Source organism: Eleutherodactylus coqui, chromosome 1 (genome assembly GCF_035609145.1).
Source record: "Eleutherodactylus coqui strain aEleCoq1 chromosome 1, aEleCoq1.hap1, whole genome shotgun sequence".
NCBI classification, from domain to species: Eukaryota; Metazoa; Chordata; class Amphibia; order Anura; family Eleutherodactylidae; genus Eleutherodactylus; species Eleutherodactylus coqui.
In genome coordinates this window covers 223,202,014-223,274,102 of record NC_089837.1, presented here as the reverse complement: position 1 = coordinate 223,274,102, position 72,089 = coordinate 223,202,014, and the positions used below count along the sequence as shown (strand labels likewise).

The 72,089-nt window shown below is 43.5% G+C and overlaps 2 protein-coding genes across 2 annotated transcripts in view; both read left to right on the top strand.

Annotated features, from left to right (window-relative positions):
• The window catches only part of HBS1L (HBS1 like translational GTPase), a 76,944-nt gene extending 49,746 nt beyond the window's left edge, over nt 1-27,198 (top strand). The window contains exons 5-18 of the mRNA XM_066605792.1: nt 286-388; nt 4,220-4,458; nt 6,145-6,310; nt 8,070-8,187; nt 10,362-10,508; nt 13,694-13,768; nt 15,532-15,649; nt 15,909-15,977; nt 17,642-17,746; nt 19,810-19,900; nt 21,795-21,903; nt 22,039-22,139; nt 24,619-24,763; nt 26,557-27,198. Coding sequence (XP_066461889.1) covers nt 286-388; nt 4,220-4,458; nt 6,145-6,310; nt 8,070-8,187; nt 10,362-10,508; nt 13,694-13,768; nt 15,532-15,649; nt 15,909-15,977; nt 17,642-17,746; nt 19,810-19,900; nt 21,795-21,903; nt 22,039-22,139; nt 24,619-24,763; nt 26,557-26,568 — 1,598 coding nt within the window. The 3' untranslated portion in view covers nt 26,569-27,198. The remainder of the gene's footprint in view (nt 1-285; nt 389-4,219; nt 4,459-6,144; nt 6,311-8,069; nt 8,188-10,361; nt 10,509-13,693; nt 13,769-15,531; nt 15,650-15,908; nt 15,978-17,641; nt 17,747-19,809; nt 19,901-21,794; nt 21,904-22,038; nt 22,140-24,618; nt 24,764-26,556) is intronic.
• An 8,149-nt stretch (nt 27,199-35,347) lies between these two features.
• Nucleotides 35,348-66,045, top strand: ALDH8A1 (aldehyde dehydrogenase 8 family member A1). The gene is made up of 7 exons (XM_066590953.1): nt 35,348-35,495; nt 40,673-40,820; nt 44,300-44,455; nt 44,536-44,685; nt 56,875-57,131; nt 64,953-65,114; nt 65,533-66,045. Exons 1-7 carry the CDS (start codon nt 35,358-35,360, stop codon nt 65,983-65,985), a joined length of 1,464 nt encoding a protein of 487 aa, XP_066447050.1. The 5' UTR covers nt 35,348-35,357; the 3' UTR covers nt 65,986-66,045.
• Nucleotides 66,046-72,089: the final 6,044 nt, after the last annotated feature.

Below are 72,089 nucleotides of genomic sequence, written 5' to 3'. Positions count from 1 at the left end.
CTGGGAGGACAGAGATATCATTAACTTTTATATTCACCTAACCTATTTAAGACTAAGTATGCAGTCAAGAGGATGAACAATCATTGTCTCCATTATAACTGTGTGATAGGAGCACACCCCTCACAAACAAATTCTCCTTTTCAGGAAAGTAGTGTGAGCTGTCATAACAGTCAAAAAGTCGTAAAAGTGTAGCGCAGGCCTTGCTTTTGTTACTCTGGCATAAAATGCTTTATAAATTTACAATTAACTTGCCTTAATTAACATTACTTTTCCTTTTTGCTATAGGCAAAGCAAGGGACCTGCCTTCTCCAGATACACAAATTGTTCCTAAAATTGCCAAGTTGACAGTCTCTGGAAGCAAGCAAACAATGGGCTTTGCTGTTCCAAGGTGTGTATCCTTAAGTGTATGGATGAGTTCAGTCCATCGATGGAAAGTGTGTAACGTTTACTGAGACCTAAATCTACAAATAAGGAAGAATATTGAGTTTGCAGTCATCAGCCTGACCTATCCTTTCCAGTAAGGTAACTACTTTCATAGGGTCAAGTTACTTTCTACTGAAGATGGAAGCCTACTGTGCCGCATGTGAATGAGCAGCACAGGCCGTGGCCAGTCTGTGCCGCTGTTTAGAAGCAGACTCCGCCATTCAGGTTATTTTGCAGGTAGATAATATCCCGGGTGCAAGTACTGAGTCATCACTGATTCTTAGGGTGACGTCACATTGTGACATTTCTTGGCAGACTGTTTTTGCAGGGTGGTTTGCCATTGCCTTGCCCAGTCAACTTTACCCCCCAGCAAGCTGGGTACTCATTTTACCGATCTCGGAAGGCTGAGTCGACCTTGAGCTGGCTACTTGAACCCAAGCGGTCCTGGTTAAGTACACTTCTGAAAAGTTCAGAGTGGGAACCCATAAATGATGGACACTGAAGAAGCACATGCCAACAAAATGCACTCAGTATATTTTTGGCTGTATATTTACTTGTATTCTCAAACTGAAACTCTAAATGGGTAATAGAAATGTGAGTATGGTAGCAGCAGAGCCAGAATATACAGTGTCTTCTCATGCGGGGCTGCTCAGCTAGTAGCATAGTTGACTTGTCATCTGGAACAGGATATGAGACTAACTGCTGAGGAAGGATAGCTCTGTATTTCACTGGACAGGTGGGGTGAATTGAGTCAAACCTGAGAGACAAGCAAATAAATTGAGAACAAGACATTAGTGACAGCAGGAAGATTCTGTAGGTAACAAGTGCAAAGATGACTAATAACGGTGTCCGTTACTTAAATCATTTGGGGTTTTGCATTTTTCTGTATATGAATGGCCGTTAAAGCCCTAGCTAGGTTGCACTTGTAGCAGTTTGCAGAACTTTTTTTGATCGGCATCTTTAAATTTCTTGCCTTCAAGGTGTTTGTTCCATCCATGTAGTAAAAAAAAAAATAAAAAATCTTGTGAAGTTAACACATCATTTATGTTGTGATGTGTGGAAATAGTTTATACTAAACTACAAATCCCAAAGCATGTTTATATGGAATATCTGTAACCTGGTTACAGAACAAATGTAATTTACAGCTGTTTGTACATTTATAACACCCAAGCGTATTTTAAGGGTTCCGCAGTCTGCTCCTGACTGACAGGTTATCAATAGATCGTCGCGTGGATCCCTGTGGATTTCCCATTTAAATCAAACGGGAGGTATGCCTGTAATACAAACCTGTGATGCTGCAGTATGGTCAGCGGTTTCTGCTTCCCCCCCCATTGACCATAACGACAGCGGCACCTGGACTCGGCTAATCATCGGGGATCCTAATGTCAGGTCTCCGACGATCATCTATTGATAACCTGTCAGTCATCAATAGTAAAAGTAAAAACTGTCCCAGAATTCTTTTGTGTCCTCTATTGCCCACTGAAACAAATTGCAGTGGCACACATACATAACTTACATTTCTGCTATCCTCATATCTTGCTATCTATATCTCTTAGGACCACAAACAGTATGCTAGTGCATCATGTATAGCTTGGCCACACAAAACATAAGGCCTGGGTCTGCTGTACACACATATAGACTAAATACACACAGCTTAGTTCTCTTAGTGATCCGGTCAGCACTTTGACAACCTTCTTACTAATCAAGAAGAGCGATGCCAGAGATCTCTGGCACTGCCACCACCCACCTTCCCCCTGACTTTGGACCATAAGATGCACAAACCTTTCAGTAAGATTTTTTTTTTTTCTTGCTAAAAGTGCATTTATTAGTCCCAAAAATACAGGTTTGCACTGGAAGTAAACAGTGAGAGTTCCTATTGAATAACTGCAAGTCAAGATCTAGAAAACAATGAAGAAATGATATAGAATTGGAAGGTTGTATAACTGTCCCTTAATAAAAAGAAAACCTTTTATTTGCTGAAACCGTAATACAGCTTATTTAAATAAAAGAAGAAAAAAGTTTCCCTGATAAACCTCATGTGGTATTCATTGTGTACATCACACACAGGGCCTCGGGTATGGTTTAGACCATCTCGGTGTGTATTTATTAATCTACAATGTATACTATTGACTTTTTCACGGTCTCTTCATACTAGTATACTTAGTCCTGATTTAGGATTGGCGGGTTTGCCATTATTACACTTGGCTAGCTATGACATTTATGGGGGTTTGCTCTTCATTGGGAAAGGTTTGTTCGCATCATGGATGAACAAGCTCTATTGTTAACTCCTGGGGCCAGGGCTTGTAAGAAACTGTCTCGGGAGCTGAACCCTCATTCGCGACAGATGCTGACATCTGGATGCATAGAGATTGACCACGACGTCTAAGTGGAAGGGGCTTCCTCTGTCACCTGATTCAGCCCTCTCTCTGATACAATTGCAGGTTGAACAGCTGTCACAGTAACCTAGTGAACACCTGCAGGCCTAGCATTCTGAAACCTCTATACAGGGTGTAACAGAAGGACTTTCGAGGAACACTACAATGCAATGCAGAAGCACTGCAGTATAATGTGTAAGCAATTGAGAGATTGCATGTTCAAGTCCCAATAGTGGGGGGGAAATAGTTTTAAATAACTTTAAAGGCACCCAAAAAAAAAGTATAAAGATCACATCCTTTCCTGCTTTTTACCTAAAATATAAAGAATTAATATTGCTATATCTGAAGATGATCTCCAAAAAAATCATAAAATATAAGATTCATCATACTGTAAAGAAAAACAATTTTTTTGGTCACCCGTGTTTACTTTAAATCCCAAAGATAGGACTAACAAGTGATAAAGTAATGCCCTACAAACTGAATTATGCCCTTTTTTCAGGGGGTAAGGAAGGGAGGGGGGGGGGGGGGAATCCCCACGGCCAAACTGTTCTGTCTGTGGATGGAACCAAACAGCGCCTCCGACAGAAACCATTGGCTATAATGAGGTCCGTCCACTTTCCACCCAGTTGACACTCTTTTGGGTTTTTTTCCTCCCTGGCATTTTCAGCCAGATCTGCCACTGAATCTCCTTTCCAGAAGTTCGAATGCAGATGTGAAACTACCCTAACCTCTACTTTTTACTATGCAGTGAGTTATGCAAAATCAGGACTCAAAAATGGCTTCTTTTTCCTATATCAACACATTTAATTTTTTACGTTTTTCAGTAGATTTTGTCCAATAACACATTTAATTTTTTATGTTTTTCAGTAGATTTTGTCCAATAAATGGTACCAATTAAAAGACAAGTCTTCTTTCAGAAAATAATCCTCCATATGGTTATTGTATATCAGCAGAAAAATATTTATAGCTCTTGGAAGATGAGAATGAAAAATGGGCGTCTTCTCATGGAGTTACAATGGTCTCCTTAGGACAGGGGTCCCCAACTCCAGTCCTCAGGGACCACCAACAGGTCACGTTTTCAGGATATCCTATAGTAAGAACACCCGTGGCAATGTCTGAGGACTGACAATAATTACATCACCTGTACAACACTGAGGAAATCCTGAAAACATGACCTGTTGGTGGACATGAGGACTGGAGTTGGGGAACACTGCCTTGGGAGAACCAGTGCTAGGGCATATGGAACATTATAACTGGGAGTTATATGCTCTTCCATGTATGACATTGACCACCTTATTGCCTTCCATGATAGATCATTGTTCCGATGGGTTTTCTTATACTGGTGATCTAGATTTGCATGCAGGTAGTATTGGTATAAATTGTGTTAACTGTATTTTGTTTTCTCTTTACACTGGTAACAGCGCATCATCTGAACTGAATGGACAGAGTGTTACCGCGTGTACGAGAGGCCAGGCTATGGACGACACTATGGAAGAAACTGATAGCAGTGTGCTAGCTCCCACATCTCAGATCTCCGAAGACCTGAATTCTACCCCATCCCAAGGGAAGATTTCTGGCAAATCCAAGCAAAAGATAAATGTCAAGGAGGAGCTGGAGAAAAGACAAGGAGGAAAGCAGCTACTCAACCTTGTTGTTATAGGTACAATACCCTTGGGTCATAAATGCTACAGTCTTATGTAAAAGGCAGCTTTTGTACAGAAGGTTTTGCCACATTTGCATTTTATGTGAAACTAAACTGTGCCAATTTTTAAAGATTCCAAAGAAAAGAATCCTTCTACACCTGCCCAGATGAATGAAGGAATATAGCTAGTGATGAATATATTCTCTCGTTTGACTCTTTTTAGTGTTAGCAGCAACTGCGCCTCACTTGTCCATGGACCATGTCTTGTATTGCAGTTTTTAGCTTATTCATTAATGGTGATGAGATGCAATACCAGACATAGCCCATTGACAGATGTGATGCAGTTTCTGAAAAAAAAAAACAGTCCCCCTTTTAAGGGTGCATTCAGACATTATGGAAAATCTGAGGTTCAGCTGCAGAATTTCAGCAGCCGAAACTCAGCAGAACACGGCAGGTTAGAATTACAGTTCAGATGCAGCTGAAAATTCATGCCCTTTTTTTTTTTTTTTTTTTTCTCGACATGTGGGCAGGATTTAATAGTAAACCTTTCCGCAGCATTTCACAATGTGTGAACACATCCTAAAGGGGTTTTCTTTAACCCTTTCCAGTCCGCTGTCTGACGTCTAACGACCTTCTGATTGAAGGCTGTACAGCTCCGATGTCGGAAGACGTCTGGCGGGATATTCTTACTGTAGATTACTGGCGGCTCTGTTGTCGGGGGCCTCTCCAGCATATCCCATACCACAGTACTGGCTCTAGCTAGCAGATGGCACCATTGTATAACGGCAGAAAGAGAGAGCCCCCTAGGAAACCCTGAATCCAAAATTGGATTGCAAAGGGTTAATAAACAATTTTACAGGCTTAAAATGGTGTAGAATACGTGCCTACTTCAGTGACTACCACCCAGTTCTGAATCCCCCGTGCATGCCACTGGGAGCCTGGAAGATGTCAGCAGGCAGTCACATGTTATACATTGTGCATCTGACCACTCAGCCAATCACAGGCTTTAGTGGCTATGGAAAAATCACTGCTAAAGCATGTGATTAGGCAAGTGACCTCTCAGCCAAACGGCACATGACTGCCCCCCTTGGCTTCTCCTGGGTTAATTTTTTTTTTCTTTATTTTACACCATATTAAGCCTGTAAAATTATTTTTTTAAGTCCCAGAAATTCCTGTTTTAGTTCACATAACTTTCACTAACCCAAAATATCCTAAGATACAGATATGTCTACACTCACTGAGGCTCAGACTTGGTTAAAGACTCAATCTCTCATGAAACCAATACAATGCATTATCACATCATGCTAGCCAAACCCTTGATCCATGGCACAGCCATTGGTTGCCATATAAAAGATATAAATGTATATATTGAGCAAAGAACACCTCTCCATACGATGCAAGATGTTAAACTTAATACATTTTAAAAAAGCATATGCTTGAATAGATCATGCAGGATTGTATTCAATTGGCATAGTGACATTCTGAGGTTGAGCACTTCTGTATGTCAGCATTCTAATGTAAATGCACTGTTCGGCTGCATTATCCTTGTACAGTTTGCAAACGTTTAGTTCAATCATGGAGTCTGTAAAAGCCAATTATTCTATTGCATGGAAAACCTCGGATTTGAATGACTGCAATAGACAATGATGAAGATATAATTATAGATTCCGTGTTCTCCATTTATTGTAATATTTCTGAAATCAGGTCATGTTGATGCCGGTAAAAGCACTCTCATGGGACATTTATTGTATCTCTTGGGACATGTGAACAAAAGAACTATGCACAAATATGAACAAGAGTCCAAAAAAGCAGGAAAAGCTTCTTTTGCGTATGCATGGGTGCTAGATGAGACCGGAGAAGAAAGGCAGAGGTATTTCTTTTTCTTCCTACATTTCCAAGTATTTACTGTGGCATTTAAATGATTTTGGCGCTTTCTGGATTGTTTCCCATGGACAGTTGCTTCTCTGGTAGTGTTTATGGTACTAGCTAAAGGTCTGATCCTCCAATCAATTGTCCCGGAAAGTCAATCCCTTTCTCGTAGTTATATATATTTAGTAACATTTTTAGGCAAACTTTTCCTTTTAGATGTAGTGAGTGCTGAGATTATTAAAACCTCATGAATAGCAACTAGCTTTTAAATGGCCCCCAACTTTTGAACAAACTTGTGTTTATGTGATTATCCAGTAAGATAACTAGCAAAAGTGCTGTATTTATCTAAAATGGTGTTTTTGTGCTGAAAAATCACTCAAAAGTGCTGGCCACTAGGGGTTTCACTTTCTAAGTTGCTTCCCACTGTCTGTTGTCATGTGAAGTCAATAGTAATAGCGACGCTGCAATGGATTACAGGAAGTAGGGGTAGATCTTTACTTGCTGCGGTCACATGCTGCCCATAGAAGCCTTTGGATAGAAGGATGGAGGGGAAGAGAGGCTCATGCAGACATGGCCGCAGCATCCATTAAACGGGTTGTCTCGCGAAATCAAGTGGGGGTATACACTTCTGTATGGCCATATTAATGCACTTTGTAATATACATCGTGCATTAAATATGAGCCATACAGAAGTTATTCACTTACCTGCTCCGTTGCTAGCGTCCCCGTCGCCATGGTTCCGTCTAATTTCGGTGTCGTCTTGCTTTTTTAGACGCGCTTGCGCAGATGGGTCTTCTCCCTTCTGATTGGCTGGAATCGGCACGTGTCGGGGGCGGAGCTACACGATGACACGTACAAGGGGGTGGAGCCAAAACGCTGATGCTGTCGAGCCGAGCCGAAGGGAGAAGACCCATCTGCGCAAGCGCGTCTAAAAAAGCAAGAAGACACCGAAATTAGACGGAACCATGGCGACGGGGACGCTAGCAACAGAGCAGGTAAGTGAATAACTTCTGTATGGCTCATATTTAATGCACGATCTATATTACAAAGTGCATTAATATGGCCATACAGAAGTGTATAACCCCACTTGATTTCGCGAGACAACCCCTTTAAGTCTTCTATCTCACCCCATAGCTGGATTCATAGCTAGACTGCTGTTTTACTGTATAATGCCCTCCATGCTGCTGCTTCTCTTTGTATACCGTTTATGTACATCATAGCAGGTAGTCTGTTCCCACTAACTCAGGGGAAAAATGACAATGTGTGATTGGCAGAGGGAAAAATTGGTGAAACAGTCCATATACCAGTCATGTTAATGGCCAGAAATTGTGTTATTCCTGATGTACACACACAACAGGTTATTATGAAAAGTCACCTGGGAACTTGTGTACACTCTCTTGTTTTGCTAGCAGAATGTAAGCTTTGTAAACCAGAATACACATAATGTTCCTCAATAATTATACATTGGGGGTGGCAGAGTTTCTCCTGCCTAGCCTATGTGATCATGGAATCTCTAAAAGTTATGGTAGTCTCCCAATACCTCCAGGCCTTAAACCCTTATAATATGAGAGCCATTGTGGGTCCCTCTGCCAAATTCTAAACCGCCAGTAGTAGTATATAAATGGGTCTGCCAAGTGAGACCCATCACTCGTTAGTAGCTCTATTTTGTGGCTTGTAGAGGAGGGTCCCGAATAACACACTTTATTTTTCTTGTGTTTATCACACACTTTTCAATTTCTATTTTTCTTTCTATTATGGTAGAGGAGTAACTATGGATGTTGGCATGACCAAATTTGAGACAAAGACTAAAGTGATTACTTTGATGGATGCACCTGGGCACAAAGATTTCATCCCAAACATGATTACGGGAGCTGCACAAGTGAGTGGTAATTCCGCACACCATCTTTTGTTTCTTGTATATTAAGGACTGTTCTAACTTGACAGTCGCAATGACAATTAAATACAATTTATTCATTTTTCAGTTTCACAGAAAAAAAAAAGTACCTAAAAAAAGTTGACACAAACTTTCACCCCCCACTAATAGTAGTGAGCAAAAACAAGTTTCACAAACCGGAGCTCAGAAAATGATTAAAGATATAGAAAAAGGGTATTTTCAAAATCTGATAAAGGAACAAAATTGTAACCATCGTGGGAGCAGTACTTAAAGCATTGAGATAATCAAAATATACTCTTTACTTCAGAGATAACACAAGTAAGGAATCCTTCCATTGAGCAGATAACCCACTGCTGTGGGATCTAAAAGCCATTTAGCCTTTCAACTGCTGCTGCGAAAAGAAACCAAAAAGTAAAGTTAGCTTATTTAGGTGAATGTAGAGTTTTATGATATTTACACTGTCCATCCAGCAGGCAGAAATGGTATAGCCATTAGCTAATGCTGCTCTGTTGCATCATGGGATTGATGTGAAGGTAAAACTGACATAAAGATGATACCAGATGAGCATCAGACAAGAGGTTGCACTGCATGGCTACAGTGTGATAGGCAAACGGGTGAAACGGACAGGAATGGAAAAATGTATTTTCAGGGAGGTGCTCTTTTTTTAAGTGGGTTGTCTGAGTTGTAAGTTATTTTACTGCATGAGGAACAGGGTTTTATATGAAACTAACAGGCATATACTCGCCTCTCCTTGCTGTGTCCCACGATGCTACTCAGTGCTTGGCTCTAGTGCTTGTTAGCAAACTGCAGTCCTGCCCGATTTCTGAGACTTCACAGGTTCTGCAGAGATCAGCTATTGATCGTTAAGGTCTGCCATTGGCTGCAGTGCCTATGACATCTTGGAAGCAGGCTGGGGAAGCCTGATGTCAGAGGGGAGACACGACGAGTATACGCCTGTTAGTTATTTTACTGGGAATGGGATTTAAAAAAAAATATTTTAAAAAACTACTCTGAAAACCCCTTTAAGTCTGCCCTTTTGCTATTAATTATGAGGTTTGCAGCAGAGACTTTGGGCGCCTAATGGGAGACATGGCAGCAAACCTCACTTCATTGTTTACCAGGTAAGGCTCTCTTTTAGCAGTGGCAGTGCACTTGAATGGATAGCTGTAGTAAACTATAATATTGGGTACAGCTGTTTTTAAAAGTATAGAGCTGTGCCTGGTAAACCATTAAAGGGCAAGTGGCATTCTTCACAGCACTGTGGCCCCATTAAACAGGGTGGAGAGAGTCAGACCCCCCACACATCTAAGGATAGGCCATTAGTTTTATTTATTTAGTGAGACTTTATTTAGAATGGATGGGGGATACAAAAGATAAAAGAAGATTCAGGAAGGGGAACACTGGGCATTATTTGACATGATGCAGCAGGTGAGGAGACTCAAAATGAGTTAAATCAAATGAGAGGGCAAGGGTGGAGATGGGGTGAAGGAAGTGTTACTAATAAAGGGGCATGGAACAGTACTGGAGAGGATAATCCAGCACAGGATGGGGAGGAGAGAAGAAAGTCTCTGTGTCTAGAAGAGAGCAGTATGTGAACTAGACTGTATGTAGGAGAAGATATAAAAATCATCCATTCCGGATATGCGCTGATGTGCCGTTGAGCTGGGCCTTTAGGCTGCCTGTCCATGGGCGTTTTTGGATTGCGTTCCCCGTGGTGGTGATCCGGCCGCGGGGAACGCAATGCACGCTTTCCATAGCGTTGCTATGGAAAGCACAGTCCCCCTGTCCACGAGTGGAGAATCATAGCGATTCTGCGCTTGCAGCTGGCAAATTGTAGCATGCTGCGAATGGCAGCGATTCTTAGCGGTCAGCCTATCTGTCAGTTAGGCTCACAGTGGAGATCCGTCTGCAGGTGAGTACTGTTCCCAACTCTGGGTTTTACTATTCTTGCAACAATAAGGAGAGAACAAATGTAGTGATCCTAGCAGCCTACTAAATAGTAAAGGTAATGGCTCGTGGGGCAATGAGACAACTCTGATTACCTGTTGTGTGTTGTTTTTTACACATGTCTACACTTTGATTTAGTGAATTGTAGTACATTTTGTATCCTGTTATACTCTCTGGCTTTCTCGTATACAGACTGTCCTCCTGTCTTTTAGGCTGACGTGGCCGTTTTGGTTGTAGATGCCAGTCGTGGAGAGTTTGAAGCAGGTTTTGAAGCTGGTGGACAGACGCGTGAGCATGCACTTCTGGTCCGATCTCTCGGAGTGACCCAGTTAGCAGTGGTAGTCAATAAAATGGATCAGGTACTATTGTAATGATTATTTGTATGTATGTTTGGTAACCTTACTTCTGGTGGCTGCAGCATTGTCCGGATGATTTTACTATTGCTTGTAGTTCTCTGCTGATGGATTCTCCATATCACATTGTGTATTCTTCAGATCAATCTCTCCTGCAGTGCTTACATCAGTTTGCATCCTATGTAAAGATGTGTCCTTCATTTTCTTCATATTTAACCATACACCATGATTCTTGTCTCCTTTAAGTCTTCCTTCACATTGAAGTATATGTTTACTGTACATGCCGGGAATGATACCGGTGCATATAGTAAATGGGTCTATAGAGCCTCATTCACCCAATGGAAACCAATTTGGCCTCTATATGGGTGGCTTCCATCAGGATTTAGGCTTTTTCATGGGACAGAATAGTACCGAGGTCTGTGGTGTTCCATGTAGAAGCATCCAGTAAGAAATCAACATCATGTGGCATACTATTTATTTTAATGTAGCCTATGGGGTGAAGATGCCATTAAGGCCGCCTGCACATGGCAGGGCCAGATTATGCATGCGGAAACCGCAATTGGTTTCTGCAGGTGTGCAGGAAGAATCGATTTCCTATAGCATGCTACGACCGCGCTATTGGAGGCAGATCGGTGGTGCGGATTCCGCAGCAAATATCTGTCCGTTCGCAGCAGCCCTAAGTAATTAAGCCATTTTCGATTCTTACCACAAGATTGGGGGGGGGGGGTGTTCTCATAGCTGTTTTCTGGTTGAATTGCTTTACGTCCATGGCGTTAGGCCATGCTTAGGAGAGAAATACGGTTTGTAGGCAATGGAAAGAACGAGTGTCTAGAGCCACAGCACATAGCTGGGGGGTCAGAATTGGCACACTAGGGATTAATTGCCATTACTGCCATACTGCTGGCTATTAGCATTATAGGAAGTGGGTTGAAAGAGCGCTGCAGGCAGGTTCTATCCATGATATACAGTCACACCGCCTGGTATTTCCGTCACGCCGGACAGGAACACTCTCCCATTAGAAGGCGTATGTTTGGCATTTACAGACTTGCACTTATTATTCTGATCATGTGAATTTGTAGTATTTAATATGCTTGTTTTATAATAGTCACTAGAAGATACACCCTGCGTTGCATGGTGATTTTATGAATAGCCGTCCTGGAATATACAAAGTGAGCCACAACAATGAGCCCGGCACTGCACTGTTATTAAACGCTCTTGCCTATAGCAACCAATCACAGCTCAGCTTTCATTTTACCCCAGCAGTATAAGAAATGAAAGCTGCACTATGATTAGTTGCTATTGGCAACAAAAATTACAGGGAAAGTCGGTGAGTTCTCTATTTTTAATTCCGCCAGTATTCATCGCCTGCTGCTGAACACTCATGCATAATTTCACTTAAATCAGACCCAGAGCTGTGGATTTGTATATGACACAAACAAACAGATTGTGAGATACATATATATAGCGCCCGCTATACAAGACTGGACCTTTTATGTAAGAAAAGATAGGAGAACGCACGCATAAATACGTGGAAGCACTGATGCTGATTAATGTTCTGTGACTGTATTAGCCATATATTGTACTGCTGAGGTAAAATAAAAGCTGTGATTGGTTGCTATAGGCAACAGCTTTTAATCCTTAGTGCTAAGATAAAATGAAAGATACTTATATCTAAAGCACAAAATCTGTTTGTTTTGTGTCGTATAAAAATCCCCAGTTTTGGTCCGATTGAGTAAAATTGTGCATTTTTTGTTGCCAATAGCAACCAATCATATCTCCGCTTTCATTTTAAATTCTGCTAAGGTAAAATAAAAGCTGCGCTGTGATTGGTTGGTGTAGGCAACCGGTTTTAATCCTCTTAGTGCTGAGGTAAAATGAAAGCTGCTCTGTGATTGGTTGCTATATATTATACTGCTGAGGTAACATGAAAGCTGTGCTGCGATTGGTTGCTATGGTCAACAGTTTTCAATCCTCAGTTGCTCCATTTATTCCTGTCTGGGGACATATCATTTCCTGAAACCCACATTTTCAACGCTCAGTATGACACTTCCAGTGGGGATTATTTGCTGGAAATAACAAGGAATACTAAATAGAGTATGTAGAATCCATTGGTGAATTTTAATGCAGCAATCCCCAAATTTGCTTTCAAGGAAAGGCAAAGATATGCAAATAAGGTAAAAAAGAAAAAACAAAATCAAAAATTTTGTTGTCCTTATTCTAAGCGTTTAACCTTCTGCAGGTCGAGATTATACTACAGTTTTTCCCTGAAAGTAAGACCTTACCCCCGTTTTTGGGGGAGGCTTGAAATAGAAGGCAAGCTGCCATGTCCTCTGCGCTGGGAAATCCTCTTCTTTCTGGTGATGGGGCTTTGAATGACCCGCCTTCTGCAAAGCAAGCGTTGTGATTAGATTGAGCACAAGCCAATCACAGCTCGATCATTCACAGCCATTCAGTGAATGACCTCACTGAATGGCTCTGATTGGCTCATCAAACGCCGGCTGTAATTGGCTGGCGCTCGATCCAATCGCAGCGCTCGCTTTGCTGGAGGTGGGGTATTCAATGCCCCAATATCAGAAAGAATTGGATATCTCAGCGCGGAGCTCACTGCAGACTACCGCATCGCTGCCGGAGACCAGCAGCACGAGGCATCAGGAAGTCGCGGACCAGGTGAGTATAACACCCCCCTTTCCCTGAAAATAAGACACACTGCCTCCTTTGGGGCAAAAATTAATATAAGACCGTGTCTTATTTTAGGGGAAATGTCATGTCAATTGGTCGTACAGTTTGTGCGTGATGCTCAAGCAAACGCAGACACTGACAAATATAGAGAAGATTATTGTAAGCATGATTGTGATAGCATTGGATGTTCTTTACACATACATGTCTTTATGGACATGCTGAATGCTGCCCTTTTTCTTATGAATTATTTCTTTATTTGCAGGGAAGGGGGGAACTCATCTCTTCTGTAGTGTGATGTTTTAATGTCCTTCTGTTTAGTAAAATGTATTTTTGAGGTGTGAACAAAAGCTCAGTAGGTTTAGAATACTAATTGCTGAGAACTTGCAGAATGAACAGTTTTTTTTAAATTAAAATGCCAAGATTTCCTTTATATCATGATGCTATTGAGAGGGAAGGTGATGTACTGGGTGCATTCATCACACGATTGATAAGCGCATTTTCTACTTCGGCAGGTTAACTGGCAGGAGGAAAGATTTCGTGAAATTACTAATAAGCTTGGACACTTCCTAAAGCAAGCTGGTTTTAAGGTAAAATGGTTATTCCTGATATGATGCAGGGGTGAAGCTGATGGAAGGAGGGTAGGTGGGGCATGTGTCCTGGGTGCAGTTAGGAAGGGAGCACATTTTAACCCAACACAGCTGATTGCTCCTCCTGATCTACAACCCATCTTCACATAATCACACGAGACAGAAATGTTGCACCACCCCCCTTCAACAATTAAAGGAGTTCTGTCATTAGAAAAAAAAATCTATACTTGCCTATTCCTCCCCGGGCAGCCTTCTTACCGCATCTTCTCCTGGCTCTTCCAGTTCCCCGGGTCACCTAACCGCCAGCTGGCTGATTTTTCTATTGCCTGTGGCGTACATTTGCTGCATTCTGCTTCCTGCAGGTCAGTGTGCCCAGTCACTAGTGACGTAGTGTTCACTGCCTAGCCTGAAATGCCGAATACACGGCAGCCTGCTTTAGCTATTGCTGCGACTGTGCGTAGGCGGTGTCTTGCCGTGAGTGTTCATATACTAGATGAACACTAGCGGCGAGACTCAGCCATGCTGAAGCAGGCTGCCGAGGATTTGGCATTCTCTGCTAGATAGTGAATGCTATGTCACTAGTGACTGGGTACACTGACCTGCAGGAAGGAGAATGCCAAAAATGTATGCTACATCACAGGAAATAGAAGAATTGTCACTAGTGTCGTAGCGTTTACTGCCCTGCAGGAAGCGAGCTGTAGCAAATGGACGCTATGTAACAGGAAGAGGATCTGGCCGGCTTGAAGTGAGGTGACCCAAAGGACTGAAGGAGACAGGAGAAGATCCGATAAGAAAACTGTCTGGGGAGGAATTGGTAAGTGTTGAATTTTTTTTTCTAATGCCAGAACTCCTTTAACGGCAGATTTCTGCTACTAACCTGCAGTCCCCAAGCCTGACAGAGCTCTACTGTCAGTTAAAGTAAAACACCTGATTGCTGCTGACGAGGTGCTCTGTGTCGGGTGCGTGCAGCTGTTTTGAATGTCCGCTGGACTCCTGCCTTGGGCTCAGCTAACTGTAAATGGTACTGACAGAGGTGCTGCATGCTGAGGGCTGGCTGCAGGCAGATTGTCACGCTCATTGGCTCTTACTAGTAGAATGTATGGAGGAGGTTCTGACTTTGCTCTCCACGTGAGTTCTGAGCCTCTGACATGGTGCTTTGAAGTCTCCTCTGCATTTTCTGCTGTCCAGCCTGCTCGGTTCTGCATCTGTTGCCACCTCCGAAGGGAGTCCTTTTTCAGAGCTAGTTAGCCCTTTATGGACTTGGGCTTATTGGATCCTCCCCTTTGACCCTCTGCCTGGCTGCATCACTCCCTAGCCTGTTTAAAGTCCTTTAGCGCTAACCGTGTAAGAGAACAATAAAGCTAAACACTATGTCACGTATGCTTCTTTTACACCTGTGCTTTTCCATTATATGTCGGACTCTAGTAGTGCTTGACGACGGACCTCATTAAATATAATTGAGTCCGCTGGGTTTCTATTATGGTGTCTGGCATCTTAATAGGAATATATAGCTCAGCTGTGTATTTAATAGGATCTGTGACGGAGGCTCCTAACAGAACCTCCAACGCAGATGTGAACATGGCCTAAAATGTTAAACCTATGTAGACTGTGATCTGTACGTTACACCAATTAGCGGGGTTGGCAGAGAGGGTGTACAAAGTTAAACTTCAGATAGGGAATGGGTGTCAAACTGAATCTTTACCCTGGGTGCAGGAAAACCTATCTATAAACAATAGTGTAAATGTTTGTTTCATGTTTTGTAGGACAGTGATGTTTGTTACATTCCTACCAGTGGCCTAAGTGGTGAAAATTTGGTGAAAACAAGCGAGATAAGTGAATTGACAAGTTGGTACAAAGGACCGTGCCTTACTGACCAAATTGGTGAGAATTAATTTTGTCTAGGTACCTTTTACATATGAACATATATGTATATCAATATTTTTTGGATTGGGTGGGGGGTTGCATCATTTCTGTACAATGCTCTGTATGCCTGTGACTGATTCTGATTTTACATGATGATATATCACCAGTTGTCCAAATCATTAAATGTGACTTATTTTTTTAATGAGCTTTATAATTTTATTCAGCCTTTTCTCCGATTCTAACTTGTGGCTTAACAAGTATTTTTTGCTTAATGCAGATTCACTTAAAGCTCCACAACGTTCAGTAGACAAACCTTTTAGGCTGTGTGCATCTGATGTTTTCAAAGGTAAGAATTTCATCTTAGGCTGAAATCTCATATAAAACACTACTTGGTGTGCTTCTGGATAAATTTAGTCTGTTAAAATGAACTGATGTGTTTCCCCTGTAAGTGTACATTAGCCATCGTAAATTTATTAAAGGGGCTTTGTCATTAGAAAAAAAAAAAATCAATACTTGCCTATTCCTCCTCCATCCATCTTCTTACTGCATCTTCTCCTCACCAATCTTCTCCTGGCTCCCCCAGTACCCCGGATCACTTCACCTCCAGTCGCCAGATCCTATTCTTCCTGTGATGAAGCGTACACTAGCTACAGTTCACTTCCTGCAGGGCAGTGAGTGCTATGAGTGACATAACGTTGACTTTCTAGCAGGGAATGCCAAATCCTTGGCAGCCTGCTTTAGCGCGCATGCACAATATCTTGCCAGTAGTGTTTTATATGGTATATGAAACACTAGCAGCGAGACATCACGCATACGCAGTAATGCTAAAGCAGGCTACAGAGGATTCGGCATTCCCTGCTTGGCAGTGAATACTATATCACTAGTGACCGGGTACACTGACCTGCAGGAAGCAGAATGCTGGCAATGTAGGAAGAATAGGATCTGGCCAGCTGGAGGTGATGTGACCCGGGGACTGCAGGAGCCAGGAGAAGATTGGGGAGATAAAGATGCTGTAAGAAGACTGCCTAGGAGGAACAGGTAAGTATAGGATTTTTTTAATGACTGAACCCTTTAAGGGGTGCATGCCTCTAAAACGTTTGGCATATATTTAGCATTTCCGATGTACAGACAGCCAAACTATGCAGATTTGTGCTATAATTTAAAGGAGTTGTACCAAGATTACAATTTCTTCTATTCAGAGATACTGGATAACTTGTTGATTTGATTCCCCTAATCCCGAGAACAGGGGCCTACAGTGGGCTTACTGCACGCCAATCACAGAGCGAGGGAGAGACTGAATGGGGCGCTGGTTGCTCAAGCGTGCTGCATTCACTTTCAGTTGGACTGCCGGGATAGCAGAGTAGCAAGCACTCGGGTGTTTCCATTAGCCCCATTAAAATGGATCGAGCAGTGGTTGAGCATGCTCGGTCAGCACTTTTTATACTGATGTCACCTTGCAGTGACTGGAAGGAGAAGAAATGGAGTCTCCATTCTTGAGATCTGTGCGGGTTTTAGCGGTGAAACCCCTACCAATCAGCAAGTCATTCTGTATTCGGTGCATAAAATAACTTGTGATCTTGGTACAACCAGCAATGATAGTAAATGGGATGAGCTATTTGAGGCCACGTCCTCTTGGCTGAGCCTGCTGAGAAGTACAAAAGGACATATTTGTAAATTATTGCATATTTGTGGCGTTTTATAATTTGAGTTTTGTTTTTTTTTACAAAAACAATTGTGACACTTAGCCCATAATTTGCTCTGTGTGCTTTAAAGGGGTTAGCCCATCAACACACACAACCTATGTAGAGAATCTGTGTGGGTCTGACTGCTGTGTGCTCCACCAGTCATTAGAATGGGGGTCCACAGTTCCACATTTAAACTGGGCGGTAGCCACGCATTCATACCTCTCCATATGCACAATTTGAAAACCCCTTTACAACAAGGTATGGTTTGCACTTTTATTATGAGATATGAAAGCAAAAGCTTCACTGATTCTATTTCTTTGCCCAGATCAAGGCTCTGGATTCTGCGTGACTGGCAAAATAGAAGCTGGGTACGTCCAAACTGGAGAGCGCCTACTAGTCATGCCCCCTAATGAGACCTGCACAGTAAAAGGTAAGCACTGCAGATAGAAATGGCTGAAGTCTGCTGTCGAAGGATGCCCTGTATCACTTCTCATAGCATCTGTTATGGGACAACTTCTGAAAGCCCTTTCTGCACCTGAAACTGGAACGCTATGTCAAACTGATACTGACTGTTGAATAATTTATCCAAAATCTTGAAACGAATTTCCTCACAGGTGACTGTGTCTGAGCATTTCTGGGCTAGATGCGCCGTGAGATATTTGACCTGATACTTGAGCTTGAGGCTTCTTTTTCTCACGCCGGCAGATGATTCCCCCCTACATTATTTGTCATCTTGTTTATACGCTGCTAGTTTGCTTCGTACTCCTTTGCATCACACCGTCTTCAGGCTGTTCAGACGAGGGAGAGGGACTATGTTTTGTATTTGAGGTCCTACAAGTAATCACATGTATTTGTGTTATGTCATTTTGAAAGTCTTGAGTTTCTTCTTTCAAACATCAGCAATACAAAGTAAGTGCATGCTCTTCCAGTAAAAGCGTTCCTGTCATTTCAGGTGACTCTTCAGAATAAGCTGCGCTGCCTACATGAGGAGCAGCACTATTTCTCGCCATTGTGTAGCTTGTATATAGTGTTTTACCAGTTTTCCCTTTTGCAAGCTCTACCTCTAATCGTCATATTTTTTAACCCCTTCCCGCCACAAGATGTAAATGTACGTCCTGGCAGGGGGTTACTTAACGCAACAGGACGTATATTTCTGTCCTGGAGAGAGCGCGAGATTAGAAGAGATCCCACGCTATCCAGCTGTCACGATAGGCGGCCTCCTGCTGCAACAGTGGGGGTGCATCAGGACAGCGATTTCCACTCCCCGCTGTTAACCCCTATCCTGCCGCGATCTATATAGATCACATTGTATAAAAGTTTATCCGCAAGCAGAAAACCGCGGCGGATTTACGCTCGTGTATATCAGGCTGCGCTTTCCATAGTTATCCTATGGAAAGGGTTTCATGCGTTACCTGCATGCGGATTATTGCCACGGATAACGCAATGAATTATCGCCCCTGGACAGGAGGCTTTATACTCACCAATTCCCATGATGCACCCCGATGAAGTCCGTGCTCAGTCTGAAAATCTGACTTTTTTCAGACCACTGTGTGCATAATCTCTATCCCCGACTCCCCACCACCTCTCCAAACAGCACCATAAATTAGTGTTTGGTGGTCGTCCGTGGTGATGGTACCTTTTTAAAGGGAATCTTTCACCAGGTTTGTGTTGCTCTCAGAGCAGCATAAAATCGTTACATCCTGATTGTGGTGGTGGGTCACTCACTGGTGGTCTTGTATTAGTTTCCATAAATCCCACTTTATTAGGTCCAGCTAGAGCAGAGTGATGTTGCCATGTATTTGCTTTTTCTAGGTTGCTGAAATCATGCCTTTAGTGCCCTCTATTGAAAACTATTGTAGTAGCAGTCAGAAAAGAATCCCTACCAGTGAACGTCAGACCTCTGATTAATGTGAAGAGGACCCAATCCTGTACTAAACTGTTTAGAGTCCTATTGAAGACAAGGAGTTACATGCCAATCAAGGATTTTATTAACCCCTTAGCGACAAGCCTATGTATTGTCTTACGACGGAGCAAGTGAGATTTATTGATTTTATTTCAAAGGTCGTAACTCGTTGACATATGAGTGCCTACTTTTTGGGGAGAGTTGCTTTTTTCTTTTTCTTGCACCACTCTGAGTACATATAATGTAGTAAAAGTTATGCAACACATTTATCTGAAGCCCCCTCCTATTAAAAGGTAATTAGCTGCACTTTATTGGCTTACAAGCAGAAGTACTCTGCTGACCATTGACCCGGCTGTTGCTCTGGAACTAGAACACGGCACACTTTTGGGAGTTCTTGGGTGCTGGATGTTCTAGAAATACTTGAAGCTAGTGGGTACCTGCAGTGTACGTTCCTGCTGTCATATAGACTTTAGGTTTTGCTCTAACCATTTATAACTGAAATACGTATGACTCATGCATTACATTCGGCCCAGAGAAAATGTTTTGCTGCTTGCATCCAGCACTAAAGTTCTGATCTTACTCATTTCCAGGAATTACCTTACATGATGAACCAGTTGATTGGGCCGCTGCCGGAGATCATGTTAGTCTCGCTTTGACCGGCGTGGATATTATCAAAATCAAGTAAGTGCTCATCAATCAGTGTCTGACTCAGCAGCGGTTTCTGGAGATCGTGAAAAGGGTGTAGTCTCTGAGAGTAAAGTGGTTTTATTTTTAGACAGAATTGACTGTTACTTGAAAATTGTCAATTATTAATGAAACCGGGTCTGAAACTAATCTCCCGTAAACAGGAACATATTACTCTGCACTTTGTAACTTTTTCATAATGTCTGTTCTCAGCCAAGAGACATCAGTTGTCACCACATTGCAACCTTTGCAAAACTCTGCACCTGGGTGTGGTATTCCCTTGAAGCCCTATACTCGCATTAGTAGCTTATTCGTTTGCATAGTGGTTATGACTGAATTGGGCTCTGATTTTGGAATTGTCTTGCGGCCAAGTGATGTTTTGTCTACACGATAGACGTTGACGTCACATTTAATACTGGTATAGGAAATGGACTGCAGGGAATGTGGATTTGGGTATCGTAACGTAAAACAGTGTAAAGAATCCCTTGATATACACTGTTTTACCATGTTTCTTTTCGAATTGTAAAGCCCCTTTTACACGCAACGATTATCGCTCAAAATTCGTTAAAAGGATCGCGTATGAGCAATAATCGTTGCGTATAAATGCTACCATCCTCAGCTTAAAAACCATTGTTCAGATTGTAGGCTGTCTTCTTCACGGGAGCAGGAGATTACATTGTATTCTCTCTGCAGCCCATGCCAGAACAATGGAGCTAATTGCAGAGCTCAGACCACCTGCTGAGTTCTGCAACCAACTCCCAGAGGCTCATTTGCACGCAAATCAAGCTGAGAAAGTACAAATGGGCATTATTGCCCATTCGTACTTTATGCAAGACATTAGCTAAAACTTTTAATCATTTGAAAGATTATCTTTGCATGTAAATGGGCCTTAACTCAATCAATTAAGTTATTTTACACCATTTGCAGTGAATCTGCAAAATATACCCCCACTTCCTTATTTGTTGCTACCTGTAAGACTTGGGGGCATATTGAAGAAAGAAAACTATATTTCCAAGCAATATATGGATCTCAGAAGGTAAAGATTCCCCTTGTTGGGGTCCTAGGTGGTAGTGTGTCATCTAAGCCTACAGCTTTCCTCCATGATCTGATACAATAGCGCAAAATAGAAAAAACTGTGCCTTTTTGTTGACTTCAAAAATGGCGTGTTTCCCACCATTGCTCGGATATGGTATCACTTACTAGTTGGTGGGAGGTCACACTGCCGTGGCCATAGTCCTAACTAAGCAGTGTGGTTCTTTTTGTAGTATTTCCTTGCACAGCAACACTTCTAGCCACCCTTGTACAAGAAACTGCAATATAACTGCATTTATTCAGTATCAGGCGGGCGCTCGGAGCAGGGAACAGCTGGGTGCAGAAAACAAGTGGGGAGACCCCGCTTGTTTTCTGCATCCTCCGCTGGCAGCGCAAGATGATCGCTCAAAAGTCGCTTCAGCGACATCCTTTTTGAGGGATTATCGTTGTGTCGAAATGGGCCTATTGAACTCAGTGCCTGAACAATGAGGTCTGTTGGCTAGCGGCAGATTGTCAAATCAAACCCAGCGTTGAAGACAAAGAGGCAGTGACCCGAGCACAAACGATACAGGAATTGGTATCTTATAAATCCTGTGATTTTTTTTTTTTTTTTTTTTTTGGTAACTGAAGTGCGGTAGATAGAATGAGATAACTTAGTGCGAACTTAGTGTATGGGAGCATGCATCCATTATACATTCCTCTTATAGTAACAAAAAACAATGCTTGGCTAATCTTGCATGCATGTTCATGGACCAGTTGGAAGACTTGGCTGTTCCGATGAAAAGTAACGTCTCTGCACAACCTTCTCCTCTTTTTGATGACCGCACTTCTGTACTACAGCCTTTGTTCTGTTTTGCAGTGTGGGCTATGTGTTTTGCAATCCTACTGAACCCATCAGAGCTTGCACACGTTTTCGGGCTAGAGTGCTCATCTTTAATTTTGACGTTCCTATAACACAAGGATTCCCAGTAAGTATACGTACTGTTATGTTTAGTCCTTTACTAGGATCATATAATGCCTATTACAGAACTGTCAGCTATCCTTGCTCTTATTACTTGCTGTTTTGTTTCATCTGCGTTTTCTTTCTTTCTTCCCATATCCAGATTATTATACACTACCAGACTGTGAGTGAGCCTGCCACCATCAGGAGGCTGATCAGTATCCTACACAAGAGCACAGGAGAAGTGGTTAAGAAAAAACCAAAGTGAGATGTAGTTTGTGTCCTGAGTATTCCACCCCTTCGCTATATCCTTCTTTTGGCTTAACATGGCTTTAATGCAATGGGACTTCAATATACAGTTTTGTTTTTTTTGTACAATTATGCATAAATGCTCGGTGCAACCCTTTTAATTAATCAATTTACAGCTGCTAAAAATATTTATTTACCAAGTTAATCACCCTTTATTTTGCCGGGTGGTGCCCCCTCGTGTTCCTAGTGGTGCCATCTTTCTGCGTCCATGATTGGCAATCATCTGCGTTCAATCCACAATTTCTTCTACTTTCTGCAGTGCGGCGCCATCCTGTGTATATGTCAAAGTCCAATGAGATCCCTCTGCTGGATTCATGCAGAACTCTTCAAAAATGTACATATGTGAAGCATCTCAATAAGTGTTTGTAACAACAAGCTTCAGACGTGGCTGAGCATGCACGGCATAGAGATGGCGGAGGTGGATGGATCTCTTTACTACAGTGCATGCGCCAATGATCACTGCTATGATTCTATAGGAGACGGAATTAGAGCCCTTTGTGGAAGGGGGTGTACCACGGCTGATGATATTTATAGTGAAATCTAGCCCATAATAAACATGTTTATATGTAGAATTATTTTGAAAAAATGTCCCTATTCTCGGATATTCCAGGACTAATGTTAGAATGGTGTCCTCTGCTGTTCAATAGAAACAAGTGGTGCTATTCTTACATTAGTGCTGGGGATGGAGACATGTATGTTTGTACAGTTATTAAAAACATCTTTTTAATTATGAGCTTGATTTAACAGAATACTTTGCGTGGAACACTCCCTTTAACGTATATGATGGGAGAAGCTACAGATGTATACGTTAACATTTTCATAGGCCCCCATTTAGCTGATGTGTCTTCTTTTGACTTCTGTCAAACCAGTATGTGTCGGCATAGTGTTTTTGTTTTTTTTCTTCATATGTATGAAAGACCACAATGCATAATTTTCTATACGGGGGGCTGTTATAAATGAGTGTACCATATTTTCCAGTGGTTATGTATGGTTCACTGATGAAACTGTATGGCATCTATCGCACCCTTCCATGGGACATACACGTTTGTTGGAAGGGAAGACCATAGGGGCACATTTATGAAGGTTATGCCAGTTGCTGTTTTTTTAATTTTTTTATTTGCACAAGTGAGTATGTGCGCAAAAATGTGCGACATTTCTTCATTTTGTGTTGGCCCTGTTTTTTTTTTTTGTTTTTTTCAACAGTGGGCTGGGCTTGTTGAGAGAGGATTGTATCTGCCTGGATTTACAGATTTATGTATAATTTACACCATACATTATGCCAGAAACATTTCAGAGAGGGCGCATGGAGGTGTCGGGATGCAGGTAATACATGAAGAGGCATATGTCTCCATGTATTAAGCGCACCATGCGCCAGGGAAAATTATACTAAGCCCCACGCATGATGCACCTAATACAAGAAGTGTATGTATTAAGCACATCCCCGGCATCTGCATATATCTTCTCAGCTTCTGGTGTAATGTATACATAAATCTGTTGGTCTGGGGTGGACTCGCCCTTCCCAACAAGCCCTGCCCACTTTTAAACAATATGAGAAAGCTGGCAAAGAATGAAGAAAGGTCACACATTTTTGTAGAAATACCCACTTGCGCAAAAATGTGTGATTTCCTGGGGAACAGTTACTGCCACTTACTGTCTGGTTCCCCCAAAAATCACAGCTCATTACTGGGCGTTCAAGAGTGTGACATTCTGTATTGGACTTACTTTGTTTCAGCAAAAATAGATGTTTAAGTGCAGAAATCCCCTTAAAGGAGTTGTATCAAGATTACAAGCCATACCCTATCAATGGAATAGGGGATAACTTGCTGATCGGTGGGGGTCTCAATGCTGAGACCCCTGCCAATCTCACCCGCTCTCAACAGACATATTTTAAGATGCGGTCAGTGGCATCAAAACTGCAGTCTATATCCTCTTTCAAGTTCTTACTGTTAAGTCTTGATATTTATAATCTTGGCATAGAATCAAAATGTACTGCCTTTTTTTTTTTTTTTTTTTTGCTATGGCCTCGTTCACACGGGCTACAAAACAATCCCTATGCTTTGTAGCCTAAAAGAACCCATTGGAAACCCTGGGCTTCACATACATGTGTTTTGTAGCAATGATTTTGTACCCCCTGTAAATGAGGCCTAATGGGTATTGTATAGGAAAGTGAAAATTGAACCCAAAATATAGAGTGTCTGATATGTTGAGATCTTACGAACAAAACCCTCCATATGAAATCACAAATGTAGTATACAGTATATGCAGGCCTATTACACAAAACTAAGCCATAACATGACACGGAGTATGGGAGTATCCTGCCGAAAGCCTACTTCATGTTGCTACATAACATGAAGGTAGTAATATACCATAGTCAGTGGCTTGTTTTAATAGCATACAGTGTGCTTAGATGTGGCTGTTTCGAATTGTCTTTCAGATGCCTAACAAAAGGAATGAACGCCATAATAGAGCTGCAGACACAAAGACCTGTCGCTTTAGAATTGTACAAAGACTTTAAAGAACTTGGCAGGTTTATGCTCCGATACAGCGGGTCATCTATAGCAGCCGGAGTTGTCACAGAGGTAGGTTGCTGTAGTGCTCTTCTCTGGGTTGCATTTCCCTTTCCTTGCAGCAGGCTTATACCAGCAAGAAGCATTCTGTCATTTTTTTGTTATTTGGCCTACATCACAACATTTTTCATAGTGTCCCTAAAATAGTCTGGATCACCTTCTTCCAGTAATGTAGTCCAGAAGACATCTAACCAGTCACAAGCCACTTCTAGAATTGAAAGCACTTGGGTTCATATTGAGGTCTTCACAACTAATGTTAATAGAATCCATCCAATTTGATACATGATTCATTGTCCAAGCAGTAGCTAGTAGCCGCTGTTCGGTCTTGAACCTACACATCACATCCTGTAAGTCTTCCGTGCAAAGGATGTAAAATAATTTCTACACTTCGCTTTTATGGCCATGACTTGCTTGGTACAATGACTGGAATGACAGTAAAATATATTTTTGTTTTTGCAATATAATAGAATGTGGCAGCCTACATTGCTCTAATGGGAAATAATGCTGATGGAATATTCATGTAGAATACTTCTGTATGGATGTGCAGCTTTCTAACTTGGGCTACATTAACCCCTTAGTGACCACGCCATAGTGTTTTTACATCCTGGTTTCCTGGGCTTTAATCCCCAGGGACGTAAAAACGTGCTCCCTGCGGGGATCAAAGCCCTACAAGCTGAGGACGTGACAACTCTATGCTGTCGGCTCCCGGAGGTAGCAGACAACCTGGAGGTGTTATCCCAGGCCGCAATAAATTGAACACGCTATTTATTCCACATGGCAAGAACCGTACAAAAAAACCCTAAAAACTGCTTACTTTGTTCATTTTGCCTCCCCAAAAATGTAAAGTGATAAAAAATATGTACTCCAAAATGGTAGCAAAAAACAAGTTCATACAGAGCTCTATCCATGGAAAAATATAAAAAAGTTATGGGACTTTACCCTGATAGCAAAATTACTACTTAATTTTCGTTTTTCCACTTTTGCGTTGAATCATAGTGATCCGCTGGAAAAATTGTCATTTTTGCTGCAAATGGGCCCACCAAAAATTTGTTCAAGTTTTTTAGTTTTTTTTTACAATACATTATATGTATCCAAAAATGGTTCAAAGGCACAATGGCTCATATTTACTAAAACAGATGTTGCATTGGCAGCCTAAGGCTGCCTGTCCACGGGCGGGTTTGAATTGCGTTCCCTGCGGTGATAATCCGGCTGCGGGAAACGCAGTGAACGCTCCCCATAGCATTGCTATATAGAGCGCTTCCCCCCTGTCCACGAGCAGATAATTGCAATTCTCCGCTTGTGGATGGCAATATGCAGCATGCTGTGAATTTACTGTGAGTCTCCACGGTCAGCGTATCTGTCAGATAGGCTGACAGCGTAGATCCGGCTGTAGCTCCTGGGATAGCGCAACGCCCGTGGACAGGCAGCCCCTAAGTAAAGGAGATAGTTGGGGTGAGTAAAGGAGATAGTTGGGGTGATTTGCGTAAATTAAAAGGTGCACACCTCGTAATAAACGTGACAATGTGGAGTCGTAGATTTGCGTCATTTACGCCTATTTTAGTTAATCTAGCCTAAACTACATTTCCTTCGGGAAGTGGTGAAAAGTGGCCACAGTTTTCAAAGGGACAAGAAAGTGAAAATGTTATGGCTACAGTTTTGCACATCAACACTTGTTATATAGTGGCGTAATGTATTCCAGATAATTACGTTCTTTACTAGAATCTGGTGTGTACCTACTTATTATGTATACTGCACTGTGATAAGAATTGTGATCCTATGGCATATTAATTTATTTTCTTTATCAGATCAAAGAATGACACTTAACATATTATGGAGACTTTTACAACTGGTTGAGTACATCCAGCTTGGCCCTCAAAGTTCTCAACCTTTTTTAGAATGCTTGGATGACAACAAAAGTGCAATTAATACGTAAAACAGAGGGCGCCACTGTGGACAAGCGGACGACTTCTCCGTCTCGCCATCTCACAGAACAAAGAGCCAGGAGATCTCGTCCCGAATCATGAAGAACACAGTACCGTTGATCCAGCTCTCTCTACCGTCCTATATCATTAATGACTTGCAACAGCTTCTCATACGAAAATCAAAATTAATTTATGTTACTAATTTTCTGGGACTTGGTATGATGCTGTCATCTAAGACTGGCAGACGCGTTTACAGTTCTCTCTTCTGAAATGTCTGCAGTTTTTTCCTTTTTTTTTTTCCTTTTATGTTAATGAAATTTGGTTTAAAATATTTAATGCAGAATATAAATTACTTTTATGTGCGGAGGAACAAAACTAAAGGACAACTTTTTTTTTCTTTTTAAGTTTTAGTGCATGGCTGACCATTGAAAAATCAGGAGATGAGGATTTACTGTGTGTGCCAATTTTATTAAGTGTTCAATGAATTTAAGGTAGACTAATTAAAACGCCTTGGTTTGAGCAGAACATCTATATGGTCTGTGTTTCATTTACAAAGGTGGGTTGGTGTTACCTGAAAATGGATATTAAATTGCTTGCTATACAGGGACAAGTGCATAAACTGCATTCTAAAAATTGTTCAGCCAGCCCTTATGCCATCCTTTAAAAAGAGCTTGTCCGGTCCTTTAAGCCCCATAAACTAAAAGTTATTGGCTCATAAAAAAAAAAGACATCCAAGTCCAGGGGTGTGGCTTTTTCTTTTTTTTAATCACCTCCCTACTTTGTTGTCTGACCATGATGCAGCTGCTTAATGCAGTGTGTGAACACCCTGTTCATAATGAAAGGTCAGTGTGTGTGCACATGCAATGCAGATATGTCAGCCACTGCTCGGTGCATTGAGCATTGTCATTCAATGGCAAGGGAACGGGGAGGCAGGGCAGTATAAAAATCACACTCCCAGCTCAGAAGTGCCTTCTTTCCTATGAGTCCATAACCTTTTTTATCTAATTAAACACACTATATAGAAAATGAACAATGCGGTTTGGAGCTTACGTATACATGAATCTTTCCAATGGTATATATTATGTATATAAAAATAATTACAAATAAACAAACAATAGGGCAGCTGCAAATGCCAAGAGAATTTGGATAAAATTGCACTAGGCTATGTGAATAAATCCTGTGAACTACTGAGGAATTTCACTAAATGTCTAATTTCAGATGAGTGAACTGTAGCACGTCCATAATACGGACATGTTACAGGTGACATTACAACTGGATGTCGTCAGTATGTGATCTGTATTTGCTGTTATTGATTTTACTTTCAATTGGGCAAATGTTGAAATAAAAAATACCAATGCTGAGGCTAATACAGACAGTGATAATGCGTTTTTAAACTGACATTAAAAAAATACAATCATGTGAATAGAAACATACATTTATATTAACCCTTTCCAATCCACTGTCTGACCTCTGAAGACATTATAATTTAAGGCTGTACAGCTCCGATGCTGAAAGACATCCGTCGGGGTTCTCTTACTGTATTTTGTCAGCCTCTCTGCTGTCTAAGCCTATCCAACGTGTCACCTCATGCAGTACTGGCTTTAGCCAGCAGATAGCGCCGTTGTACAACAGCAGAAAAAGAGTAAGCCCCCTAAGAAAACTAGGATACAAATTGGATTGGAAATGGTGAACTTAGTCTTATAGTCCACAACTTCGTATTTAGTTCATCTTTTGTGGACTGTAATACAGAGTAAAAATATGCTAGTTTCATGTGTAGAAAAAAATGAAAGGTGGCCCAATTGATTAAAATGTCATTTAACCCTTTCTGCCATTATACAACAGTGCCATCTGCTGACTAAAGCTAGTAATTACATGCTGGGACGTGTCTGAGAGGCATGGGCAACGGACCATTCGGCAGAACACTATAAATATACCCTGTCGGATGCCTTCTGACATCCTAGCTATAGAGGCTTCAATGCTTATGAGGGAAAACATCCGACGATGGGCCAGAAAGGGTTACAACTAGAGATGAGCGAACGTATTCGGTAAGGGCGATTTCGCAATCGAGCACCGCGATTTTCGAGTACTTGACTACTCGGGTGAAAAGTACTCGGGTGCGCTGTGGGTGAGCGGGGGGTTGCAGCGGGGAGTGGGGGGGAGAGAGAGAGGGCTCCCCCCTGTTCCCTGCTGCTACCCCCTGCTCCGCCACGCCTCCCCCCCGCCCCACAGCGCACCCGAGTACTTTTCACCCGAGTAGTGAAGTACTCAAAAATCGCAGTGCTCGATTGCGAAATCGCCCTTACCGAGTACGTTCGCTCATCTCTAGTTACAACTCCTATTATAGTCGATGGTGGGAGGAGGAGGGGGTGCAGTGAGTGCACATGCCGTGACTTCAGTCTGTATTTCTCGTGCAGAATCCCACCAGAATAGGACATGCTGAGATTTATTTCTCACATGAACACACCAAGCTGTGAAAAAAAATCACCCGTGTGAATACACACATTGACTTTAACGGGTCCAAGTTTTGTCAGTTTCAAACTCTGATGTTCCAATCATCCGTATGCATAAGCCCTTACACTGCATGCAGAAACTGCTATTTGGTTATGTTAGTATTAGTGTAGCCGGAAGTCCCGTTCTTGAGATTGGGAATACGTTGAAATACTGATACAACCCCTTTAAATGGTACAATACTCATTAGAATAGAACCATCTTTAAAAAGCAAGCACCCACTGAAATCCAAAATGTTCACAATATTTAGCATAATCTATCATCAATCTATACATCTCTGAGCCTCTGTGCAGTGGCAGCAGCAAGGCATATGTAACTCAGGTCTTCACCATATATGCTCAATGCGTACCAAATTCTGTCAACTCTCACCTAAAGGGTTCCGATTAATATACATGCAGGGCTCACAACTGGTAGCTGCTAGGATTCTGTGTCCACCTTCTTTCTGCCCCAGTCATATGGAAGCTACTTAGGAATGCACTCTTAGCTCATCACGTATGTAGCACATGCAGGGGCCTTACACATTCCTGTGGGCATTTTAGCGCACAATGCATAGTAACATGGACATTGTATCCCTTCAGCTCAACCTACTATTCCAGTTCAGCCTGTAACCAGCCACACCTCTTGTTGATCCAGAGGAAGGCAAAAAACCCATGGAAGCCTTTGCCAAAATATAAGCTTCTTGTTACATCCTTCTCTTTAACCAATCAGCCCACACTTCTCAGAATCACCCATTGGAACTCCTCTGTAATGACGACCGATTAGTGGAATAATCGGTTTCTGTTGGGATCAGGCCAATTTGGACTCCTATGAAAGTCAAAAGGAGTAAAAAAAAAATCAGGTATACTAATTTGCCCTCTAGTAGGTCCCCAGTGCACCCAAAGCTTTCCAAATTGCATGGGAATACAGCCACATGTTTTGGGAAACCCTGTACTCCTACGAGTGTCGCAGGATATACCTGTGGATTTACGCCACAGGAGTACCGCGATAAAAACAACAAAGTGCCTGCTGGTGATCACCTATTTTCATGGTCTCTATTAATGCTATGTTAATTGAGACCTCCTGTTGCGTAAATCCGTGGTAAATAGAACATGCCGCAATTTATTTCCCGCTGTGGAAATCTGCGGTAGAAAACCAAAGGTGGACATTGAAGATGGAAAGCTATTGCTTTATATGGGACTTTGCCGCAGCGGAATTTACACGCGTTTTCCCGCAGCATTGCGATTCCGTCCGTGGGCATTGGGCTTATTGTAGCACTCCAGTGTTGGTGAAAACAAGCAAAGGCCCACATAGTCTACTAGATCAAAAATTGCACCAAGAAAGACAGCAGTTGTGCTGCTTGTTTTAGGCTGCTTTCACACAGGCTACAAAATTGCGCGATTTTGTAGCGATACGACAGCACCACAAAATGCCACTTAAAATACCATCCGCGTCTAACTACGGATGGTCAATGCTTTCCTGAAGGATGCGGATTTGCGGGGTTTTTTTACGCGCGGATGTGCTAAATCTAACTTCCCCGTGGACATGAGGCCAAAGGCTTCTTCCGCACAGGTGATTTCCTCATGCAACTTTCTTGAAATGTGAGACTGCGAGAAATTAAATGTTTGCAAAGCCCATTCTTTCCTATGGATTTTTCCACACATGCGATGTTTTGTAGCCTGCGAGGTAACAACATATTTTTTTTTTTTTTTGTAGTCTGCGATTTTCTAGCTTCACCTAGCAGCCACCAGCGACACGCTTGCTATGCTATTGCGAAAAAACTATAAAATAGCATGAGAAAATCAGGACCACAAATGATGCTAATATTTTTGCAATAAAGTCAGCAAACGCATAGCAGCGACAGTGATGTGATTTTCTCGTATGCAAATCGCTATCGCCCGTCCGGAAGAGTCGTAAAAGCAATGTCATAAATTCTGTAGGTGAACAGTAGTCACGTTTCGCTCTACAAGACAGCAGGTGTGCTGCTAGTTCTACAAGCAATGTCATGAAGTTTGCAGATTCTAGCAGGGGACAGGACAGTTGAGCACCGGCCTTCTGTAGAGCTACAGCTATTGCTTGTGCTTTGGACATTTTTATTTTGGGAGAAGAAAAGCAGCAGCATCTTGAGGGCAGAGGGTGGTCCTTGTGGAATCATGAAGGCTGGAGCTCTGTATTTCCATACTGACATATTTTTCATTTAGAGGAGGAGGAAACATGGAGGAAGCACCTTGAGGGCACAGTGTAGTCTTTGATATGTACCTATACTCCGTCATATGTGAGTAAAAATTGACAGCATGTTAAGTAGACGCATAGCTAAGGGTTCAAAGGCTGACCTGGGTGCAAAACTTCAGCTCGTGGCCCCCCACATCGCAGTTGATCATTGCTGGCCGTGGTCTGCTCGAAGCTTTATGCAGCATCACTGAGTCTCTTAGGTGGCCCACCAGAGCGACGCTAACAACCAGGGATCTTACTAAAGTCCGAAGAGATTAGGAACTTTAGCTCCAAAATTCATCCATCACCCTGTCCCCACGTGGGTGTGTAAAAAAAAAAAAAAAATCCTATCTATCGTGTCTATCGTGAACGTGTGATTTTTATCCATGAATGCGAGCCATTTTTCAGGCGAAAATATCTTGTATCGCATCTGTGAAGTTCTGATCTTCTTGCGTGAGTTTCACGTGCAATAGAATATCGGAAGTGTTTCCCACGTATATGAATGGGAAACCTCGCATCGCACTCGCTTGCACATCACATGGCATGCAATGCAATAAAGGTGCCATTAAAATCAATGGGCAATGTGTTCCAAGAAACACAATAAGATACAGCATGCCATCACTGGTGTATGACTCCATTCAAAAGAATGGGGTTCATATTCGCGTTTCTCAACACACAAAACTCGTGCAAGTTTACACAGAGAGCGAGTCTCTCACTGGTTGCTATGTTTGGGCTCACTGAAACTGAATGACTACTGTGTAATTTATTGCTCAATACCTTTTTGGGGCCTGTGTGTACACAAAACTATCACTGAATATCACTTATTTGATCGATTTTGGACGATAGTTATCCTGTGTAAAGCTGCCCTTCACTCCAGTGAACATGTGACATCTCCCTGATTGGTGACATGCGTTGTTATTTATTATTTTCCGGATCAGTATCCAGCTCAAAGTTGTCCCTCGAGACCCCAAACATACAGCTTGCAGTTATCTCACCTGTTCCCATATTAAAACCATACAGCCTGCAGTTAATCTGCACATGTACCCATATGTATTCCATACAGCCTGCACTCATGTCACCTATACCTAAACCATAGAGCCTGCAGTCATCTGTACACATACCTAAACTGTAAACCTGCAGTCATGTGTACCTATACCCATACCTAATCCATACAGCCTGCAGTCATCTGTACCTGTACCCATATCTATTCCCTACAGCCAGCAGTCATCTGCACCCGTACAGATACCTAAACCATGTAGCCTGTAATCATCTCTACCCATATCTTAACCATACAGCCTGCAGTCATGTGCACCTGTACCTATACCTAAACAATATAGCCTGCAGTCATCTGTACCCATAGCTATAGCATACAGACCATAGTCATCTGCTCCTGTACCTATACCGTACAGCCTGCAGTCATCTGTATCCATACCTAAACCGTACAGCCTGCAGTCATCTGCACCCGTACCTAAACCATACAGCCTGCAGTCATCTGCACCCATACCTAAACCATACAGCCTGCAGCCATCTGCACCTGTACCCATACCTAAACCATACAGCCTGCAGCCATCTGCACCTGTACCCATACCTAAACCATACAGCCTGCAGTCATCTGCACCTGTACCCATGGCTAAACCATACCTAAACCGTACAGCCTGCAGTCATCTGCACCCGTATCTAAACCATACAGCCTGCAGTTATCTGCACCCGTATCTAAACCATACAGCCTGCAGCCATCTGCACCTGTACCCATACCTAAACCATATTGCCTGCAGTCATCTGTACCCATACCTTAACCATATTGCCTGCACTCATCTGTACACATACCTAAACCATATAGACTGCAGTCATCTGTACCCATAGCTAAAGCATACAGCCCGTAGTCATCTACTCCTGTACCCATATCTAAACTGCACAGTCTGCAGTCATCTGTCCCAATACCTAAACCATACAGCCTGCAGTCAACTGCTCCTGTACTCAAACCAAACCATGCAGCCTGCAGGCATCTGCACCTAACCCATACCTAAACCATACAGCCTGCAGGTATCTGCACCAAACCCATACCTAAACAATATATCCTGCAGTCATCTGTACCTGTACCCATACCTAAACCATACAATCTGCAGTCATCTGTACCTGTACCCATACCTAAATCATACAGCCTGCAGTCGTGTATTTATAGCTGCATAATACATTTAGCTAGCCACCTGGCATAAACTTGTTAAACATGATTTATTACCTGGACTGCATGAAAATTTGTTTGTAGCTCATTAGCCCAGCATCACATGGACCTAAACGCAATTGTGCACACCAAAGTTCAACTTTTTTTTGTGCTATGGACAAGGCTTTTTTATGTGCATTTCTGCCTATGTTACCCCTATTTACACAAACAGATGATCACTAATCAGCCCATTAGTAGCTAATTAGCCTCATTTGGATGTATTTAGAGAACAGCGGGTGGTCTGTTCTGTAAATTCATCACTATTGTTCACCAGCAGGACAGCTGCTGAAAGAATGTTATCAGCGCTGCCCTGGAGAACTCAGCGTGTGGTTCCTCTTATCAGGGGCAACAGAGTTTAAGCTGAGCTGAACACATTTACAAGCAACGATTATTGCTCAAAAGATGGCTTTTGAGTGTTATTTGTTGTGTGTAAAAGGGCCTTTACAGTAGTTTTACTTGCACATGGGACATAAACACACACCTATTGAAATGGCTAATTCGTTTAATGAGTTCTAGATGTATCCCTTTTCTTTCTTATACAGGAGATGTAGAACTCATACTGTGCTGTTTAGGATATTTAAGCTATGATGACTCTCCCTGCCTCTACATGTTAGATCGAGTATTCCATCCTCTTCCATCTCATCTTCATAGTCTTTCTCCTCACATTGAACATCGGGAGCCTACACCTCCGTTTCTGCATCCCCCTGAGTACACGTTGGCTGTCCAGGGCTGACCACCTGCACTGACTCACCCTCATCTTCATCTTCGGAGGGAAAAAATGGTTGGGCATCAGTGCATTCAACATCTTGGTCTTCTTCCTGGTGGAAATTATACTAAAGCCCCTTTTACACAGGCCAATATCATGCTTGCTAGATTGAGATTTGCATGATAATTGTGCAGTGTGAACGCATGGAGTGAAAGACCGATCGACAATAATTCGCTGATCGGATCTTTTATGCAGACCATAAGATCATTGTTGGTCTGCCGCTGCATTGTTTGGTTTAAACAGTCAGTTCATCTATGAATGATGGTCTGATTACTGTGAATGGAGGTGGACGGGTTGGAATGATCTCCGGGCTTCTCCGTCTTCATTCACTGAACGAATGTCTACCTGTGTAAAGGAGTGATTATTGCTGGGACAGCCGTCCCATGTAACAGTGGCTTAAACCAGCATTGGTCTTAGGGCTCCTGCAGACGAGCGTAGGCATAGATATGCTCATGATAATGTGACATATTTGGCTGTGAAGGGAGTGCTATCGCGGGCTATTGTGCGTGTATTGGCGCTTTTTACTATACCTTTCTCTGCTGCGGTGACCGTTCACAGTCCTAATTAGTACCCAGTGTTATCAATTTTCCCAATTTTATCGATTTATCGAGTTTGGGTGCGCATTTGTTCACTCCTATAAACTCCTATGGGGCCTTTGGTGTGCAAATGGGCACAAAAATAGAGCATGGTGCGTTTCTTTTCCACACAAGTGAAAACTTAAAAAGAAAACGTGAGGATGAATCCATTGAAATCAATGCATTCTATTCATTACGTCTGCCCGCGCAAATATGCCCGTGTGAGGCCACCCTTAGTAGATTTTCCCCATAGACCGTTACGTATTTTTCACTCACATTAGACCTGGAATAGGTGAAAGTGCAGCTTCTACCTCCTAGCTGTATATTTGCAGAGTGGGGAGGAGTTTATCCTAGTGAACTTCACAGTCCAAATTCCAGAGAAGTTTGTCTGAAAGCCCGTCACAGAATACAGCTCTTTCCTGCTAATATGGAGACCAAAAAGGCTTTCCTGCAGCTGCAAAATTACATTGGAGGACAATTTGTCCCAAATAAATCTTACATCAATTCCTATGATCCTTCTACAGGGGACGTCTACTGCCAAGTGCCCGATAGTGACAATGAGGAGGTGAGCAGACGGACTGCAGTAATCTTGTTGATGCGTTTTAGGGCTCATTCACGCATTCCGCATTCCATGCATATTATTTACATGTGTAATACGGAGAGATGGAACGCCATTTATTTGCATTGGAGTATTCAGACAAGCAGTTATGATTTTGATTTTCAAACACGTACATACACATGTCCTGTTATGGTCCTTATTACAGAGCAAAATAGGCCATCAACCCCTTAAGGACACGGCCTATTTTGGGCTTAAGGACGCAACGATTTTTGATAGATTCTCATCTCCATTTTTCAAAAGCCATAACGTTTTTATTTTTCCGTCGACATGACCGTATAAGGGCTTGTTTTTTGCGTGGCAAACTGCAGTTTTTGATCGTGCCATTTATGGGAACATAGACTATATTGTAAAACTTTTATTTTGTTTTTATGATCACTGGTAGAGAAAACACATAAATTCTGCCATAGATTTTTTTGTTTTTTAAAGCGTTAATTAGGCAGCAAAAATGACACTTCATTTTTTTCTGCAGGTTGGTACGACTACAACGATATCAAAATTCTTATTTTTTTTATGTTTTTCCACTTTTTTGCAATAAAACCCCTTTTTTTGGAAATTTTTTTTCTTTTCTGAATCTCTGCATTTAAAGTCCTATAACTTTTTTATTTTTCCATGGACGGAGCTCTGTGAGGGCTTATTGTTTGTGAAACGAGCTGTAGTTTTTATATTGGGGTACATACGGCTTTTTTGATCATTTTAATTGCGTTTTTTGGGAGGCAAAATGTTAAAAATTAGCATTTTGCCTCAGTTTTTTTGTGTTTTTTTCAATGCTTTTTGCTGTGCAGGATAAAAAGCATGTTCGATTTATTGTACGGGTCTTTATAGACACAACGATACCAAATATGTGGGATTTTATATATTTATTTTTATGCTAATATGAGAAAAAGCACATAAAAGAGGTGTTTTTACATTTTTTTTAACATTTTTATTTTTTGTACATTATTTTTATCTTTTTTTGCGCACAATTTGTGTCCCTCTGGGGGACTTGCATTATACCACTGATGATTGCTAAGATATGGCTTTGCAGGACTTCTCTCCTGCAATGCCTTATCGCTTTTTACAGCAATCATAGGCAATGGTAATACAGGACGCCTGTAGGTGGCATCCTGTTACCGTGGCAACCAGTCGGGCTCTCTGCGATTACATGGCGAGAGCCCGATGACATCACAGAGGGAGCACACTCTACATAGATCACGACAGGGAAGGGGTTAACAGTGGGGGTCGCTACTCCGATGCACCCCTGCTGTTGCAGCGGGAGGCCGGCTGCAGATAGCGTGAGATCTCTTCTGATTTCACGCTCTCCACATTACTTAAGTGTATGTCCAGTAGCGGGAAGTACCCTGCTGCCAGGATGTACCCTTATGTCCTGGAGTGGGAAGGTGTTAAAGTCAATTGGATCATGAAAATAGACAGTGATATGAGACTGAGAAACGCGGCCTGATATGAAGCTTGTCAATGTGTGTTTTATCCACGGATGTGAGGCTTTTTTTAATGCAAAAACGCCTCGCATCGCTTCTCTGAAATTGCGACCCTCAGCTGCTTATTTTACACACATCAGAGGATCGCAAGCGTTTCCCATCGATTTCAATGGGAAACATCATATCATACTCGCGGCACATCGCACGGCATGCAATGTGTTTGACTGTCTCACTAAAAACAATGGACGATGCGTTCCGAGGGAAGCAGAACAATAGAACATGCAGCAATTTTTTACCTTGTAGCATCGCTGTGAAGAAGCAAAATCGTTCATGTGTGTGACTCCAGAAGTTTATATTCGCGCAAGTTTATGCTCATGTGAATTTAGCCTAAATCAATGGTGTCTTTCTGAATTTTTTTGCTGTATTTGAAAAGTGCAATAAACACGCGTGCAAAAAAAGCACTATGCGAGGTAAACAGAGTTTTGGTCCATGAAAAACGCTGCGTATTTCATGGACCAAAACAGCGTATGTAGTCATTACTAGTTTTTGCTGTTAGGGCAGATTCAGATGATCGTGGTTTTCTCCTCTTATACGGCCGTGATCATCGCAGCCGAACAACAGGACAAAACGAAACCACTGATCTCTATGGGATTTCAGTGGTTTTGTTTTCACTAGTAGAGATGAGCGAGTATACTCGCTAAGGCACATTACTCGAGCGAGTAGTGCCTTAGCTGAGTATCTCCCTGCTCGTCTCTAAAGATTCGGGGGCCGGCGTGGGTGACCGGTGAGTTGCGGCGGTGAGCGGGGGGAGAGAGAGATCTCCCCTCCGTTCCTTCCCGCTCTCCCCCGCCCCCCGCCGGCCCCCGAATCTTTAGAGACGAGCGGGGAGATACTCGGCTAAGGCACTACTCGCTCGAGTAATGTGCCTTAGCGAGTATACTCGCTCATCTCTATTCACCACCTTTTTTCCCAGCCAGGAAAAGCTAATACCAGCCCTGTCTTTCCAGCGTGAAGTTAAACCATGTGCAGGAAAGATCAGGCAGCCCCTGTCTTCTTGCGGTAGTTTTCAAACTCCTGCATTCTGGTGAAGGGATTCTCCCCGTTCAGATGCAACTACACTCCATGCCGCCAAACATAGTTGTGCCTACGGCAGTAGGAATAAGTCCTCATAGTGCCTTTTTTGCCTTGTCCATAAGGCCTATTTCACACGCGCGACAGCGATATTGGCGTGTGAAATCATTCTGATATCGCAGCTTTGTACACACAATTTTGTAGCGTCAGTGATGCTTTTTCTCGTGAAAAAATCTCGCATTGTGTCGCTGCTATCCACGATTTTCTTGCAAAGAAGTTAATAAGACTTTCTAATGTTTAAATTGCATCACACGAAAATCGCAAATTTGTGCTATGCGATAAACAAGGAGGCTCCATAGAGAAACATGCACTAGAAAACATTGCGAATTGCAGCAGTATAGCAATTCTACAGGACTGTACAGACACCACTGATATCAGTCCATGCCGTATATGTCTGATAGAGGCCTGTGACGGATGTCGTGCAGTGACTTCCGTCACCTATAGACTTCCATATTAAAAAATATACATAGACTAAGCAGTATGCAAGGTTTTTTGCGGTACTAAGAATCTCTGTACGATTAAAGAAGAGTTATGCTAATGAACACCAGTTAGACAACTAAATGGGGTATATGAATACATTAACGTATATTTCGTAGCAATTATAGGTGCCTACTAGAGATGAGCGAGCATACTCGCTAAGGGCAATTGCTCGATCGAGCATTGCCCTTAGCAAGTACCTGCCCACTCAGGAGCAAAGATTCGGGTGTCGGCGGCGGGCAGGGAGCGGCAGGGGAGAGCAGGGAGGAACGGAAGGGAGATCTCTCTTTCCCTCTCTCCCCCCCGCTCCCACCTGCTCATGGCCGCAACTTACCTGTCACCCGCACCAGCAGCCGAACCTTTTCTTCCGAGCGGGGAGATACTCACTAAGGACAATGCTCGATCGAGTAATTGTCATTAGCGAGTATGCTCGCTCATCTCTAGTGCCTACGTTAAATGTACAGTAGAGCTCAAATGCTGTTTGCTTTAAGCACAACTTAAAAAGAATCTATCACCATGAAAAACCTCACTAAACTGCTGTAATGATGGGATAGCTGAAGATTCCAAGGATGTAATGCTTACCTTTGAACCCACTGTCCCTCCCCGGCGGTAAGCCTGCAAATGGCCCATGCTATTCATTGTAAGGCATCTCCAGGAATCCCAAGCTCTGACAAAAAGTACAGCAGGATTCTTAGATGCTTCATTAGTAGAGAGGAGCGAGCGTACTCGGAAAAGCACTACTCGCTCAAGTAATTTGCTTTATTCGAGTATCGCTGTGCTCGTCCCTGAAGATTCGGGTGCCGGCATGGAGCGGGGAGCTGCAGGGGAGAGCGGGGAGGAACGGAGGGGAGATCTTTCTCTTCCGCCCGCTCTCCCCTGCTCCCCGCTGCGACTCACCTGTCAGCCGCAGCGGCACCCGAATCTTCAGGGACGAGCACAGCGATACTTGGATAAAGCAAATTACTCGAGCGAGTAGTGCTTTTCCGAGTACGCTCGCTCATCTCTATTCATTAGCATACAGAACACGAGTCTTTTGGACGCTGAAGGTAAGTTTACAAGTAGTGGTAATGCTGTGGATTTTCCGAGTGGATGTGTACAAGTAAAATCTGCAGCAGATTACAGTGCCAGGCCTGTGGATTTTAGCAAAACCCATCCATACTGTGTATGAGAAAACAACAGCGTGTCAATTTCAGTTGCAGATCGTTCATGGATTTGTTATGGATTTTCCTTATTAACTTCAACAGAGTAGTGAAAATCCAGAATAACATCTGCAAACAACCCTGTTCCTGTGGATTACCTCTAAATTTGGAGGAAATCCACAAGTGGGAACTTCAAGGCCATTGATTTTTTTGTGTGCTTTTTCTGCATAATCCCCTGAAAAATCTCCCCAGACCTACAATTTGCACAAAAAGCCACATAATTGGGAGTGATTTTGTTTTGCAGATTTCCCTATAAATTGAGGATTTGTTGCAGGAACTTTGTGTGACAATGAGTTCAAAGATAATTACATTGCTGAAATCTGTGTCTCTTCCGGTTATCCACAAATTATAGTAGTTCAGGGCCGGGTATCATGGTAACAGATTACCTGTAAAGGACCTTTCACACTGGACGGAGTATTCAAGCTACATGGTTTCCATCCCAGAATTCTGCACCATTGACCTCTATGGGGACTTTGGGTGCGTAAATTTGCCGGAAAATAGAGCATGCTACAGTTTTTTGCGCAACTGAAATGCAGGAAATACACGTATGTGAATGAACCCCAATAGTAACGGCATATTGTACGATGTCAAGCAATAAACTTGTACATGCTCGTCTTCTGGGAACTGGAGGATATGCCTGTTCTGTTCCACACATTGTGGTTGGATGTCATTTCTGATTAACTGTTATTACAGACTGCCTTCTCACAGCTAGAAATAATTCTGGTCACCAATGTGGATATAAAAAATGTTCCCATGATCGCGAATTTAAAAAGGTTTCTCTAGGACTATAACATGGATGTCCTACCTAACATAGGATTTTAGAAAATGGGCGAGTAAATTAATAATCTCTGCCAACAATGCATGGCTAGTGTGTCGTAAACAACTGACTTTTCCTCAACAGGTTGGGGCTGCAGTCAGTGCTGCCAGAGCTGCATTCCCCATCTGGTCTTCTTGGAGCCCTGAGAACAGATCCAGAGTCATGAACAATCTAGCAGACATTATTGAAATCCACTTGGAGGAGTTTGCCATAGCAGAATCTAAAGACCAAGGTGATAGTGGACTTAAGTATTGTCTAGATCTCCAGCTTTAATAATCTTTGCCAATCTGCAGTCATCGAAAGCCTCTAATTTCAATGTACTGTATGATAAATATGGTGCTAGACACTATGTCCAAGTTTTCAGCACTGCTCGATGCTACCATGGAAATGTTGAAGCATATTGATACTAAGTTTTACATCCTATCCTGACCATAAGGCCTGTCCAGGAAAAGATGAAATTGCTTAGTCCAGTAGGGCATTGGGCCAGCACTAGTACATGCAGCGGTCACTTGTGTCACACGGGAGACAATGGCAGGAAGTCAATCTGGTACAGTCATTTGTTACCACATTGACATTCAGCATATGTGATTTGTACGCCCACAGCAGTGGTGACTTTATCCAAGTGCGAAGTTCCCCTTTAGGGGGAGAAACATCTAAGTAAGTAAGGCAGTGGATTTAGCACTACTGAGCCTACACTCAATGAAAGAAATGCTGCACGTTTCAGCCGTCACATAAGGTGAAAAAACCGCTTCATTTGCAAGCACTTGTAAAGGTGATGGAGAAATGGGTCACAAATGAGTCACAAAACAGCTTTTATGCCTGCAAAATCCCAAACAGGGAAAGTTAGCTTGCATGCTAAAGGAAATGAGTTTGCATAAAATGTAAGATGGTTTGCACTAAATCTACTTAAAATTAAATGTGCATGGGTATTTCCTAAAGAAGCAGTCTACACGCCTCTGCCTGTACTGTAGTTCAACCATTTCCTCTCAGAGATACCTGCACCAAACATATAAAGTGCTTTTCTGTTCTTCACCCATATATGAAAACATGAAGTTCTGGGTAGCCACATTTCCCAGAAATCACATGGTAAAAACCGTCAAACAGTTCTCAAAAATGTCAATCGACAACAAACATTGTCCAGGTATTGTACTTTACGAGTTGTTACTGGTTAGAAGAATAAAACGCTCAATATGCTTTTTAAAAAGAAGATCTGCAGCAGCTGAGGTGATTAATATGGCACCCTGCAGAACCTGGTTCACAGAACGTTTAATGCACAGCTGCTAATATGAGAAGTAGTACATGTCAGTCAGTAAGGCCAGATTCACATGAGCGTATGCGTATTTGTGTGCGCATTTGCACTGTGTTTTTGCGCAATAGACTTGCATTTTTGTGCGTGCAACAGTGGTTTTTTTAAAGTATTTTTGTACAAGCAATGAAATGGCCAATTAGTTTAATGAGTTCAAGATGTGTCCTTTCCCTGCGCAAATGCTCAGGAAAATAGAGCGTGCTGCTTTTTTTTGCACCACTGAATTGCGCACGCCAAAAACGTGCATATAAACAATCCATTGAAATGATTGGGGCTATTTTCTTAAATCAATTTTTATTAGAAATTTTTGCAATACAGTATGTGAACAGTCTACATCCACGCCACATAGAATGTACGAAGCCTAGTTTCATTCCAATATAGACAGGAAATGCATTCACAGTACAGAAACAAAGGTAAAATAGTCGGCTTGGATATACGCAGCGGTCATTGCAAACTGAAAAAAACTGATTAAGAAACAAAGCAAAGTAAAAACAAAAAATAAAAAAATAACAGGGAATGGAGTGGAAAGGGGAGAGACCAGGGAGGGGGGAGAGGGAAGGGGAAATGTAGGATTAGGTGGGGGAGTGGGGACATCGTCTCAATGAGTAAAAACGTGCAAGAGCCTCAAACTACGCCAAGGACTCCAGATCTGAAGGAATTTACCATGGGAGTTCTTATTCCAACTGGATAATTCTTTAAGATTAAAGATCATGTCGACCTTCTCCTTCCATTGTGCCAGAGAGGGCGGTACATCAGGTTGCCTGTGTAAAGGGATCAAGGCTTTGGCTGCATCAATAAGAAAAGCCATCAGCCCATCCTTAAGTGGATGAAACGTAGAGGTCGGCTTCCAAAGGAACACCACCTCGGGAGAGAGCAAAAAATTTGGCGTAATGTTCCCCAGAACCTTCTAAACTCCTCTCCAGAAGGGCGTCAGGATCGGGCTCCTCCACCATATGTGAAGATAAGATCCCTCCTCTCCAGCATCGGCTATGTGGTGTTAATTTACAAGCATAGAGCCACTGCGGTGTCTTGTACCACCTGACTAAAAGTTTATAATGTGATTCCTGAGCTAAAATGCATGGGGAGAGACCGAAAGAAGTACCCAATATTAATTTAGTATCCCTCTGTGACAGGGAGATACCGAATTCCTTCCCCCATGAAATAATAAAGGCAGGCTTGACTGTAACCTGAGGAGTAATAAAATGTTTGCGTAAAGAAGAAATTTTCCTCACATTGGGATTGGTTTCCCTCAATGCTCTTTCAAAAGGTGTCGAGGGTCTAGTAGATCTGAAAGTCTTAAGGAAATCTCCAATCACTGCGACCACCAAGGCTCGATGCAGAAAGGAGACGTTTTGAGACGGCAGTAGGGAGTGTAAAATCTCAGTCGGAGATAGGTAAGCTAAGACCTGTAAGCCTCCCATGTTGAATTGGGGCTATTTTCTGCTTATTACGTGCACAAATTTAAAATTCGCAAATATGTCCATGTGAATCCGGCCTAAGAGCTTGCTACTTATAAATAACATCCTACAAAAAGTGATCTACAACGAATTGCAAATTCAGAAAGGGATAAGCGGTGCCAATGTGGCATCACTCTTCCTTGTATAATTGTCAAGTTCTGACATCAAAATGTGATGATTATGCAAATACCATTTACAGAAATGACATATATGAAACAGAATGGTAGGATCTGATGTCAAAAACCCGTTTCTCAAAGATGTATTTCACAGGATACGCTATGAAAGTCTGATAGGTGCAGGTCTCACCTCTGGGACCATCACTTATCTCTAGTTCTGGTACTCACTGCCCCCCTATAGCACACTAAGCTACTCTGTTTCCAATAGTTCCTAAGTTACAGAAATATCACAGCTTGTGTTGCTGTAAGTCCCCACCACTCCGGGGCATCACATTCAGCTGGTCCGTGGGGGTCTAAACTAGAGACAGGTGCAGGTCCCAGAGGTGGAACCCGCATGCATCAGACTTGCATGATCCATGAACGTGTCACTTGGAAATACCCCTTTAAAGGGTAAAAAAACGTTAAGAAAAACAAAGATACATGTAAGACGTTTTGACTATTGCGGGTCTGGGCGCTGAGACCCCCACCAATCACTTAAACTAAATATCCATCCTCTGTGCTCTTCAGCTGTTATCGGAGAGCGGTCTACGGACTCATAGACTTTCTAATGAGCCAGTTTACTACTCCGAGGATAGCTAAAAAAAGCTGATGAGTGTCTCTGTCCATTCATTTTAGGCATTTCAGCACCAGGATCCCCACTGGTCAGAATCTTTGATGTATCACTATGACATGTCAAAAGTTTTTTTTTTTTTAAGCTTAATCCTACTGTACCTCAAATTCTGACATTTTCCTTAAACTTTATTAAAAATGAACTTATTTTCTCACTTTTCAGGTAAAACCATTACATTTGCACGTACTGTGGATATACCACGTTCTGTGTACAACTTCCGGTTCTTTGCCTCATCTATCCTGCATCACACCACAGAATGCACACAAATGGACCACCTGAATTGCATGAATTACACTGTGCGCACCCCCATTGGAGTCGGTAATATTCACAAGACGTAGGTTGGCTGGGTTCTCAATCACTTTATATTGGTCTTTTTTAATTATGTTTCTTTCTGTCAGCTGGACTCATCAGCCCGTGGAACCTACCTCTGTACTTGCTTACCTGGAAGATTGCCCCAGCTATAGCATGTGGAAACACAGTTGTGGCAAAGCCGAGTGAGATGACCTCAGTCACAGCATGGATGATGTGCAAATTTCTAAGTCAAGCAGGTATTAGTTTATGGAGAATTGTATCCTAACAAATGCAATTGTGGAAAGTGGTAGATCCCTGAAGGATAGAATGCTTAACTGGAAGCAAGGGTGAGCTCAGATTACAATATGGAAGTAGAACCTCTCCCGACAGTGACGATAACAATGCCCTACTCAGCTGTCGCACAGTGGCCAAAATAACGTACCGCGGTACACTTCACAGGAAGACCTGTATTGTCACGGGTGACGTCAGTACTCCAACCTGGACTCTCAGGATGGAATGCCGATGAAATAATTGAGACGAGTCCGGTAGCTAGTATAGTAATTCTGGGAGTACGCAGATTTACTAGGCTGGTATTTGTAACAGTTGAATACACAAACTTTCAATGCAGCACTTCGTGACGGTACAAGTAGATGCAGGAATATGCAGTGAATTGAATACGATGAATGACAATTGACTTCAATGCTCTCTTCTTTACTTTCTCTGAAGCTGACTTAAGACAATTCCCCACTAGTTTATCTAGCTGATGGATGAGTAAGATTTAAGCAGAGTATAGATGAAGTTGAGGGTAAGGTGGTTGCTAGACTAATTCTGGCTTTGAGTTCACCGGGTAGCTTTAGATTCACTGTTTTAGTGGAAGATCGACCTTGGATACTCTCTCCTCCTCTCTGCCGTGGAACACCAAGGGAACGGAAAGGGACCTCGCTAACCCTCAGGAAGACTTGTAAAGATGCTGCTTTCTCTCCTGTATGAACACCTTCTCCTTCTCCGACATGACTTGCTGCAGCCAACTCTCACACAACCTCTCTCCTCCAATGCCTAACTCCAACTTTCCACGCTCACTCTCTCTCTTCTCCCTTCTTTTTCTCTCAGTTCCCACACTTTTCTTCTCTCCTCCCACTCTGCATAGGGGCTCTCTGTGAATTCTATCCACCCTGGACTCTGCTCCATTCACTGTGAACTTGACAATTAGCCAATAAGCAACCAGCTAATGCCAGAACCAAGCTCCAGGCTTAGAAGAGGGGGAGAAACAGGGTTTCTCTGATGTTTGGCACCTTCTATGCCTGAGGCAGGTCCATAGACAGGTGTGACAGGGCAAGTGTTGATGTGACTGTTCTGGAGGATCCACCGGGCCACTACACCTGACATGGGCAGGTCAGATTCCACATGTGGAATCCGGCAGTGGAATCAGGCCCTGGCAGCAGTGGCGTTCGCGCGTACCTGCTTTTCTTTTCTTTAATCTGTACTGCGAATTTTATGCCTGCAGAAACTGAACAACAAATGAAAAGTGTAAGATTCTCATTTGTCATTGGCTTACATGTAGAACGAACCATCATGCACTTTCGCGTTTGAACAATTTTGTTTTAATGATATCATCGTTCCATGTAAACGTAGGAATAGTCAGGTAACAAGAGAAGATTTAGCCAAATGTGCTTCAGACAAAAGGAAGTATGGACTTTTAAATCTTTTGGATCTTAGCATATGCCCTCCTATAGTTATATGATATAACTAGAACTTTACCAATAATTTCATATGAATTTTTCACCAGTTTTGCATAGAGAACCTCTTAGGATCTGTTGACCACCTTTGACCTATTTGACCACTGCTCAAAACAAAGGATTTTAGTTTCATAGACCCTCTGATGTTTATCTTACACATCTGCAGGTAATTAAAGGTAGGAAATGTGAGACTGAGGAGTGGGAAATGATCACACCTTCGGAACTTAAAGGGGTTGTCTCGCGGCAGCAAGTGGGGTTATACACTTCTGTATGGCCATATTAATGCACTTTGTAATGTACATCGTGCATTAAATATGAGCCATACAGAAGTTATTCACTTACCTGCTCCGTTGCTAGCGTCCCCGTCGCCATGGATCCATCTAATTTCGCTGTCTTCTGGCGTTTTTAGACGCGCTTGCGCTGTGCTGTCTTCTGCCTGGTGAATGGGGCCGCTCGTGCCGGAGAGCTGGTCACCGCGTCGTCATCGTAGCTCCGCCCCATCACGTGTGCCGATTCCAGCCAATCAGGAGGCTGGAATCGGCAATGGAACGCACAGAGCCCATGGTGCACCATGGGAGAAGACCCGCGGTGCACCATGGGAGAAAACCGCAGTGCATCCCTGGGAAAGGACCAGCGGCCATCTTAGGAGAAGATTTTTATAACTCCTTATTTCGTCGGATCGGTGAGTAGCAAGCGGCTTAAAAACCGCTTTAAATTGCTATTTTATGCCAGGGGGGTGACAGGGGGAATGGGGTAAGGTAAAATTTTGATGCTTGCCGCGAGACAACCCCTTTAATTATAGTATACTCTGAGCCAGGAAAATTACGTATATAGTCTTAAGGCCCATTTACATGGAGCGATGATCGCTCAAAAATCGCTCAAACGACAGTTTGAGTGACAACTTTGAGCGATCATTTAGCATAAACTATTAAGTAGATACTTAGCTACTTAATAGCTATTTAGTGTGCAAATGAAGCCTCAGCTGAATGCATTTAATATCCAGAAGGATCTGTGCTCAGATCGTTTATTCTCTGACAGTAAACAATGCTATCAGCACTACCCACAGAGAACTGCTGATAAAGCTGAACAAGGATCAACCAGCAGTGCACGAAAAGTGCACAGTGGCCGTGCATTTAGACGCAACGATTATCGCTCAAACTATCGCTTTTGAGTGTAAATGGGCCTTAACTTTTAGATGAGCCGTTTTATTGTTTGATCGAGTGAATGGTGTCAGAGTTCACTTTTTCGCTCATGCAGTCTATTTAGACAGGCAAATACATTGTTGGCTCGTTCAAACACGCGCATATTTGCATTGTGGAATCCAGAGAGGGCGTCCGCCTCTGGATTCCACAGAAAATACCGCCCATAGCATGCTATGGCAAAATGTGATTTCCTCTACACAAGCAGAAATTGATTGCAATTTTCCGCTCGTGGAGGAGAAATCGCATGCTGTGATTCTGTGCGGCTTCCATGCGGACGGCTTCCATTGAAGTCGATAAAAAAGCAGTCCGCCGCTTTGGCCCTTCAGCAATCGTCGTTGCGTAGTAACGGCGCCGCATAATCTGTACTGTGCATGTGCACCGGTTGCACATCAACAGTACAGATTATGAAGGCTGCAGACAGGTATGTGGGGGTCACCAGCCGGGCATAGGGTCGAATTCCGCTGTGCTATCCGAAACCAAAAAGTGGCAACAGCACACAAAATACATTTCCTATCAGAAATATACCTACCTATAATAAATACACTAACCACATTAAATAATGCAAGATTCTTGATATATAATTTGATCAAATCATATTGGCCCAGCTACTAATGTCCAGGTGACCAAGCTCTCAGATGGGTCCTAACGCTAATACCAGGTGGTTTACTCTTAACCTGGGAAAAAAGCCCAGGTTAAGAGTAAATACCTGGGCATAAAAGAGTTATGTACCTACCTATAAAAATGCTCCTCTCTCGGGGCTAAGCCTACAAATAAAACCTGGAAAGGTAGGATACCATTCATATGGTCCAGTAGGAGGGACAGAGGGTAAATGGGCGGTGGGCATGCCTGACCAGGTGGAGGCAGCCAAAACTCCACAATATTTGTACAAAAAACGGATAAAATAGGTTAGCACTTCCGAAAAGAAATCCATAGGTACACATTAAACCATGGCTGCAACATACAATAGAAACAGAAACCAAAGGCGGTCAAAGTTGAACTTTGCTTTGACCATAAATTAACTTAAATCGTTCAGGAGAGGGGCTAGAGACAGACCCATCAGACAACCAATCTGTTATAGAGATGCCAGAAGATGGAAAAGGCTATAAAGCATTGCTAGAGACCTGGATGCAGATCAATCCACAGTTAGAATAATTATCTTCATGTGGAAAAAATGTGGAACTGTTGCTACTCTCACTAGTAGTGAACGTCCTGATAAGATCATTCCAGGAGTACAACATACTATGCTGAAAGAGGTGGGAAAGAACCCAAGGGTAACAGCAAAAGACCTACAGAAGACTCTACAAAATGCAAAAACCTCTATCCAATAGTAAATCCTCATCCCAGCTGTGAAGCATTGTTTGAGGGGGCATCATGATTTGGGGCTGCTTTGCTCTTTTGGGGGCCTGGACTCCTTGTGATGATTGAGGGAACAATATATGTAAATATATTACAGGAGAATCCAAGGGCACTAATTCATGACCTCAAGCTGAAGTGATGTTGGGTGGTGCAGCAAGACAATTGTCCAAGACACAAAAGTAAATCAACAAAATAATGCTTAAAAAAGTTTTGGAATGGCCAAATCAGAGGCTTAAACTTAATCCCATAGAGATCCTGTGGCATGATTTCAAGAGAGCTGTTCCACAAAGACATTCCAGAAATATTGATCTGAAACACATTTGCAGGAAGGAATGGTCTAAAATTCCTCCTCAGCATTATGCAAATCTTACTTGCAAGCACAAGAAAATTTTGGTTAGAGTGGATTACTGCTAAAAGGGGATCTACAGGTTAATAAATTGAAGGGTTCACTTACTTTTTCTCCCTGCTCTGGGAATAGCTGCTGCATGTGCTCAATAAGAGACATAAATGGTACAACTGCTTGTGTGTTATCAGTTTAGTTAGTTTGTGTATGTCTATACATGTGTCCTAGACAACATTTAGACCGCTTTTTTTAGTTCAAAAGGTTTTTATTGGAACAGAGGGTAAACAATACACATTTCAAGATGCTTTTCATATTTTGATGCATTACAGATATGTATGAACTTTAAGGTGCATCCGCTTTCCGGCTCCCCCTCTCTCCTCCATGGAGCCTACCAGTGATCTCTCTCTGTCTCCTTTTTTCTTTTAAAGAGAAAACTCCGTCCCCCTTCGTGTTAGGGGTCCAGGAGGAGGTGGGAGACGAACAGACAAACAAAACAGAACAGAAAAATATATAACCAAAAATAGTGCTCCGAGGAGCGAGATAGTGGGTTGGAAGGGGTTGGGCGGGAGGGGAAGGGGGGGAGGGGGGTGTGGGCTGCTAGAAGCTAAGGTTATAACATCGCCGTTTCATATTTCAGTTGTCGTGCCATGTGCTTCCTGACCGGGGATCGGGTTTCTAATAAGACGCGTCTCCTCCCCTCTGTTCCAGGAGCTGGCCGTCTCACCCCACATCCTGTGGTTCAATATTTGTGTGTTGTCTACCCGTAACCACCCGTGATCGGGTAATCCACTCCCCCATTCCGGGGGAAGACCTAAAGTCCAGCCATGGCCGCCAGGTTGCATAGAACCTCTCCACCAGGGCCTCCTCTTCCGCCCTCATTTCCTCATACCTGGCCAACGTGTTCATTGCCTCCACCCAATGGATTTTTGCCGGTCCCGTGGTGGCTCTCCAGAACCTTGGGATAATTTGCCTGACTGCCAGAATAAAGAATCCCAATAGACCTTTTCTTACATGCGCTATGGGTCCCTGGTACATAGATAACAGGGCCATCTCGGGCGTGAACACTTCATCTGCCCTACACAAATTGTTGTACAGCGACTCCACGTCTCTCCACAGTGTCGCGACCGGGGGGCAATCCCACCATATGTGTACCATGTTGCCTCTACCCCCGGAGCATCTCCAGCATGAGGTGGAGGATTGAGGAAACATTTTGTGTACCTTTTCCGGCGTCGTGTACCAGTGTGACAGGACCTTGTAGTTTAATTCTTGTAGCCTAGAATAAACTGTACCTTTATGAGTTAGTACAAAGGACTTCTGCCAGAGGTCTGCAGGGAAACCCTTCCCCAGCTCGTTCTCCCATGTTTTTACATACCCCGGGGGTTCGTCCCCCATCTCACCGTCCAGCAGTATCTTGTATAGTAGGGAAATTATGTGCTCAGGGGATTCTGGTGACATGCATAATTTCTCAAAAGGAGTGAGGGCTTTAGCTAGGTTCGACCCGGGTGTCAGGGAGTCCAGCGAGCCCCTCAGTTGCAAGTATACCATCCATGCTCCTGAAGGTGTCCGTGTCTCTGTGAAGAACTCTGTTAGGGGTTTGAGCCCCGATTGATTTGAAATGTCTCTCACTCGTGGCACTCTCGTCTCAGGGGTTAATATTAGGGATCTGTTTTGTTCTAAGGCTTTAAATTGGGGGTTGGCCAGGATTGGGGTAAGAGGCCCCGGAACCGTGACCATCCCGTTCCGCCTAACGAAGCTCGACCACGCGTCTACTAGTTGCCTCATCAAAGGAGATAATTTGGGGTTATCTTTAAGTAAGCCTCCCGGTATCCAAAATGCCCCTTGAGTTGCCACTGGCTCCGTTTCAGTTTCCAGCTCAACCCATATTTTAGACTCACTGTGTTTGAGGAGGTTGAGAACACATTTTGCTATATTGGCCTTGTAGTAAAGGGCGAAGTCTGGCAGGCTAAGGCCTCCCATCTCCTTTGCTCTGACCAGCGTGCTATATTTTAGACGGGGCCTGCGCCCTCTCCAGACAAATTTGGTGATTAGGGACCGTATGTGTAATAGGTATTGTCTGCTTAGTCTGATGGGAAAGGCTTGGCATAGGTAGAGGAATCTTGGGAGCGATACCATCTTGACTGTATTAATTCTACCACTCCAGGACAGAAATAGGGGGTTCCACTTATTTAGATCTTTTTCTATGTTTGTTAGAAATGGTTTGTAGTTTAAATCGAACGTGCGGGCGGGGTCTGCTGGGAGTTGGACTCCTAGGTATTTTATCGCGTTGCCCTGCCATTTGAATGGGAACTGCCCCTTCAACCTTAGTTCCTCCTCTTGGGGAATCGACACATTTAGGATCTCTGTCTTTTGTAAGTTTATTTTGAAATTGCTTATTTTGCTAAATCTGTTGAACTCTTGTAAGAGAACTGGGATGCCCACGCTTGGGCAGGATAGATAGACCAGAAGGGCATCCGCAAACAAGGATAATTTATGATCCACATGTCCCACTTCAACCCCTCTGATGGACCTATTTTCTCTAATGGCGTTAGCAAGCGGTTCCATAGTCAGAATGTAAAGGAAGGGTGACAGCGGGCATCCTTGCCTTGTTCCGTTGTGGATACGGATGGTGTCTGACAGTGCCCCGTTGACCCTCACTCTAGCTGTGGGATCTTTATACAAGGCCGATATCCAATCCCTCATGCGTGGTCCCAGTCCCACGCTCCTCAGGGTAGCCTCTAGAAAGCTCCATCTCACCCTGTCAAAGGCCTTTTCTGCATCGACGGCCATGAGGCAAAGCGGAGCCCCTGCCCCTCTAGCCCTCGACATTAGAGACGTGGATTTGATTAGGTTGTCCCTGCCCTCCCTTCCCGGGACAAACCCTACCTGGTCCCTATGAATTAGCCTCGTGATGAAGGGTTGAATACGGGTCGCGATCAGTTTGGCGAAGAGCTTGATATCTATGTTTATAAGGGAAATGGGTCTATAATTGCTGCAAACCGTGGGATCTCTCCCCGGTTTGGGTATGACCACTATGTGGGCCTGCAGCGCCTGGGGTGGGAAAGTGCAGCCTCTATTCACCGCATTAAAAGCCCCCATCATCAGTGGGGAGATCTCCTCCCGGAACATTTTATAGAATTTGGGGGTGAACCCATCCGGGCCCGGGCTCTTGCCTGCTTTGAGTTCCTTTATTAGGGCAGACAATTCAGGCTATGAAAAATCATCTTCCATGTCTCCGAACTCGGATGGGTCCACGTGTTTTGGGGCGTAGTTATTAAGATACTCTCGTGTACCGTCATCGCCTGTGTTGTTTGTTGATTCAGGGTCCTGTTTTAAATTATATAGGTCGTTATAATAGGAGCGGAATGTCTCCAATATCTCAGAGGTTGAGTGGGCAACCCCTCCTGCTGTTTGTATTTTAGGGATGTGGTTTATGGGCGCTCTCGGGTGTAGTGTTCCGGATAGCCACCTCCCGCACTTGTCGCCATACTCGAAGATGCCTCTGCGTAATCTATCTCTGGCCCCTAGTGATCTTTGGTCTAGGATTTGTAGGATTTGGTGTCTGATCGCGGATATCTCCGCCTTAGTTGCGTCTAGGGGATGGCCCTTATTTAGGGACTCCTTCACGGCCAACTCTCTCATAAGCTTCTGTAACTTGGCCGATCTGTCTTTCTTGAGCCGGGCTCCATGCGAGATGAATACCCCCCTCATAACGCATTTTAAGGCCTCCCACTTCACAGGGGTTCCCGTTGTGTCATTTCTGTGTATCTCCTCAAATTCCGCGATTGTTTTTTTAATTTCGTCGATGCAGAGTGCGTCGTTAAGGAGATTCTCGTTGAGTCTCCATTGGTTTGTGAAGGTCCGCCTTCCCATGTCCGCCAACTCCCCGTATATTGGGGCGTGATCGGACCAGAGAAGCGGACCTATCGAGCATGTTGGCTTCTGGTCGAGGAGACTATGCGAGATTAGAATGTGATCTATGCGACTGTAAGTGTTGTGAGCCGCTGAGTGGAAGCTGTAGTCCCTGACACCCGGGTGTAAGATTCGCCACAAGTCCACAAGGTGCATTCTATCCAGTTCCCGCTTCAGTGCCCTCCGTGCTGTGTGTGAGATGGGGGACTTACCCGCCGATGTGTCCACCTCCGGGTCCATCACCATGTTCAGGTCTCCTCCTACTATCACTCTGGAGCCAGCTGCAAAAGTGTCTAGTTTTCGCAAGGTGGACGTCCCGAAAGCGACTTGACCCTGGTTGGGAAAGTAGATGTTAGCGAACGATAATATCATGCCCATTACTTCCAATTTTAAGAAAATATAGCGGCCCTCCTGGTCTGTCTCGTGTTCTAGGACAACATACTGCAGGGACTTGTGTAACGCTATTGATACCCCACCTGCTTTTTTCGTGGGGTGAGGGCTATGTACCCATGTAGTATAGTATTTGGAAGATAAACGCGGGACTCCGTCCACCTTAAAGTGGGTTTCCTGCAACATGGCGACCATGACCTTTTTCTTATGCATGTGATAGAGGATCTGGTTCCTCTTCTCCGGTGTATTAAGGCCTTTTACATTGTATGTACAGAAAGAAACATTAGCCATTTTTATCGGGATCATTCAAAGGCTTGTTACCTCGTGGGGCCCACACCCCGATAGGGTTGAACAAGAGGAGGGTAGGGAAAAGGGGGGGGAGGGGGACAAACACGCAAACTTGGGGCCTGGTGCCTTTCGGCTTAACCAGGCACAAAATGTAGAGTAAGTGAAATAACATTTCTGTATAGCACATAGGCTACTACCCCTAGGGAGGGGCGGGGAGAACCAACAGGAAAAGCGGCTTCGGCTATATGACATAGGTATTGCATGAAAATAAGGCATTACCGGCACAGGACTGTTTATCTAAAGCAGAGGGTTCGCGTCGTAGTAGGTCCTAAGATATAAAGCAGACAAGAACCCAGAAAGCATACAGGCAAACATTGCATAACATTAGAAGATTAGGTGAGATGTCGCTTTGCGTCAGCGTTTCGCTTTATCTCCAACTTTCTGCCATGAGGAGCGCAAAGCTGGTTCCAGCACCCCCTCTTGGCGAGGCCACTCTGGGAGTGCTATCATTGGGAGACCGAGGGAGCCCAAGAAGCCCGGCAGGTCTCCTAGTGATCTGAAAGAGACCCTTTTGTTTCCCTTACGTGCCAGAAGTTGAAAAGGGTAGCCCCACTGATATTGTATGTCATTCTCCCTTAGTGCTATCAACAGTGGTCTCAGCGCTTTTCTGAGTTGTAAAGTACGCCTTGACAGGTCTTGGAGCAGTAGGATGGTGGAGCCTTGGAAGGTCAGCTCCCCAGCCTCTCTAGCTTTGCGCATGATCAGTTCCTTTTCCTGGAAGAAATGGATCCTGCACAGGATATCTCGTGGTCTTGCCGGGTCGAGGGACCTCGGGCCCAGGGTGCGGTGGATCCTATTAATTTCGATGGGTTTATCTGCCGGCCTCTGCAAAATGTCATTGAAAAATTTTTGGGCCCACGCTTCCAGTTGCGCACTTTCCACCTTTTCACTTAGGCCCCTGATGCGCAGATTATTCCTCCTGTGGCGATTCTCCAAATCGTCCAGGTGGACCGATAACTCCGCAATCTGCGCGGACTGCATTTGAATAACTTTTCTGTGGGAATCGACTGTTTCTAATATTTTGTCTTGCATATCTTCCACCTCTGTCAGGCGCTGGCCCACATGAATTATATCCTTTTGTAGGACGGATATGTCCCTTTTGTGGGATGTCTCAAGCTTGTGTAGTGCACAGTCTAAATCCCCCTTGGTGGGGAGGGAACGCAGGTGAGCCCTCCAGTCCCACTCCTCTTCTCTCTCACTTTGGCTTGTGGGGCTAGGCTGAGCATTGCCTCCTTGTCTGGGTGCATGTAGGTGCCTGGTGGGGGTGTCTGAGGGGCTCATAAATTCTCCCCTATCTCCCCTCTGGCTGCCTGGGCTGATGTCCTGGCTCATAGGGCTCTGGGCTGCTGTGTGCAGGGGTGAAGACTGACCTGTGGGGTGGCTCTCCCGGTGTTGAGCGCTGCTCTCCCTCCTCTGCGTGCTGTGGGGCTCTTGTGGCTGTGGATGCAGCTCCCTTCTCTCCGGTGAGGCTTGGCTGCCGCTGGCTGTCGCGGGGTTTTCCTCCCCCGCCGCTCTGTCCCCGGAGCTCTCTCTTGCCTGCATGCCGCGTTCCCCGCCCTCCTCCCCTGCCGGCGCCATTTTGGAATCGCCGCGGCGGTCGGATTCGTCTCTCTGCGGCCGCAGAAAGTGGTCTAGGCCACCTCTGTCTTTCCCCAGCGGGTGCCCTGGGGTACTCTGGGCTCTCCTGCGCCCCATACTTCTTGCCAGCGTTGTTTTGCCTGCCGGTATCTGCCTTGCTTAAGCCGTTGCCGCGGGAGCCTCTCTTCTAAGCGACTTGCTCCAGTGTCGGCTGGCTCTGCCCCCTCTAGACCGCTTTTTTTTTAGCAGTCATTGCAGAAATCCAGGTAATGCCAAAGGATTCACTTACTTTTTCTTGGAACTTTATTGGTAGGCTTTGAGCGGACATAACCCGAGCTTTCTGTATGCAAGAAGATGATGGCTGTTTTTTCCAGGATTTAGGCCTTTCCGGCATAAGATTGGCCATCAATGCTTTATTGGTGGGGAAACCCCACTCATCGTAGGATCCAGGCTTTTTTCCCATGTGCGTATATCAGCTGCCGTTTCCACAGCCGGCCGATATAAGCTACGTTGGGAGAGATAAAACTGGTGAACAGGCGCACAAATCAAACGTTTGTGCGCCCGTTCAGACAGCATGGGTCCCGCATATATGCCAAGACCACCATCCCCGCTTGTTCTTTGCAATCGGAGGGGGTGGTATAGGGGTGTAGCTAAGCGCCATTCCATCCCGTCTCCTCCCATTGATGGCTATAGACAAGGGGCGGGGAGAAGGCGGGAGCTTACATCTGCCCACATCCCATCCCTTGTCCACAGCCAGCAATGGGACGAGGCGGGACAGGACGGTGCTTAGCACCGCCCCTGTCCACCCTCCCATTGCAAACAACGAGCGGGGAGGAGAAGAGAGGTGAGCCTGCACAGGGGGAGGAGAGCAGAGGGAGGGAGTTTAGCAGCATGGCTCCTCCCAGAGGAGCCCATGCAGCGGCCGATGTATTCGGCCCAAAAGATAGTTCCAGGACTATCTTTTGGGCCTGACATAAAAACACCCAGCGCTATATTGGTCGTCTGGGTGCTTTTACATCTCAGGAATACGGCCATGTGATCTGATGCACTGGAATCCAATGCATCAGATCACAGCGTATAACAGCCGGCCGTGAAAACGGCCAGACGATATAAGCTCGTGGGAAAGAGCCCTAAGGTGTTGAGGTGCACAAATGAGTGCCATGCATCTCTATTGTTTTCAGAAGCGTAGTGTTTAACTGGTATTGCAGCAGTCTTCTTCACTTGAATAGGACTGATGTACAGTACCATGCACAGTTCCCATACAGATAAGATTCTGTGCTTGTGTTAATAAATCCTGTGGCCCCTTCATCCTATTATTGCTGATGATCGAGGGGGTGAGACCCCACAGATATTGGTAACAAAATGACCATTTCATCCTCTTGTGGCTTGCTCTTGGTAAAGTGGAGTTGTTAGGGCTCCATCTCCAGTGGCTACTGTACTACTTGATCTTACATCAGCAATGAACATGAAATAAGTAGGTGGGGTCTCATGTTATTTATGATGAGTATTGCTATTCCAGGTGGAAATGTTGCTTAGGGCTTCCCAGTAATTACATTTAATCTTTCATATTCTTATATCTTCAAGGTTTCCCACCTGGAGTTGTTAATATGGTGTTTGGTACAGGTCCAAGAACAGGGGAAGCTCTGGTCTGTCATCCTGACGTACCTATTATCTCCTTTACCGGAAGTACCGTAACTGCGCAGCGTATAATAGAAAAAAGTGCTCCATATTGCAAAAAGCTGTCATTAGAACTCGGAGGGAAGAATCCAGCTATTGTTTTTGAAGATGCAAACTTAGAAGAATGTGTCACTACCACTGTAAGGTCAAGCTTTTCTAATCAGGTGAGTGACATTTCCTGCGCATCCACCACGTATTAGTACATAACAAAATAGGTCATGCTGTGTGAAAATATACATCATGTGAATGACTCATTGAAATCAATGGCTTCTATTCACTGCATATTATGTACGCAAATAAACTTGTGTGAACGAGCCCTTACTATACCGTCTTACAATCGGCCCTTTGAAGGTCACCATAAGCCTGATGTTGCCCTCCGTGAAAATAAGTTTGACACCCCTGCTCTAGAAAAAAACCAAGTAATGATAGATAAAAGATAAATAGAGTGATACTCAGGGACGGGCTGGGCTGGGGGGGGGGGGGGGGGGCAGGGGAACATAAGCCCCCCTGGCTGTTCTCTCAGTGAGCATTTGGCTTGCAAGGCTACACAACTTGTTAAATGTTAAACTCATGGCAAGCATTGCATGGTGTCCCAGAATCCTGGGGATGGTAGTCCCAGGCAAAGGCCAGGGGCAACAGCACAAGTAAGCCGTCTCGCTTAGTGCGCCAGACACAGCACGTTCTATTAAGAGCCCCCTGACTCCTCGCCTATTTCTTCTCTTACAGTGTGTGCAGGAAATCAGGGAGAAGTCAGGGGTGACAAGAGCACGTTGTGTCCGGCACAATGAGTGAGCTAAAGAAGATAGAGATGTTGACATGGAGCTATGGGGGTCACTATTTTTATAGGGGCAACACAGGAGGGGTTACTATTAACTATAGGGGCTAAAAAGGAAGGGGTCATTTTTATCTATAGGGTCACAGAGGAGGATTCACTATTATCTATTGGGGCCACAGAAGAAGGGATCACTATTTATCTATAGGGGCCATAGAGGAGGGATCCAAATTCTTTTTAGGGTACACAAAGGAAGGGTCGCTATTACTTAGAGGGGGCCAGGGGTGGGAGGGGGTCACTATTACTTGGACAAGGCTAGATATTGGTTCTGGTGCTATAAGTATGGTATGCGCTTGGTGCTGATACTGTATTAATCATATAAGTCAGGTTCTGGTGCCATATGTATGGTATGAGCCTTGTTCTTTTGCAATATTTATGTTTGAGCTTTGTTTTTAGGCTGTATTTAAGTTCTGATTGTCATTCTGGTGCTTGAGGTTAGTTCTGGTGCCCTATTAATATTAAATAGGTAAACAAGTTAAGGGTAAGGGTAAGCTGAAATGAAAATATGTGTCATTTCCATGTCACAAACCAAATCAAAATCTGCACCATCTCCACTATGTGTGGATATGCTCTAAGGGTGTGTTCACACGTCACTCATTTCCTGCAGATTTTGTTGCAGATTCGCAGCACATTTCACTTCTTCAATTTAAATTCAATTGAAAAGATGAAATCTGCTGCAGATCTGCACCAAAATGTGAACACACCATATGAGTTAAAACACATCTTGCAACTGGCTGCACATGCCAGACAACAACCATCTGTGCACAATATTGATAGGTGGGCATGGTTTGGCTGCGTGTAACCAGCTGTACCGTATGCTTTAACCCTTAGGGTGGGCTACTACTTATGGGACAATGCTGTGTGCTTGCCCCCCAGGCTAACATTTGCCAGCCTTTCCCTGGTGATATCTTTCTAAAAGTTCATGTTTAAGAAGACCTTCCCCTTATCCAGACCAGATTTCCTGCTATAGATTTTGCAATTCCACCATACTGTATGTTATGCATACTGACCATCTTCTTTGGGAGGACCCCTTGCCCACAGAAAACCATTTTAATGCAATTTTCGGTGGTTGTCATAAAGAGGTTTCAAGACAGACAGACAGATAGAACAAATGCTGTACCACCAGTGACCACCAGATGGCAGAGATCTTACGACTGAAACGGGTTCATTCTTGTGTATGCTCAATTCATACAAAGAGGACTTGTCACTGGATAAGATCAGTGGGGTTGGACGTATGACTTTCTAGCCACAGCTGTCATCTTTGGTGTGACTAATTCACAGAACCAATAGTGACTACTTTTGGGTGCACAAAACTGAGCACATCATGGAACAAGAGATGCCAGTCTTTACGAACTAACTAATGATAGTAAAGCTGAATATAACTAGGTATGCAGTATTACAAGGACAAGAATGCCAGAACTGTCCAAATTCAACCTGTCCCTCAAGCGACGCACCCATCCCAAAGTAGTGTGTACCCCAGACTGTTGCATCTATGGTGCACTGAGTCTGGGTGGTTCCTGACATACTGCAGTGCTCTGAAATTATAAAGCGACAAGTGACGCAGATGATAGTTACAAGTTCGCAGTCCCTTGTGGCACCGATGTAGATAAATATATCTGTAATGTTGCTAATCCGAGTTATTACATGACACTCAAGTACAAATACCCTCCTGAGGGGAAGAATGATGCAAATTACATTTTGTTCAGTAAAGTTATTCTTGATTGAAAAAGTGCTGCCTGCACCACTGCCTGGCACCACTGCGCCATACACATACCACCCACCTACTTCATATGTGCTAACCATGTTTATTTGCAGATACTGTGGAGTATAGACTGTTAACTACCTGTTATGTTATAATGTACAGAATATGATTAGTCTTGTGTCAGAACAGTCAGACGATGAATGAGCATTTACTCATTCGTCAGATGATCATTGGCCCCTTTACCTTGCCCAATTGTTGGGTGAATGAGTGTTTGGAGGAACTCTTAGATCCAATAATTAGTACAAGAGTCATACCCACTTTTCTATGAGATTGGAGATTGGAGTTGGGTCCATTGAGCATACAGCTGAGCCAAAGCCCTTGATATCTGCTGGCCTAGCTTGAGGCAGTACCAGACCGCTGCCTGGAATTCTGTACTGTGGGCTAGTTGAGGCCTGGACGAGCTGTCGAGTGGACCAAAGTTCTCGGACGTAACCTATTGCCCTGTGTTCAATTTGAGTGCCTTTGTGTAACTCCTATTCACTTCTATTACAGTAGTTGATACCTTTTGTTGGCTAACTACAAAGGTGATGTAGAGTTCTACTGTAAGTCTTGAAAATTAGCTTTTTGTCATCATTTTTACAGTTATCCAATAAAAGGTATCAACTGATAAGGTCTCACAATTTTTATCTTTTCTACCACAAGATGGCACTATGCTACATCGTATCCTATGCACTCCCATCTTCTTAAAAGTGAGGCTATAGATAGATTCTGGCATTTACTATATTTGGGTTCCCGAGCAACTAAAATAATGAAGTCATATTAAAAGTTTTTTTTATAGATGAGGACTTAAACACATGGGCGTGATTTCGGAAAGTTTTCATGCCCCCAAAATGGGACAAAACAAACCATTGATTTTTCGTTTGATATTACTACGCATGAGAAAAGATAGGACTTGGCACATAGTTTGAATTGTCAAAAAGATTATTGACAGGTTCATTTGCTAATACGCTCTGTGACGGTGAGCGTATTAGCACCTATGCCTGTCTGAAGAAGCCCTCAATCAGATGATTTAGATATGATATAAGTAATTTTATAATATAGCGCTTACTTTCTACTACCTGTGTGACATCCCATGCATCCCAACCCTGTGCATCCCTGTCCTGTGCGACAGTCCTGGATTATGGGGGCTGTTTCGTTATCTCAGAAGGCAGGGCAAATGTCTTGTTTTCAGTGTAGACTAAAGGACCTGCAATCGTTAGCTCCCAACTTTAGAATAATGAAAAACGGATAAGTCCTGCGTAGAGCAGCAAATTATTATCTGCCCTCATGTTATGCATTATGTACCATTACATGCTATGCCTCACACACATTATCATAGCGTCCACAGGGTGGGCCATAGAGAAGTAGCCCGGCACCACACTCTTATGGAAGCTGTCTAAGGATATGTTCCAATGTAGCGGAAAATGATGCAGACTGTCCACCAAATTCCACTTCAGAACCGCAACGGAACCCTTGCAATTGGTGCTGATTTTGATGTTTTTTTTAATGCGGAGCTAGCTGCAGCAGATTTCACCCTTTCAATTGAATGCAATGGTGCAGATTTTGATGTTTTCTATTGCGATTGTACTTGATCCGTGATGGACAATCTGCACCATTTTCCGTTGTCTTTGTTGCCCATAGTAGCCAATCACAGTGCAGCTTTCATTTCTTACACTGCTGAGTTAAAATGAAAGCTGCGCTGTGATTGGTTGCTATGGTCAACAAAGGTTTTCTTTTAGACAACTTTTATAAGAGTGCGGTGCCAGGCTAATTTTCCGTGGCCACCCCGTACAACACACTTTTATTGTAATGTTGTTGAGGGCAAAAACACATAGCCGCATGCACTAATACTCTCGGTGCTACGGAGCATATTAGCGCATGAATCAGGTTTTTTTTGGACTATTCAAACTCTGCACTATTGCGCATGAGTTTGAAAAAAAAAAGTTGAAAAAGTCCTATCTTTTCTCAGTTGTACTAATAACAGGAATCTCGATAGGCAAAACAAAACCATTGAAATCAATAGTTTTGTTTCGTTTCATTACGTGGCCGTCATTTTCACGACTACATAATGGGACACGCACATCTGTTTAAGTCCTCACTGAGAAATATTTTAATAAGATGGGGTAAGAATAAAAGAAAAGCCTGCGGAAGATTTCAGGAAATTCTGACTGTGTAGCAGGCAACACATCAAAGGGACCTCCATATTGGTTTGCCCTGAGTATGTTTTCTGTACGATAAATAACTATTAGGGCTCCCACACATTTGCGTTTGCGTTTTTTGTTAACGCGATTGTCAATGGGACTTTCTAATGTTTAAAACGCAACACAACTTGCGTTTTTGGTGCGTTGCATTGTATTTTTAACATTAGAAGGTCCCATTGACAATCGCGTTAACAAAAAACTCAATAGAGAGGGAGGGAGAGAGAGGGAGAGAGAGAGAGAGAGAGAGAGAGAGTTGTCGTCGTCATCGTCGTCGTCTCGGGACCGGCTTTCTGCTAGTGTTTGTTTGTGTAATATACATATAATGTATGTGTACACACACAACCATCAACTCAGAACTGGCAGAAACCAGTGGGACCCAGGTGCGCCCATCCACTGTTTACTGAAGTCTGGCCAGAAGTGGTCTTCATGGAAAGCCATACCTTCGATGTATAAACAAGACCAGGCGACTTAACTATGCAACTGGGGTGCAGGAAAATGGCAGCAAGTAATCTGGACGGATGAGTCAAAAACATGGAAGATATGACTGTAACAGAAGGCAGTTTGTTCACCAAAAGGCAGACAACAGTGAAGTATGGTGGAAGTTCCTTGCAAGTTTGGGGCTACATTTCAGCAAATGAAGTTGGGGATTTGGTCAGGAATAATGGTGTCCTCAATACTGAGAAATACAACCAGATACTTATCCATGATGTAATACCATCAGGGAGGCGTCTGATTGGCTCCAAACTTATTCTGCAGCAGAACAACCCCAAACATACAGCCAATGTCAATAACAACTATCTTCATGGTAAAGAAGAATAAGTAGTCCTGGAAGTGATGATATGGCCCCACAGAGCCCAGATATCATCATCTAGTCTGTCTGGGATCACATAAAGAGATTGAAGGAATTGAGTAAGCTTAAATCTGCAGGAGATCTGTGGTTTGTTCTCCAAGATATTTGGAATAATCTCCCTGCCGAGTTCCTTCAAAAACTTTGTGCAAGTGTACCTAGAAGAATTGGTGCTGTTTTGACAGCAGGTGGTCACACCAAATATTGATTTAATTTAGATTTCTCTTTTCTTCATTCACTTTGTATTTTATTAACAGAGAAAAATAAGCTATAAATACTTCTATTTCTGAAAATGTTCATACATTGTAGCATTTTTCCACATTGGCCTACAATTGTGCACAATACTGTATATATTTTCTATAAGGCACCTTTCATAATACAACAAGTTCAGATATAGCAGCTCCGTCCTACGGTAGTATACCTCCAAATAATGCAGTCACCAAATAATAGTCAAATAGCAGCTCTATACGGCGATAATGATTACAGTGTAGATATTTCCAGTGATCACAGGTGGTATATTCTTTTGTTACATTCATCCTTTTTCTCCTCCTTCTGGGCCCAGACCATCATGAAGACTCCTTCCAACTACAACTTGTCTCTGCACAGTCTTCTGTTCCACTGCTACCCCAGTGACCCCCCCTCATAGTACTAGTGCCACCACAAAGTGATAATGCCCTTCTATAGCTTCACTTCCTAACAGTGCCCCATTTATAGCTCCAATTAAAATAGCATCTGCTCTGTGACCTCACTTCCCGGGAGGCTAACTGCATGCCCACCCCCATGGGCATGCAGAAAAATGATACAGCCCTTCTCTCCAGCCATCAAACACAGAGGGAGAATACATTTTTATACTAAAGTAACTCATAGGTCTTCTCTGATTGAAGTCCTTCAGCTTTTCTTCTTCATCCGCCATGACGACTTCTAGTGACAACGCACCTTTGCAGAGTTTGTTATCCAGATGTCTTCTTCTCCTTGCTTTTTCAGCAGATCTCTACACTATGGCTTTGAAAAAAGTGTCACATATAGTTTCCCATAAAAACCCCAGTAACGAATTCTTATCCGTTAACGTATCTACACACTCGCTCAAAAAATATATATATAAGTGCATTGACACTTAGCAGATTTGATAAGAATTTTCTGCAGTAGAAAAATTGGCACCAAATTCCACAGCATTTGATGTGGCGTTTGATCTGGATCCTCAGCAGACTTCATCACAAATGGTGCAGCTTTTTGTGCGGATTTTTGCACTGGGTAAAATTGGCACCAAATCTGCTATGTTTGAATGCACCTTCACACGGTGGATTCTGCTGTGAAATTTGCCATGTGCAATCTGCCTGTAAAATTGCAGCAGAAATCCACGGTTATTCTTCTGTGGTTCCACACACGGATTTAGCCCTGTTAATGGGCAAAATCTGCTTGCAGAATTTCTGACACTAATCCACAAGAAGTAGTGACAGTATCTCCTCCATTGCCTCCCACAAAATAATAGTAGTTCCACAAAGCAACTATAGCCCATACACCAATTGGGCTCTCTTGGGTCTCATCACTAAGTAATTTGGGATCCCTACGTATGCCTCTCTCCCTCCCCACTGCTGCCCGCCCCACTAAAACTTTACTTCTTTATAATCATGCAGGACTGGCCAGATGAAGCAAGTGTTTCAGGTGCCCAGGGCCACCAGGGTGTTCCATCAATCAGTACAATTTACCTTACTATTGCTGACACTGCACATCAACACTGTGCGCAAACCCTGGCTTCCTTCCCTACTGTTTAATGCTTTGCAATCCCATTTTGGATTAAGAGTTTCCTAGGAGGTGTTCTCTTTCTGCCATTATACAATGGCGCCATCGGCTGGCTAGAGCCAGTACTGCGATATGGGACATGCTGGAGAGGCCCCAAACAACAGAGCAGCCAGTAATATACAGTAAGAATACCCTGCCGGATGTCTTCCGACATCGGAGCTGTACAGCCTTCAATCAGAATGTCTCTAGACGTCAGACAGTGGATTGGAAAGGGTTAAGGCCCACTTCAGAGCACAGAGAGAAGGAAAGAAAGGGAGGAGGAGGACTGGTTTGCAAGTAGCGCTGACATGCAGCGCTATAGTGAGGCAAGTTGTACTGATGGACAAAACACCTAAGCGGCACTAAGCCTCAGAAACACTTACTCCATTGGGAAACCACAGGCAGCCTTCGGGGGACTGGCCCAGTCCGACTGTTACGTCCGCTGGGCGTGCTAAAGCACTAAAGATAGTAGGACGGACCAATAAAAAACGGGACAGTTGGAAAGGCTGTTTGGATAAAAGCTTGCAGTGTGTTCCTGTAAAATATTGTATATTTATTCTCATGGTGATAAATATTGTTTTACAGGGAGAGATTTGTCTTTGTACAAGCAGAATTTATGTTCAGAGCTCAATTTATGATGAGTTTTTGCAGAAGTTTGTGGAAGCTACCAGAAGATGGAAGGTGTCCATTCCCTCTGATCCCACAGCCAGTATGGGAGCTTTGATCAGTGAAATGCATTTAGCAAAGGTAATTTTATCTTTTGCACTAAATTCTAATAGTGAAGGTGCTGCTTTTCATGGATGGAATATGAATATAACTAGAAGGTGTAAGGTATTCACTAAGACTAATGTCAGGTACTAGGTCTCATGAACTTGATGTAGAACACAATGTGGATTTATTCTCATCATTGATTTAAACCTAAAGAGCACCAATGTTTGCAGATGAATAACGTGAGGCTCCAGTGCAATATATGTAAAAGAGCCATTTAGAATGATGTTCTTTTATGTAGCAGTGGGGCCTTTGGGCTTCCTCAGGTACCAGGACTCAGATGCAAATTTTGTGTCTGTGCCCTACACTCCTGAATATTTGGCTGCCTTAAGGTCCATATTTCTTCTTACCCACCTTAGAGGACTAAGACTAACAGTACACCATGATCTGTCTCCAGGTGAGGAGCTATGTTAAGATGGCTTTGGCAGAAGGAGCTACAATTAACTGTGGGGAAAGTGTGGATACCTTAAACATCCCACAAAATAACCAGGGTGGTTATTTCATGTTGCCTACTGTTATCACTGGATTAAAGGAAGAGTCCTGCTGCATGCAAGAAGAGATTTTTGGTCCTGTGGCATGTGTGGTTCCATTTGATACAGAAGAAGAAGCGATTGAAAAGGCAAATGGTGTCAAATATGGTCTAGCTGCAACTATATGGGCAAGAGATGTAGGCCGCATTCACCGTGTCGCCAAGAAGCTTCAGGCAGGCCTGGTATGGACCAACTGCTGGTTAGTGAGGGACCTTAATTTACCCTTTGGTGGTATGAAAGCATCGGGGCTGGGTAGAGAAGGAGCAAAGGACTCATATGAGTTCTTCACTGAAGTGAAAACTGTTACAATAAAACATTAATCTACAGAATTTTATCTGTTTCATGGCATTCCAAAAATAAAAAAGCTTTGATTACATTTACACACTGTGTTTTATTAAAAAATATATATTTATTGATCATCCATTGAAACCACCTGTTTAATATTGTGCAGTTCTCTCCTTGTGCAAAAACAGCCTTGACCCATTGAAGTACAGACTCCATAGACTCTGGAGGTGTCTTTCATCTAGTACCAAGATGATAGTAACAGATCCTTTAAGTCCTGTAAGTTGTGAGGTGGGGCCTCCATGAGTAGGACTAGTGTTTCCACTGGCCGACTTGGATGTCCATTCAACAACTTGAACTCTATCATGTTCCTCAAATCATTCTAAAACAGTTTTTGCCATTTTGCTGGGCACATTATCATGCTGAAAGAGGCCACTGCCAATAGGGAATATTGTTGCCATGAAGGGTTGTACTTGGTCTGCAACAGATGTTTAGTTGCTTGCTACATGTCAAAGTAACATCCACATGAATGCAAGGACCAAGTGTTTCTCAACAGAACATTGTGTAGAGCACATGTGTCAAACACAAGGCCCGCGGGCCGAATCCGGCCCGCTGCCTTGTGTTATGTGGCCCGCGGCGTGCCGACGGCTGCTCACCACTGTAGTGATTACCAGCTGGGGTGCCGCAGCTCCCCGCTGGTAATCACACTGACAGCGCTGATCCCTTCTCCCCCGAGTCCCCTGCTCTTCAGTTCCGCAGGAGAGGACTCAGGGAGGAAGCGTGTCGTGCTGCTCACTGATGTCAGTGCACACCCGGACGCATAGGAACTTTTTCCACAAGACTTCTGCACTAGTCAGCAATTCCAGCAACCTGATTGGTTGTCTGGGTTGGCTGATTCCCCAAACAACCAATCAGGTTGCTGGAATTGCTCAATAGTGCAGAAGTCTTGTGGGAAAAGTTCATATGCCACCCGGGCTCAGCACCGTTCCTCCTCGGATCGTGGAGGTAAGCACATGGCTGGGGAAGGGGAAGTTAATATTGCTGCTGGGGGGTGAGGGTTAATATTGTTGTTGCTGGGAGAAGGTTAATAATGCTGATTGCTGCCGGGGCTGAGGGAGTTAATATTGCTGGTGTGTTGGGGGGTGGGGGTTAAATTGTTGCTGGCAGGGGGTTAATATTGCTGCGGGGGTCGGGTGGGGTGGTAATATTGCTGGTGGGGGTGAATATTGTTGCTGGCAGGGGGTTAATATTGCTGCGGGGGTCGGGTGGGGTGGTAATATTGCTGGTGGGGGTTAATATTGCTGCTGGGAGGGGTTAATATTGTTGCTGGCAGGGGGTTAATATTGCTGCCGGGTTGGGAAGGGGAAGAGGGGGGGGGGTGTTAATATTGCTGCTGGGTGGGTGGGGGTTAATACTGTTGCTGGGAGGGGGTTAATTTTGGTGCAGGGGGAGGGGTTAATGCTGGTGGGGGTTAATGTTGCTGTGTGGGGGGGTTAATATTGTTGCTGGGAGTGGGTAATATTGCTGCTGGGAGGGAGTAATATTACTGTAGGGGTCGCTATTACTACTGGGGCCACTGTGGGGATCGCTATTACTAACTGGTCTACTGTGGGGGTCAATATTTTTACTGGGGCCACTATCAGAGTCATTATTACTACTGCGACCACTATGGGGGTCACTATTAGGGCTCGTTCACACGGGCGTAATTGCATTTCGGTCGCACAAATACGCTACGTATTTGCGCAATCGAAAATCGCTTATGCCTGCGTATTTGGGCACGCAGAAAAGAACGCAGATGGGCCCCTGAGATGGTGCGCAAATATGCATTGAATACACAGGCTTCCTGCGCATTCACCACGTATTTGCACGGCCCATTCACTTCAATGGCCTATCGGGGTGCGTAGTTTGAAACAATATAGGTCATGCTGTGTGAGAATGTACATCATGTGAATGAAATCATTGACATCAATGGCTTCTGTTCTCTGCATATTATGTACGCAAATACGCTTGTGTGAACGAGCCCTTACTATACTGTCTTACAATCGGCCCTTTGAAGTTCACCAAAAACCTGATGTGGCCCCTGGTGAAAATGAGTTTGACACCCCTGGTGTAGAGCATCACAGTGCCTCCTCTGACTTACCTTCTCTTGTAGTCGATCCCATGTCCCCTCTCCTTCAGATAAGTGATGCCTACACACACCCAACCGTTCTAATGATGTAAAAGAAAATGTGATTCATCAGACTGGCCCACTTTATATCATTGCTCCATGGTCCAGTGCTGATACTGGTGCCCACTGTAGGCACTTCTGACAGTGCACGTGGGTCAGCATGGACACTCTGTGGATATACTGCCACATATATAGCAATCTGAGATGCTCTGTGTGTTCTTGCGCTTTTCTATCAAGGCCAGCACTTAAAGGGGTTGTCCCGCGGCAGCAAGTGGGTCTATACACGTCTGTATGGCCATATTAATGCACTTTGTAATATACATTGTGCATTAATTATGAGCCATACAGAAGTTATAAAAAGTTTTTCACTTACCTGCTCCGCTGCTGGCGTCCTCGTCTCCATGGTTGCCGTCTAATTTTCGCCATCTAAAATGGTCGAATGGCCAAATTAGACGCGCTTGCGCAGTCCGGGTCTTCTGCTTTTTTGAATGGGGCTCCGTGTAGCTCCGTGTAGCTCCGCCCCGTCACGTGCCGATTCCAGCCAATCAGGAGGCTGGAATCGGCAATGGACCGCACAGAAGAGCTGCGGTCCACGGAGGAAGAAGATCCCGGCGGCCATGTTCAACCGGTAAGTATAGAAGTCACCGGAGCGCGGGGATTCAGGTAAGCGCTGAGCGTTTTTTTTTTAAGTCCCTGCATCGGGGTTGTCTCGCGCCGAACGGGGGGGGGGGGGTTTGAAAAAAAAACAAACCCGTTTCGGTGCGGGACAACCCCTTTAAAGGGGTTGTCCCGCGCCGAAACGTTTTTTGTTTTTTTTCAACAGCCCCCCCGTTCAGCGCGAGACAACCCCGATGCAGGGGTTAAAAATAAAAACCGCACAGTGCTTACCTGAATCCCCGCGCTCCGGTGACTTCTTACTTACCTGCTGAAGATGGCCGCCGGGATCTTCTCCCTCAGTGGATCGCAGGGCTTCTGTGCGGTCCATTGCCGATTCCAGCCTCCTGATTGGCTGGAATCGGCACGTGACGGGGCGGAGCTACAAGGAGCCGCTCTCCGGCACGAGCGGCCCCATTCAGCAAAGAAGAAGACCGGACTGCGCAAGCGCGTCTAATCTGGTGATTAGAAGCTGAAAATTAGACGGCACCATGGAGACGAGGACGCTAGCAACGGAACAGGTAAGTGAATAACTTCTGATAACTTCTGTATGGCTCATAATTAATGCACAATGTACATTACAAAGTGCATTAATATGGCCATACAGAAGTGTATAACCCCACTTGCTTTCGCGGGACAACCCCTTTAAGATCCTTTTATATGGAACAATTATCCTTCACAAAATCGTTCAAACGAATGAAAATAAATGATCAATCAGTGTAAATGCAGTCAATGATAAATTGTTTGCTTTTCGTTCATTGTTCATTTCATGAAGGCATAAACATAATCGTTGGCTCGTTGACTAATCGTTCAGTCTAAAATCGATGGTTCAGTCATTCTCATTAACTTATACAGTGAAGATGAATGACTGAATGCTTTCTTGTGTGAACGAGCCGACGATGTATATGCCTGTATGAACAGGCTGCCTGAGCGAACTCTGACATCATGCACTCGTACAAGCAAGAATTCGGCAGGTCTAAACAGACCTTTACTTTTTGAGCAGTTTATACTACAGTAGCTCGGCTGTAGGATGAGAGCAGATGGGTCCCTATGTGCATCAGTGAGCCGTGGGTGCCCACAGGTTGTCCTTCTTTAGACCCTTCTTGCTAGGTGCTAACCAAGGATGGACTTTCATTTTCCATGCACACCTGCATGTGGACACTGCGTATTGATACACAAGAGAAATAAATCACAGCATGCTCTATTTCTTTGTCTATCATTCTATGGGCTCCATATGACGTGCTGTCCATACGCAATCGATTGTGTACGGTCAGTATTTCCATACACATCCCTGCTATAAAAAGGGTGGGGAATTTGAAAAAAAATCACTCTGAGTATGGGCTGTAATGTGTAAAACGCTGCAGGAGACCTGCGTCACTTTACGCATATGGCTGTGGGCATGAGCCTTTAAGGACCAAGTGATTTTCATTGTCAAATTTCGAGAGCCATAAACTGTTGACAGCTGTATGGGGCTTGTTTTTATTTGGGATGAGTTTTACTTTTTTAATGGTAGCACGCTGTATATATATTAAATACATATAATATATATACATATACAGTATAACGTTTATTACATTTTTTTTGGGAAGGGGGGGGGGGGGGGGGGGACGTCCAGAAATTCCACCACTGTTTTTGAATTTTGTTTTCACAGCATTCACCATTCAGTAAAAATAAGATAACTTTCTTATCTGGATCAGCATGATTACTGCAATGCCAACTTTATATAGTATTTTTATTTTTTACTACTTTTGCACAATTAAAAACACATTTATAAAGAAAAACTATTGAATTTCCATTACTCCATTCTAAGACCTATAACATTTCTATTTTTTTTATTTAGTTATGAACAGAGGTGTAACTTGAAGCTCCTGGGCCCCCATGTAAAACCTGTAACAAGGCCCCAACTATAATGCTTTATTCATAGTACTGGACTCCCTATATGGAGAAGAGAGGCCTCGTGGGTCCCCTAAGGCTCCTGGGCCCGGGTGCAACCACATCTCCTGTAGTTATGCCCCTAGTATGAATATAATGGAGTAAATGATAACAAACATATTTAGTTGCATTGATCTAATTATGCAGCAGTAATATTAATGCTGTCAGCTTTATTTGATATTATTTGATATGGTGGGGTGCAATTTTTTTGATAATTGCTCTGCTGCCCAAATTCTCTAGAAACTGCCTTGCTTCTAGTTGTTAGTACATTAGTAACTTGTGTAATGTGTGGCATGGCATATCATATATTCCAGCGCTGTCAGTAAGGGCTTTGGAAATTTGTATTTCCCATCTAAGTAAGTTGACCTGGCAATAGACCCCTATCTCTTGGCATGTTCCTGCAAGTGAGACCATCTCTGCTGCTGAGCCACCATTCTAATGACAATGGTGCTGTTATAACAGGAGGTATGACCCTGCACAGGAAGATACTCCTTTATCTATTCATAGGATGGGTGGGGGAGGAAGGGAAACTCATAAAGTGGTGCCAGGAATCAAACTTGTTGAAACACAAGTAAAAATGTTCATGGGATCTGAGCTCATGTGCATCAGTATCTGTCAGGTTACAACCTTGATGGGAACTCAGAAAAGTAAATATCTATCCGAGCTTCCGAAAATGGTTTTGAAAACCTTCCAATGTTTTCTCAGAAGAACCCCAAATGAATAAACCTCCATCTGTATAGATTTTCTGTCCGCATACAGGAGGAAAATGCATTACTAAAAATAGCAAAAACCCCAATGGGGCCTATTTACTAAAGGTGAACCACTTTTGCACAACTATATGTCAAATGAGTTTTAGGACATTTTTATTGATACTTTATGTTGAGTTAAATTTTCCATTGATGGGTTTAACCCCTTCAGGACTAGAGATTTTTCATTTTTTGTTTTTGATCCTCCCAGAGCCATAACTTTTTTTATTTTTCCATCAACATAGGTCTGTATGAGGGCTTGTTTTTAATGAGATGAGTTGTATATTTTAATGGTACCCTTTAATGTTCCTTGTAATGTGCTAAAAAAGTTAAAAACATTTTGAAATAGTGGGAAATAAAAAAAAATGTAACCACAACATTTTTTGTAGGGTTTAGTTTTAACAGTGTTCACATGTCATTTTTACAGCAGTGTGAACTGTATGCGGTGGGTCAGTACAATAATGTCCATACCAACTCCAGCTAACTGTTTAACAGGTTCCCGCCCCACTCCATGCAACCCTCACGGCGTATATGTGTACGGCCGTTGTGAAGGGGTTAGAGTGCAGCTTAGTGACTGACTAGACTGTATTTATGAAGCCCCATTTTAAAGGATGGGTGAGTGGCTTAAACTAATCGATAGTGT

What these genes read in the sequence shown, in the direction of transcription:
- ALDH8A1 (XM_066590953.1), top strand. Translation starts at nt 35,358, where the DNA reads ATGGAGACCAAAAAGGCTTTCCTGCAGCTGCAAAATTACATTGGAGGA. An exon ending in CAAATTTCTAAGTCAAGCAG is followed by an intron (nt 44,686 to 56,874) that starts GTATTAGTTTAT and finishes TATATCTTCAAG; the next exon opens with GTTTCCCACCTGGAGTTGTT. An exon ending in GTGAAATGCATTTAGCAAAG is followed by an intron (nt 65,115 to 65,532) that starts GTAATTTTATCT and finishes ATCTGTCTCCAG; the next exon opens with GTGAGGAGCTATGTTAAGAT.